This window comes from Trichomycterus rosablanca, chromosome 24 (genome assembly GCF_030014385.1).
Source record: "Trichomycterus rosablanca isolate fTriRos1 chromosome 24, fTriRos1.hap1, whole genome shotgun sequence".
NCBI lineage: Eukaryota > Metazoa > Chordata > Actinopteri > Siluriformes > Trichomycteridae > Trichomycterus > Trichomycterus rosablanca.
This window is the reverse complement of record NC_086011.1, coordinates 11727228-11792373: the sequence shown is the minus strand read 5'-3', so window position 1 is coordinate 11792373 and position 65146 is coordinate 11727228. Positions and strand designations below refer to the sequence as shown.

At 38.0% G+C, this 65146-nt stretch overlaps 2 protein-coding genes across 4 annotated transcripts; one reads left to right on the top strand and one right to left on the bottom strand.

Annotated features, from left to right (window-relative positions):
* Nucleotides 1-6439: 6439 nt before the first annotated feature.
* cxxc1b (CXXC finger protein 1b) lies at nucleotides 6440-48648 on the bottom strand. 3 transcript variants are annotated; one of them, XM_062986310.1, is made up of 14 exons: nucleotides 48487-48648; nucleotides 22066-22175; nucleotides 21879-21979; nucleotides 21643-21770; nucleotides 20847-21008; nucleotides 20620-20754; nucleotides 19029-19136; nucleotides 18752-18930; nucleotides 10884-11091; nucleotides 10694-10804; nucleotides 10564-10613; nucleotides 10378-10474; nucleotides 8274-8426; nucleotides 6440-6736 (listed from the first exon to the last, which is right to left on the bottom strand). In XM_062986310.1, the coding sequence occupies exons 2-14, from the start codon at nucleotides 22155-22157 to the stop codon at nucleotides 6590-6592; spliced, it is 1671 nt and encodes a 556-aa protein (XP_062842380.1). In that variant the 5' UTR covers nucleotides 22158-22175; nucleotides 48487-48648; the 3' UTR covers nucleotides 6440-6589. The 3 variants fall into 3 exon arrangements, with proteins under 3 accessions (XP_062842380.1, XP_062842377.1, XP_062842379.1); XM_062986307.1 differs by lacking the exon at nucleotides 48487-48648 and adding an exon at nucleotides 24783-24920; XM_062986309.1 differs by lacking the exon at nucleotides 48487-48648 and adding an exon at nucleotides 24783-24920 and having other exon boundaries at nucleotides 20847-21002.
* A 2957-nt stretch (nucleotides 48649-51605) lies between these two features.
* Nucleotides 51606-53599, top strand: LOC134301845 (uncharacterized). The gene is made up of 2 exons (XM_062986744.1): nucleotides 51606-51889; nucleotides 51984-53599. The coding sequence occupies exons 1-2, from the start codon at nucleotides 51769-51771 to the stop codon at nucleotides 53507-53509; spliced, it is 1647 nt and encodes a 548-aa protein (XP_062842814.1). The 5' UTR covers nucleotides 51606-51768; the 3' UTR covers nucleotides 53510-53599.
* Nucleotides 53600-65146: the final 11547 nt, after the last annotated feature.

Genomic DNA, 65146 nt, shown 5'->3' with positions numbered 1-65146 from the left:
TATGTAGGGAAAGTGTGTGTGGTACTGACCTGCTTTTGTGCAGTGGACTGGAATGGCATTCACAGCATTGATGTATAAAGTGCTATGTCCTTGGCCAGCAGATGTATTATCTATTAGGATTTTAACGTGTTTTACACACGTTGGTTATGTGTCATGACAGGACAGGTAATTACTGGTTACACCAGATTCATCAGTTCAAGTCTTTAATGCCAAACAGAGTCATGGACAATTTTGTATCTCCAGTTCACCTCACATGCTTGTCTTTGGACTGTGGGAGGAAACCGGAGCTCCTAGAGGAAACCCACACACGTGGAGAGCATGCAAACTACACACAGAAAGGACCGGACCGTTCCACCTGGGAATCGAACCCAGGACCTTTTTGCTATAAGGCAACAGTGCTGCCCCTGAACAGCAGATACTTGTTAAAAGTGCTGTTATTAAACCCTAGATTAAAAAACCTTGATCAAAATCTTGATCCACATGTTCTATCTATCTAATTATAGGCCAATTTCAAACCTTCCTTTTGTCTCTAAGATACCAAACAGTTATGTTCTTATTTGAATGAAAACTGTGTAGTCATGAAAAATTTCAATCAGGATTTAGACCCAACCATAGTACCGAAACCGCATTAATAAGAGTAGTTAATGAGTTGTTAATGTCCTGATAATGGATGTGTCTCTTTTCTTGTTATATTACATCTTAGTGCAGCTTTTGGTACGGTTGATCATAACATTTTACTGGATAGGCTAGAAAATACAGTAGGTGTTAAAGGAGTCGCACTCTCTTGGTTTAAATCCTATTTGAGTGACCGCTCGCAAATTGTTTATGTAATTAATAAATGCTCTAAACTACTAAAGTAAAATATGGTGTTCCACATGGGTCAGTACTGGGACCTCTATTATTTACACTCTACATGCTTCCATTAGGAAAAAATATTCATAAACATGGTATAAATTGTCACTGCTATGCAGACGACACACAGCTGTATATATCAGCCAAACCAAATGATACTGACACAATCAGTAAGATAGGAGATTGTGTAAATGACATAAAAAACTGGATGTCGTGTAACTTTCTTTTACTAAATTCAGATAAAACAGAGGTTTTACTTGTTGGATCTGAAGCTGCAAGAGACAAGTTGTCTAACCTGGTGCTAAACACTTTCTCTGTTACTCCCAGCTCGGATGTAAAAAAACTTGGGTGTCACAATAGATTCAGATCTCTCCTTTGATACACACGTTAATAATATTACTAGAGTTGCTTTCTTTCATCTGCGTAATGTCTCTAAAATAAGAAATATACTATCTGTAAGTGACGCTGAAAAACTGATCCATGCGCTTATAACTTCTCGGTTAGATTATTGTAATGCTCTTCTAACTGGATGCTCTGGTAGATCCATAAACAAACTCCAGTTAGTTCAAAATGCAGCAGCTCGAGTGCTAACTAGAACTAGAAAATGTGATCATATTAGTCCTGTTCGATCATCTCTACACTGGTTGCCAGTTAAATTCCGCAGATTACAAAATACTTTTACTAACTTATAAAGCGCTACATGGTCTGGCTCCACAGTATCTGAGTGAGCGTATCGATCACTACAACCCAGCACATCCACTTCGTTCACAAGATGCAGGGTTACTTATAGTTCCAAGAATTAAAAAGATCACGGCTGGTGGAAGAGCATTTTCTTACAAAGCTCCACAACTTTGGAATAATCTTCCTGCCTCTGTTCGGGATTCGGACACAGTCTCAATGTTTAAGTCTAGACTGAAAACATATTTATTTTCACAAGCTTTTGATTAGTATAGACAAAGGAGCAGAGCTTGGGGGTTCTTGGTCATAGAAAATTGTGGTGATCAAGGATGTTGGGTTGCTGTCGTTCTGCCTCTCTTGTCCGATCACTCAGGTTTGATGGTGGTGGGGGAGGCAGGCGCTGATGTCCTGTGAAAGCCTTCATGATCTCGCTCTCCCTTTTAGTAATGCTGTAATAATTAGGGCTGCCGGAGTCTAAAACTCTCTGTAAAACTGATATTTTTCTCAACTCGCATTTTACATTTTTAACTACAGTTTCTGTTGTTTTACCCCGAGGTCCTTCTGATGGAAACCTGTTTACCTGCCCGAGGTTAAGGAAAGTCGGGACTGCCGTGCCAACAATGTCAAGTCAAGTCATATCAACTTTATTTATATAGCGCTTTTTACAATAGACATTGTCTCAAAGCAACTTTACAAAATCCAGGACCAACAGATACAAAAACCCCTGTTGAGCAAGCCGAGGGCGACAGTGGCAAGGAAAAACTCCCTTAAAATTACAGGAAGAAACCTTGAGAGGAACCAGACTCAGCAGGGCCCATCCTTCTTGGGTGGTCTGGAGGATACTTTAAATAAATAGTATTTACACAAATCATACAAACACAGAATTAAAATGAACTAAAAGTTATAATTAGCAATAATAAATAAATAAATAATAATAGAGTTATTGGTTACTTGGTGCAAACACGCCAGGACCTGTCACATCCGGCAGGAGCAGCATTGTTGACAGACTTTATTACAGACTGGACTGAATAATAACTCTATTATCATTTATTTATTATTGCTAGTTACAACTTTTAGTTCATTTTAATTCTGTGTTTGTATGATTTGTGTAAATACTATTTATTTAAAGTATCCTCCAGACCACCCAAGAAGGATGGGCCCTGCTGAGTCTGGTTCCTCTCAAGGTTTCTTCCTGTAATTTTAAGGGAGTTTTTCCTTGCCACTGTCGCCCTCGGCTTGCTCAACAGGGGTTTTTGTATCTGTTGGTCCTGGATCGCTATGAGACAATGTCTATTGTAAAAAACGCTATATAAATAAAGTTGACTTGTTTGTACTAAGTGGTACAGATTGCAGATATCATGTAGTTCAGATACCATAGTAGCAGATATGGTGTGGTTTATCAAGCAGTGTTTTATGCTTTTCTTCACTTGGCTGATATAGGATTAGGATATGATGAGGAATGACTTACCAGGGGTTGGACAAAATAACTGAAACACCTGTCATTTTAGTGTGGGAGAATTCATGGCTAAATTGGACCAGTCTGGTGGCCAATCTTCATTAATTGCACATTGCACCAGTAAGAGCAGAGTGTGAAGGTTCAATTAGCAGGGTAAGAGCACAGTTTTGCTCAAAATATTGCAATGCACACAACATTATGGGTGACATACCAGAGTTCAAAAGAGGACAAATTGTTGGTGCACGTCTTGCTGGCGCATCTGTGACCAAGACAGCAAGTCTTTGTGATGTATCAAGAGCCACGGTATCCAGGGTAATGTCAGCATACCACCAAGAAGGACAAACCACATCCAACAGGATTAACTGTGGACGCAAGAGGAAGCTGTCTGAAAGGGATGTTCGGGTGCTAACCCGGATTGTATCCAAAAAACATAAAACCACGGCTGCCCAAATCACGGCAGAATTAAATGTGCACCTCAACTCTCCTGTTTCCACCAGAACTGTCCGTCGGGAGCTCCACAGGGTCAATATACACGGTCGGGCTGCTATAGCCAAACCTTTGGTCACTCGTGCCAATGCCAAACGTCGGTTTCAATGGTGCAAGGAGCGCAAATCTTGGGCTGTGGACAATGTGAAACATGTATTGTTCTCTGATGAGTCCACCTTTACTGTTTTCCCCACATCCGGGAGAGTTACGGTGTGGAGAAGCCCCAAAGAAGCGTACCACCCAGACTGTTGCATGCCCAGAGTGAAGCATGGGGGTGGATCAGTGATGGTTTGGGCTGCCATATCATGGCATTCCCTTGGCCCAATACTTGTGCTAGATGGGCGCGTCACTGCCAAGGACTACCGAACCATTCTGGAGGACCATGTGCATCCAATGGTTCAAACATTGTATCCTGAAGGCGGTGCCGTGTATCAGGATGACAATGCACCAATACACACAGCAAGACTGGTGAAAGATTGGTTTGATGAACATGAAAGTGAAGTTGAACATCTCCCATGGCCTGCACAGTCACCAGATCTAAATATTATTGAGCCACTTTGGGGTGTTTTGGAGAAGCGAGTCAGGAAACGTTTTCCTCCACCAGCATCACGTAGTGACCTGGCCACTATCCTGCAAGAAGAATGGCTTAAAATCCCTCTGACCACTGTGCAGGACTTGTATATGTCATTTTCAAGACGAATTGACGCTGTATTGGCCGCAAAAGGAGGCCCTACACCATACTAATAAATTATTGTGGTCTAAAACCAGGTGTTTCAGTTATTTTGTCCAACCCCTGTATGTGTCCTCTTTTCCTCAGAATCATGGGGAAAGCCAATGATATCCAAAGCTTTACTGAATCTTTAGTAGCAGCAGATTACAAAATTTCAGCCTCAGCTAAAGCAGTTACAACTTCTCTCATGTTGTAGTGTGGTTAAGGCAGCTTCCATATGTATATTTAGCTCGGCCCTTTCCATTGTTAGCCAGGCCTCTTTTTAAATTAAGGTAGAACAAGCGGGTACTGCTTCTACTACTTATACCACATGCTTTGGCAGCCATTAAACTTGCAGCTGACCTGCTGGCGCTTTTGTAATGACTTGTCACTATGGATCTGTTCTCTGATTACTTGCTGAAGAACCACTAGGTTGAGCAGTTTGTCACTGTTTTATATCCTCCTTAACATTAATCTTATATGCTGTTAAAGCTTCACAGACATTCAGACCTAAAGACTGTTGTGCTGATGCTGCTACACACGTACAACGATAGATACTGTAGCTAAAATCAAAGTTCGAAAGACTTGAATGAGGATTAGTGCTGAAGTAACATTGTGTTCTTTACTTGTATGTCTTGAACAACATGAGCTTCCAATTTTCTCTATCTTGCGAAAAAAATAAAATACAAAGTGTCTTTTTACTGTTACATTTTGCACTTGCATACAGAAATAATTGCTTTCCTGACATTTCTATAGGAGCAGCATATTCAACAAGTGAGGGCTGTCCTAAGAACTATTTTTTTTCTGTCCCAGTGTGTGTACGTGTGCATAGTCAGTCTTCTTTCACATAGTGTGTAAGCTAGGTAGAAAGCAATTGTTTAAGGTATACAAACCATATTTTTTGGTCTTGTATTGTTTTGGTAAAGCATCACTGCCACTGTGTATTATGAATTAATGTCCTGTTGGATTAGAACGGTGGCAAAGTCAGCTATATTTTATTTTACTTCAACCTCCTCCTACCACAGTTACCTGATGTCTGGCCTTTATCTTTGAATTTATGCTTTTTTTTTTTTTAGAACGGCCCACCCTAAAGTGGATCATTGATGTCCACACACCAGATTTGGCACAGTTCCTCATGGATGCCCTACCTGAGGCAAACCTCTCATTTTTATGTGGGCTTGGGACCAAAACCGTACTGATGGTAAATGCATCTTGCATTGGCCAGACATGTCTGTGTAGTATTTCAATAAATTACAAGTTACTGCTTGCTTTTTAATTTGCATTTAACCTACTGTTTTAACTTTATTTAGAAATTGGTTTGTAATAGAAGCTCTAGATGTTTATATATTTCAATGTTGCTATGACTGCCAGTTAAATTCATTAAATACCTTTGCTAACACATAAAGGTCTAAATAGTCTGGTTACTTACTATCTGACAAAACTTAATTAAAATGACAGCTAGCTTTATCTAGAGCTATGGTAGGGTCTGGGCTTCTCATGCAAATAAGTTTGAATTTACATAAAAATAGACTTGTTAAAGCAACCATTTAGAAAAACATTGCAATAGTCTAAAACAAATAAATTGTTGCTATTAAGGTAACATTTAAATAAAGACACCAACAAGATGCTACCATCTGGAAATATTCACTTGTGATCCCTAGAGAATTCTTTAACCATCCTCCTCAAAATGTAAATGGAGCAAAAATTTATAAATGGGGTATAGTGGGGTGAAAAGGTGTGCAGAGAAGCCACAGCTAGCAGCTGTATATCCATAGCAGCTGTTTATCTTTAGTTTGGTAATTGCAGCTTACCAGTGTATAATTAAAAACAAAAAATGTACATACAGGTAATGCTCATAGGTAACACATGAAAGGGGGCCAGTGATAGCTCAGTGGTTAAGGTACTGGACTAGTAAACACTAGTTGCCACTGTTGGGTCCCTGAGCAAGGCCCTTAACCCTCAATTGCTCATCATGTTCTGCTCATTGTGTAAGTCGCTTTGGATAAAAGCGTCTGCTAAATGCTGAAAATGTAAATGTAATGTAGGCATATACATACAAAACTCAACAATAACAATACAAACAAGTCCCCACTTGAAGAAACAGCATAAATGCTGTCAAAACAGCTCTGCTCTACTGAATTCTGAGACTATTTTGCCCTCAAATATTCATATTTTAGTTGACATATCCACACTGTGGACTTCTAAATTTCTTTGTAAGCAACAGAAGTGAAATAAAAAGTTAACGATGACACAGAAAATTATGTTCGCATAACTGTAATTGCATTTTACCACAATAAATGATGTACTAATGTATTAGGAAAAGCATTACTAAAACATCCATAAAACTAAACAGATTTTGTTTGTTTAAACAACAAATATATAAAGAAAATGTGTAAGTTGGTACACAGCTATCTGTCCTTGTTGCTGCGCAGATCAGTGGTCAGAGGATCATGTTGAATGGTCTGGTGCAACATCAGAGCAAGCAGGCCTGCTCTGTTAGTCATTGCTGTCCTTACGTTACGTTCCTGTTCAAACAGTTCATCCAGTTTGTACCACTGTTAAAAAGAAATTATGTATATAAACTCGCACATAAAGGTAAAATAAAAAGCTTTTTGAAAGAGTTTAAAAACACACAGATGAGCCAAAACAGTAGGACCATCCACCTAATAAGAGTCCTGTGGTATCTGTTACCAGGACTTTAAGAGTCCCTTCTTTAAATTTTGTATGTTGCGAATGGGATAATCCTACAGTGCATCCTGGTGCCCATGCACGGATGTGGATACAGGATATAACAGACCAGTGGACCTACTTCCATTGATCAGACGTCTAGTTCCGATGCCTGTATGGTCATTTTAAGTGCATTGGACAGACATTAACATATAGACTTTGACTATTCTGTGACTATGCAGTCCCATACACACAGAAGGGTTCAATACAGTGTTGTGACACATTAACACCATTATTAAAATAATCTGCAGTTTGAGCCTCTGTTTGCCTGTATCAGACACCATAGCCATGTCCTTTGGCATTAATGGTACTCCAGTCATCTAGACATAACAATTTGGCCTTTATAAAAATCATGCAGGTCTTTATGTCTGCAGATATTTGCTGCATTTAATGTGTGTACTACAAGTAATTAAAAATTGCATTTCTGAATGAGTTCTCCATGGCACAGATAAAAGGACCACCTAGACTGTTATCAGTAAAAGGTCCAAATGTCTCATTGTGCGATGCTTCTGTGCTCACAGGTTGAGTGACTTGCAATGTGTGACAGTACCATTGATGCAGAGGCATATATTGGGATTTTAGAGAGACACATGCTGCCAACAAGGCAAGTTACTGTCTTAAAGGACGTCCATGGTTGTTTTAGGAAAATAATGCCGGACCTCATTCTGTACAAACTAAAACAGCAGGACTTTATAGACACAGATTGTGTGTGCTTAACTGGCCTGTTTGCAGTCTACATCTGTCTGATGCAGAATGAAGAGCAGAATCAGACAACAGTGACCACAGACTTAAGCAGCTAAAGTTTTGTATCAAGCAAGAATGGAGAAAAACTTCACTTTGTCATAAGTTCCCAAACCATTAAGTCTCATTGACAGGAAAGGTGATGACAGTCTCATTGACAGTGCTTAACATGCCCCTGTCCCAACTTTTGCACTTTTATAGTGGTGAGTACCCACCAACAGTGGTTCAAAGAGGGACAAGCCACAAACTGGCAACGGGTGGCCTGTTGGGCGGCCAAGAATTATTGATACTCAAATTGCAGATAGCTTTGATATTTTTTCAAAATCATGTGAACAGCCATCTCTTTCTTTTATACTTTGTTAATCCACCAAAGAGATGGCAACAGGATGCACTGTAGGAAGATTTACCTCATGATGTACAAAAAATTAACAAACTGATATCAGATGACTTGTGCAAAATTATTAGTTTCTTGTATAATATTTCTCTTATATTTATTAGTTTATTTTATATTTATATCTGGTTATAGGTATGTATTTGAGTAAAATGGACATTTCTACTGACATTTCTTCACTTTAAGTAACCCTTACATATATAGTATCACAATGTGTGGTGTTTTAAACTTACCACTCTAATGCGTTCTAGGTCTACTTCTGCTCGTCGTAGCTTCTCCCAGCAGTAGTGTTTGTTACATTTGCGCTTGGACACTCTGCAGTATTCGCCTGTTGGCTCAAACACATTACGCACTAAAGGACATCCACACACTTCATCAACTGGCACCTGCAGAGAAAGGGCAAAAGGTCTTCTTATAATTTTATTGTAATGGGTATATCTGAAAACACATCAACAGACTCTACTCTACATATGTTGTATGTTGTAAAAGATAAAAGATAAAAAGTTGAATCAGTTCATCTGGACACAACTTTGCTGTAGAGATACGTTTCGTCACATTCAAGTGACTTCTTTAGTCTAAGCTGAAGTGGTGAATACACCAACCTTATATGCAGTTGTTTTGTTTTACACAACAACTGACCCCCTTTGCATAACAATGGAACTGGTGATCAGGTCTATATGCAAATCAATGGTGTTTGGAAAATATGCGTCTCAATTGTTCTGCTACTCCCGTCACATACGGAATCACCACTGGTTTGCACTTAGAATGCGGTTGTCCTCCTTCTCCCTTAGATTCACTGGGGCAGTGATTGGGCATTTTTCCAGCTTTGATGAATGATCAGTTGGGATAACCGCATTCACCCAGGGCCTTCTTAATATGATTTTTCTCTCTTTCCTTGGCCGTAGTGTTAGTGGGAATGCTGTTTGCTCGGTGGTGCAGCATCCTGATGACTCCTAGTTTGTGCTCCAGTGGATGATGGGAGTCAAACCTTAAGTACTGGTCCGTTTGTTTGTTTGTTTATTAGGACGTCATTAACGTCATGTTTTACACTTTTGGTTACATCCATGGCAGGAACGGTAGCTACTCATTACACAAGGTCCATCAGTTCACAAGTTTATATCGAGCACAGTCATGGACAATTTAGTATCTCCAATTCACCTCACTTGCATGTCTTTGGACTGTGGGAGGAAACCGGAGCACCCGGAGGAAACCCACGCAGACATGGGGAGAACATGCAAACTCCACACAGAAAGGACCCGGACCGCCCCACCTGGGGATCAAACCCAGGACCACCTTGCTGTGAGGCGGTACTGGTCCGTATGTGTCAGTTTGCGATACTTCCCTTGAACTTGATATGTTTGTCCTTCTTTTCCACTTCCTCCATGTACAGGTTCGCATGACTCCCCTCATCCACTGGAGCACAAATTAGGAGCACAAACTACAACCTCTTCCGGCCAGGACTCTGCAGTTTACACTTATCTGCAAACCAGCGGCCACTTATTTAATGATGAAGATGTTTAGATCCTTGACAAGGAAGAATGCTGGTTTGAACGGGAAGTCAAAAAGGCCATCTATGTGAAGAGGGAATGACCATTCCTGAACTGGGATGGGGGCTGAGAGTACATATCTCACCACCTTACAACGCCATGATTGCGGCTATACCCCAATCATATGTGAAAGACACACATGCTTCTTCTTAAAAAATAATCTGGTATGATCTGGAGAACATACCAACTGTCTTCAATGAATCCAGAAGATAACCGTAGGTTTAAGGTTGTAGGGAAGATTCAGGTAACAAATTATGTGAACAAATCTTCAAAACCAATCAATAGCCAGCAGGCTGAAAAAGGTCAGTTTATATTCCAATACCAAGGAAGACAAGATGCAAAAATATCATCTTTTATACCACATGCCAGTCATTTTTTGCTGAAGATTAATCAATGCAGACTAAGATCTTAAATTAAAAAAGAAATGCCAGACATTCAAGCAGGATTTCATTAATTATATCAAATATTTTAGCTATGTTGACCACACAAAATCATAGTCTTTGGGAAGACCAGAGCATTTCTTGTTCTTAAGGGTGGTGCAGCAGTCTATTACAACAGCACACCACCACTGAGATCCGAGTTCGAATTAGCTGTGCCACCAATCTGGCCAGGAATCCAACAGACACAAATGCCAATGTCTGCGGGAGGGCCCTCAATTCTCAATTGCTTGCATTGTGTACTGTCACTATTGTAAGTCACACTGGATAAAAATGATAAAAAACTGGATAAATATATAAAATAAAACCTGGTAGCCCTAGAAAGAGCATTACAACTGGGAACTCTTTCTCACCTTGGGGTCTCTGGAATGTTCAGGACATAAAACCTGAAGTCTTTTGCAGTAGGTTTTACTCTGAGGGTTGAACACATCACAGAAGAGTCTGGTCGCTCTAAAAAATATTTGTAAAAAGTATGAGAAAAATATAAACATATTCTTATGAATTCTTAAGATATGTAAATTTAAATAATTATCTTTTACCCTTCTATTCGTGTTGGAAAAATGGAACCAAAAGAGGTCTGGCTCTCATACTGTTATGTAAAAAAATGAAAAATTATACAGCACAAGCTAATGCTTTGCAATTCATTGTAATTGTAATTAATGTATTCACCTTAGCATAACACCTTTCCATATGCCTGATTGCCACCTTAGGGTTAACAGGGTGACTGCAGGACACACAGAAGATTTGAAGTTCGGTGTCTTCATTGTCGGTTTCATTTACCTGCATTAAAGACACAAGACAAGTGTTGGAGCCAGTGCTTTCTGAATTGAGCAAAGTGTTAATGACAGGCTAATCTCACCTCCTCATCTTGCTGCACCACCTGCTGCTTGGCTTTTGCAATAATTCCCTCTAGCTCATGAAAGCGGCGCTCCATTTCAGTAAGGCGCATGCGAGCAGCCTGCTGCTCACTGCGAATTCGCTCTAGCTGCTTTCGGCCCTGCTCTTCAGCAACACAAGGGCTTTGCTGCCATTGCTGTATACGTTGCGGAAGAATCTCATAGATCCGGCTGTCCAAACATTACCAGAGCATACAAACATTCTTTCATTCATTTTCTTATTTATTTATTGTTTGCCATATTAGCCCTGCTAACATTAACTTTTGTTTTTACAAACCAAATTCCCAAAATGTAAGTAAAATGCAAATAAAAACAGAAAGCAGTGATTTGTAAACTGTCTTTTACATGCATATATCTTTTTTGTGCTGTTGTAAATGAATGTTTTACCTTATGTACAAACCTCATTTTTGGGACATTTGCAGTAAAACGGCAACAGTAAAAATGCAATAAAAACCTAAATCTAGTATTTGTAAACTTATTAAAGTATTTGAGAGACAATAGGACAAAATAAGATTTTAATGTTCAACAATGAACTTAATTCTATTTGTTAAACAAACAAATTTAGAAATTGACACCTGCATCACACTTAAAGCTGGGACAGACATGTTTATCACTGAGTTACTCCACATTTTATTTTAATTATACTTTACTATAATTGTAAGGGAATTGAATATACTAAGTGTTGCAGTTTGCAAGTGGAATTTTTGCCCATTCTTACTGTAGACAAGACTTGAGCTGCACAACAGTCAGTGGTCTCCATTGTCTGATGTGCATGCATTTTCAATAGTAGACAGATCTGTACTGCAGATAGACCAGTTAGGCACATAGATTTTGTGTTTACAAAGCCAGTCTGTTGTAACTCATGAAGAATGAGGCATGTCATTGTCTTGCTGAAATAAACATGGAGTTCCTGGGACAATATGTCATCTTGATGGCAGCATACGTCTCTCCAAAACACCAATATAAGCATCTGCATTAATGGTACTTTCACACATACGCAGATCACCCATGTTGTTGGCATTGATGTACCCCTATGCCATCGGAGATGCTGTCAGAGATGTTTGTCAGTGAAAATACTGACAAACTTTGTACATTTATCAACTAAATTAAAGTATAAACAATTTAACAAATTACAGTTTTTATTGCATTTTTAAAAAGTGTGCTTACTTTTACCTACCCTATTTTCAGAAATGTATGCTAATTCTAAAACATCTGTAAATAGCAGGTAAATAGTTCAACAGGTCATACTATAGCAGTTCAGTATAAAATTGACGCAGTATAAAAGACACACAAAAGATTCACCATTTTGCAAAATAATGTTTAAGCGAATAGTCCAACAGCTTAAAATGTGTTTCCCAATGCAAGATTGCAAAAATAGGAATTTTTACCAACTACAGTCCATAACATTATTTAAAGGTAAAATTGTAAAAAAAATCCAGTTTCACTGTTTAACCACTTGACTTAGAAATACACAGTTTATTGCTGCATCTACAAATACAAGTAACAACAAACTTCCACTGGAAGTGGAAGCCATATACACCGATCAGACATAACATTATGGCCACCTTCCTAATATTGTGTTGGTCCCCCTTTTGCTGCCAAAACAGCCCTGTTGAGGCATGGACTCCACTAGACCCCTGAAGGTGTGCTGTGGTATCTGGCAGCAGATCCTTTAACTCCTGTAAGTTGCGAGGTGGGGCCTCCATGGATCGGACTTGTTTGTCCAGCACATCCCACAGATGCTCGATTTGATTGAGATCTGGGGAATTTGGGGGCCAAGTCAACATCTCCAACTCGTTGTTGTGCTCCTCAAACCATTCCTGAAACATTTTTGCTTTGTGGCAGGGCGCATTATCCCGCTGAAAGAGGCCACAGCCATCAGGGAATACTGTTTCCATGAACATGGTCTGCAACAATGCTTTGGTAGATCATACGTGTCAAAGTAACATCCACATTGATGGCAGGCCCCAAGATTTCCCAGCAGAACATTGTCCAAAACATCACTCTGCCTCCGCCGGCTTGCCTTCTTCCCATAGTGCATCCTGGTGCCATGTGTTCCCAGGTAAGCGACGCACATGCACACGGCCATCCACTTGATGTAAAAGAAAATGTGATTCATCAGACCAGGCCACCTTCTTCCATTGCTCCGTGGTCCAGCTCCAATGCTCACATGCCCATTGTTGGCACTTTCGGCGGTGGACAGGGGTCAGCATGGGCACCCTGACTGGTCTGCGGCTATGCAGCCCCATACGCAACAAACTGCAATCAACTGTGTATTCTGACAACTTTCTATCAGAAACAGCATTAACTTCTTCAGCAGTTTAGACTACAGTAGCTCGTCTGTTGGATCCGACCACACGGATCAGCCTTCACTCCCCACGTGCATCAATGAGCCTTGGCCCTGTCGCCGGTTAACCACTGTTCCTTCCTTGGACCACTTTTAATAGACTGACCACTGCAGACCGGGAATACCCCACAAGAGCAGCAGTTTTGGAGATGCTCTGACCCAGTTGTCCAGCCATCACCATTAGGCTCTTGTCAAACTCGCTTAAATTCTTTCCACTTGCCCATTTTCCCTGCTTCTAACACATCAACTTTGAGAATAAAATGTCCACTTGCTGCCTAATATATCCCACCCACTAACAGGTGCCGTGATAAAGAGATAATCAGTGTTATAATACTTTACCTATCAGTGGGCATAATGTTAGGCCTCGACGGTTTATCAACAACCTTCAGAAACTATGTTGACTTCCCTAAGCTTAAGCTCATCTAAAATGGGCTGACGCAGAAAATGGAAATGTGTTCTGTGGCCTCCTTGTTTTGTCATGTACATTGTTTTCTCTAAGACAAAGAAAAGCAGCAGCATCCTAGTTGTCTTAAACATGAAGTATATATACAGTGTATCACAAAAGTGAGTACACCCCTCACATTTCTGCAGATATTTAAGTATATCTTTTCATGGGACAACACTGACAAAATGACACTTTGACACAATGAAAAGTAGTCTGTGTGCAGCTTATATAACAGTGTAAATTTATTCTTCCCTCAAAAAAACTCAATATACAGCCATTAATGTCTAAACCACCGGCAACAAAAGTGAGTACACCCCTAAGAGACTACACCCCTAAATGTCCAAATTGAGCACTGCTTGTCATGTGATTTGTTAGTGTTACTAGGTCTCAGGTGTGCATAGGGAGCAGGTGTGTTCAATTTAGTAGTACAGCTCTCACACTCTCTCATACTGGTCACTGAAAGTTCCAACATGGCACCTCATGGCAAAGAACTCTCTGAGGATCTTAAAAGACGAATTGTTGCGCTACATGAAGACGGCCAAGGCTACAAGAAGATTGCCAACACCCTGAAACTGAGCTGCAGCACAGTGGCCAAGATCATCCAGCGTTTTAAAAGAGCAGGGTCCACTCAGAACAGACAGTTGGTCGTCCAAAGAAGCTGAGTGCACGTGCTCAGCGTCACATCCAACTGCTGTCTTTGAAAGATAGGCGCAGGAGTGCTGTCAGCAGTGCTGCAGAGATTAAAAAGGTGGGGGGTCAGCCTGTCAGTGCTCAGACCATACGCCACACACTACATCAAATTGGTCTGCATGGCTGTCACCCCAGAAGGAAGCCTCTTCTGAAGTCTCTACACAAGAAAGCCCGCAAACAGTTTGCTGAAGACATGTCAACAAAGGACATGGATTACTGGAACCATGTCCTATGGTCTGATGAGACCAAGATTAATTTGTTTGGTTCAGATGGTCTCAAGCATGTGTGGCGGCAATCAGGTGAGGAGTACAAAGATAAGTGTGTCATGCCTACAGTCAAGCATGGTGGTGGGAATGCCATGGTCTGGGGCTGCATGAGTGCAGCAGGTGTTGGGGAGTTACATTTCATTGAGGGACACATGAACTCCAATATGTACTGTGAAATACTGAAGCAGAGCATGATGCCCTCCCTCCGGAAACTGGGTCGCAGGGCAGTGTTCCAGCATGATAATGACCCCAAACACACCTCTAAGATGACCACTGCTTTATTGAAGAGGCTGAGGGTAAAGGTGATGGACTGGCCAAGCATGTCTCCAGACCTAAACCCAATAGAACATCTTTGGGGCATCCTCAAGCGGAAGGTGGAGGAGCGCAAAGTCTCGAATATCCGCCAGCTCCGTGATGTCGTCATGGAGGAGTGGAAAAGCATTCCAGTGGCAACCTGTGAAGCTCTGGTAAACTCCATGCCCAGGAGAGTTAAGGCAGTTCTGGGAAATAATGGTGGCCACACAAAATATTGACACTTCAGGAACTTTCACTAAGGGGTGTACTCACTTTTGTTGCCGGTGGTTTAGACATTAATGGCTGTATATTGAGTTATTTTGAGGGAAGAATAAATTTACACTGTTATATAAGCTGCACACAGACTACTTTTCATTGTGTCAGTGTCATTTTGTCAGTGTTGTCCCATGAAAAGATATACTTAAATATCTGCAGAAATGTGAGGGGTGTACTCACTTTTGTGATACACTGTATATATATATACAGTACAGGCCAAAAGTTTGGACACACCAGCCAAAAGTTTGGACACACCTTCTCTTCAATGTTTTTTCTTGATTATTTTTATTTTCTACATTGTAGATTAATACTGAAGACATCCAAACTATGAAGAATTATGTAGTGAACCAAAAAGTGTTAAACAAACCAGAATATGTTTTATATTTTACCAACTCTACCTCTACACAACCCAACTGATGGTCTCAAACACATTAAAAAAGCAACAAATTCCAAAAATTCACTCTAGACAAGGCACAAACATTCATTGAAAACCATTCCAGGTGGAAACCTAATAAAGCTGGTTGAGAAAATTTCAAAGAGTGTGCAAATCTGTCATTAAAGCAAAAGATAGCTACTTTGAAGAATCTAAAATATAAAACATATTCTGGTTTGTTTAACACTTTTTTGTTTACTACATAATTCCATATGTGTTCCTTCATAGTTTGGATGTCTTTAGTATTAATCTACAATGTAGAAAATTTAAAAAAATTAAGAAAAACCACAGGAATGAGAAGGTGTGTCCAAACTTTTGGCCTGTACTGTATATATATATATATATATACAGTGTATCACAAAAGTGAGTACACCCCTCACATTTCTGCAGATATTTAAGTATATTTTTTCATGGGACAACACTGACAAAATGACACTTTGACACAATGAAAAGTAGTCTGTGTGCAGCTTATATAACAGTGTAAATTTATTCTTCCCTCAAAATAACTCAATATACAGCCATTAATGTCTAAACCACCGGCAACAAAAGTGAGTACACCCCTAAGAGACTACACCCCTAAATGTCCAAATTGAGCACTGCTTGTCATTTTCCCTCCAAAATGTCATGTGACTTGTTAGTGTTACTAGGTCTCAGGTGTGCATAGGGAGCAGGTGTGTTCAATTTAGTAGTACAGCTCTCACACTCTCTCATACTGGTCACTGAAAGTTCCAACATGGCACCTCATGGCAAAGAACTCTCTGAGGATCTTAAAAGACGAATTGTTGCGCTACATGAAGATGGCCAAGGCTACAAGAAGATTGCCAACACCCTGAAACTGAGCTGCAGCACAGTGGCCAAGATCATCCAGCGTTTTAAAAGAGCAGGGTCCACTCAGAACAGACCTCGCGTCGGTCGTCCAAAGAAGCTGAGTGCACGTGCTCAGCGTCACATCCAACTGCTGTCTTTGAAAGATAGGCGCAGGAGTGCTGTCAGCATTGCTGCAGAGATTGAAAAGGTGGGGGGTCAGCCTGTCAGTGCTCAGACCATACGCTGCACACTACATCAAATTGGTCTGCATGGCTGTCACCCCAGAAGGAAGCCTCTTCTGAAGTCTCTACACAAGAAAGCCCGCAAACAGTTTGCTGAAGACATGTCAACAAAGGACATGGATTACTGGAACCATGTCCTATGGTCTGATGAGACCAAGATTAATTTGTTTGGTCCAGATGGTCTCAAGCATGTGTGGCGGAAATCAGGTGAGGAGTACAAAGATAAGTGTGTCATGCCTACAGTCAAGCATGATGGTGGGAATGCCATGGTCTGGAGCTGCATGAGTGCAGCAGGTGTTGGGGAGTTACATTTCATTGAGGGACACATGAACTCCAATATGTACTGTGAAATACTGAAGCAGAGCATGATCCCCTCCCTCCGGAAACTGGGTCGCAGGGCAGTATTCCAGCATGATAATGACCCCAAACACACCTCTAAGACGACCACTGCTTTATTGAAGAGGCTGAGGGTAAAGGTGTTGGACTGGCCAAGCATGTCTCCAGACCTAAACCCAATAGAACATCTTTGGGGCATCCTTAAGCGGAAGGTGGAGGAGCGCAAAGTCTCGAATATCCGCCAGCTCCGTGATGTCGTCATGGAGGAGTGGAAAAGCATTCCAGTGGCAACCTGTGAAGCTCTGGTAAACTTCATGCCCAGGAGAGTTAAGGCAGTTCTGGGAAATAATGGTGGCCACACAAAATATTGACACTTCAGAAACTTTCACTAAGGGGTGTACTCACTTTTGTTGCCGGTGGTTTAGACATTAATGGCTGTATATTGAGTTATTTTGAGGGAAGAATAAATTTACACTGTTATATAAGCTGCACACAGACTACTTTTCATTGTGTCAAAGTGTCATTTTGTCAGTGTTGTCCCATGAAAAGATATACTTAAATATCTGCAGAAATGTGAGGGGTGTACTCACTTTTGTGATACACTGTATATATAGGGTGAGTCAAAAGTCGCAGGACACTCTTATTTCAGAAACGAAAGGGAAAATGACATATCTGAATACCCCAGCAAGTAATGGGTGAGGGGGCCTATCTTTTAGGCTATGTCCGGAACATGGGCACCATCTTAAATGCCACCATATTGGATCAAATGCATCGTGGAGGCTTGTGACAGCATTTCTCCAGAGATTCTCATGCAGGTTAATAATGACTGGATCCAGCGCCTTCAGCTCTGTGTTCAGCACCAGGGACAACACACTGAACATGTCAAATAGCTGTGCATCACAGGGAACGTTCCCGGTTGTTGTTGCAACTTTCTGTGTTGATAACTTTTGAACACAAGAGATATTGCAAATCTGATTGCGGCAATTGATTTCTGAGACAATTCTGGTCTTCTTTGATATGCTACATGACCACCTGCCCATTGGAAAAACTTGCCCTTGATCCAATATGGTGGCTTTCAAGATGGCGGCCATGTTCCGGATATAGCCTAAAAGATAGGCCCCCTCACCCATTACTTGCTGGGGTATTCAGATATGTCATTTTCCCTTTCGTTTCTGAAATAAAAGAGTGTCCTGCGACTTTTGACTCACCCTGTATATACATCACAAGAACAAGCCAAACTCCAATGTATAATCAGGACAGTGCGCCGGCAAAATTACAGCAGTCCCCTCTCATTCTGGACATCACCTCTTTAAAACACTTCCGTCTGGCAGGAGACTCCAAGAGCTGTAATAAATCTTAACCACTGTTGCTCCCTTGGTTAATACTTATTTAACAGACCAGACAGCACACGGACTGTTAACATGCTACATGTCATACATGTGTATTATGTGTACAATTATGTGTATTATTATGTGTATCACCAAAACAAATTCCTCGTATGTGTAACATATCTGGTGAAATAAAGTGATTCTGATACAAAAACAATACATAAAAGCACTTACAAGCCACTGCTGTCTGTTTTTAAATATATTTTTTTGAAATGTCCCAACTTTTCTGGAACCAGGTTTCATAATTTAAATGTATACTTCAGGATATTCTGGCTTCATAACCGTTAATGGCTTTGCAGATACTCACTTGGCAGCCAGTTTCATGCCACAGTCCTCTGAGCAATATTTTGAGTTTGGACGTGCTGCCGTTACACAGTTGGGGCCCAAGCACTGATGTAAATCCCCTGTGTAGCGAGCCTCACTCCTCTCACTGTGCCTTGTACGGTCTTTATGTCTCTGTTTCTGCTTGTGCCGGCGAGACTCCTTCTGTAAGACATTAGATAAAGGTGTGAATAAAACCATGACCTAAAGCGTAGCAGCGGTGTGTATTCAATTTAATAAGTTAAAACATCTGCTTCTTGTACCTTTTTGTCCAATTTCTTCTCTCTGCGCTTAACATGCTTGACCTTGATAGCTTTCTTGCGCCGAGCAGGGCTATAAACAGGTATGTCTTCATTTTCACTACCCCATGACTACACAAGAGTTACAAAGGTAAGGAAAAAAAAAATTTAACTGAGGACAACCATGTCATACAGAGTAAGGCCTGGCACAAATGACACTTGTCCTAACAATCATGACATTGATGTCTAATTTTAAACTAGTAAATACATTTAGGAAAATGTACAGTTAAACCTCCAGTTAATAAAAGATGGAACTTCACTGCCTTAATTCATTTCATTAATGGGGTAGATGTGAATGTGTCAAAACAAAATAAGAAGCACAGCATTTCATCTGCCCATCAACAAAACCTGACTGCATTTTAATGGCAAATGCAAATAAGAAATTTCTTGTTACAACAATTAGCAGTTTTTATTTTATAGTTATTAACAGACAAAACATAAGTGTATGATTTTTTTTTAAACAGTATATTTATGGACTGATCACTTTCAATTACTGTTGAAATGTATCCAGTACCAATGCATTGTTTGCCGTATCACTGGCCCTTATGCAAATTTTGTAAGGCTTTGCACTGTTTTATTTGTCTGCGGTCAAGGCAGTAATTTCTGCAGACATGCATGCTTTTCTTGCAGTTAAGTCAAATCCTTATTTAAATGTGAATTTTTCTTTGTGAGTTCAACTCCATGTTAACACATTGGTAATGTTCATGGCAGTAAGGTAGCTCATTGGATTTCAATGTTCGTTAATGCTTGATAAAGCATATGTCTGATAAAAACAGACCTGTGTTTTCAGTCCTGTTGGGGCAAGGAATCCGAGAACTTCTGAGGCATGATCTTGTTGGTGTCTCTCAAAGGTATCTAGGCCATTCGGTTAGTATGTGTTTAATAATTAGAGTGGCATGTCTCGCACATTGGTGGGGTGGGGGTGATTTTGAAGTGGTGGATGCCACATTTGGACATCATGGTTTGATCTGCTGAATTGTGTGGTCTAATCATGGTATGGGTTTATGACTGAGCATTCTTAGTAAATTGACTGTCTATATCTGCAGTTATACACTGTTTTGGATAGGGTCAGGCCTAAATTATTATCCCACTCTGTTTTATTCTCTTCTATCCTTTTTCACATTGTTTTTGATGCTGCTCATTATTCAGCAGGTTAGTGTGGGAGCAGCACAGCATTACAGTCCTGGAAACCCAAGTTAAATCCTAACCTCCAGTCACTGTCTATTTAAAGTGTGCCATGTCCACCCATGTCTGCATGCATTTTCTTTCACCTACAAAAATACATGCAAGGTAGACTGGCTGCTGAGTGTCTGGTGGTGACTGATGGATTGACACCCTGTTTAGGGTGTATTTCTTCCTTGCATTTAATGACTCCAGGTGGCATAGTACTGATTGGAATTAAGCAGTAAGAGAAAAATTAAACAAACAAATTTAGAGTGTACATTGTCATTATCTCAAATATCCTAATAATTGACAGATTTTTCAATAACTGTGGAAGACCACATAAAACCTGTTGCACAATAATTTAACCATAGTAACTTATCCATTGCATTACCATATTTTGGTCCTTGGATTGATGAAACAGCTCCACCTCACTATCGTCATAATCATCGGAATATTGCCTGCTTCTGTGTATGTTTTCCCTCCTCTCACGCAAGGAAAACTCCTCATCCCGAACCCGAAGCATTTTCTACAGAAATTGTTAAAAGGCAAAAATAAAGATGTTTCACATCTAACAACTGGACATATAACTGACTTACTGAAAGCAGTTCAAGCAATTACCCTTGCACGAACTATACATTGCCTAAGTCGGCATTTTTGCCGAATCTTGTTTGGGCCTCCAAACTTTTTCATGTCTTTGCAGAAGTCACACTGCGCACAGTCTTCATTGCGTCTGCAGGGTTCACACTCCCCACACATACGTGCTGATCGTTTAACCTGACACTCACAGTCACGACACACAAACAAAACACAAATTCTTAGACTATTTTTTTGCATATGTGTGCATTGTATGACAATTTTGAACATGCACAGATAGAATACAGATAGTACTGTTACAGTTTTAATATATATAAAAAATATATATATTTTTTTTATTAATATTTTGTGATTACTTCACCACCACCATTACAAAGCACTACACAACACAAAACACTAGATATTCATCACTTTCCATAATTCCATAATCCTTTATGTTCTACAATGCATCTGTATCTATGGGCAGAGAGGTGTATGTGTGTGAGATGCCTCTGGACCTTGCAGCAGAGAATGTTTAGGTTTAAAAGCACTTTAAATGTTTAAAACACTCCGAGAAAAAATTATTGGACTTTGTAGTGTTTTTCCAAAGCAGAAATTATTGTTTGGTGTACAAATACAACATATTTCTCATTATGGTATAGTAACTGTATTTTCTTTTTTTTTATTTATTACAAAATATAAAACACCACCAACAGCAAAAAGTATAACTTTACATAAACAAACATTTTATTGTATTACTGTTATCTAGACACCCATGGAAAACGACAGTTGTTAAAGAGTGATCAAAATAAGCCAGAAATGCAATGTTATAAATACTCACTTTAGAACCACGGCGCTTATCAAGCCTAAATTCTGGAGTACTGAATGGTTTTTCTACTCTTTCGTGTTCAATTGCTTTTTCCCGTGGCTTCTTTGTCCGGTATTTTAACTCAAGAGATGGATCAATGTCTGTGTGACAGGTAAACATGTGTGTTAGTACTACAGTTATTTTGACAGGAATATTAAAAATAAGTATGTGGTTATACGTTTTTGACACAGGTATAAAATGTCACTTACCTTGACACTTTTGGCAGTACCATTCTCTGATTCCCTTTGCCATTTTCTCAGTCACATTTATGCAGTGTCCATGAAACCACTCATTACAGTTGTCACAGCCACTAAACAGGAATTATTACCAGCTAGTCAGTGCTTAGCAATAAGGGAACTGCAAGTTACATCACAGTTGAATGTACAATAATCTTACATCATAAAACAGTTGATGTCTGGCTTCCTACAGATGCAGTACAGAGGTGCATTCTCCTCTTCCATAAAGTGCATGGCACCTGTCTGGTCCATATCAGATACTTGATTGTCCTTGTGGAGACCAAAAACAGCAGAGCATCAACAGTAAACTTTACAAAAACATTAATAACAATACTACTAATAACACTACTACTAACATATAATAAAATAAATAAATAAAAACTATCTGCATACTATATTACTTATGTCTAGTAATTTTCTAAATTACATAAGTGAAGCTACAGATGTAATAGACAGAAACAGACTGGGAATGATCAGTATCCATTTTAGAACTTGCCACAGATAATAATAACAATAAGTTATTATTATTATTAATAAAACATAAATAATAATAATAATAAAAACAATATAAATAATAATAAAGGTAATAATAATAATAAGAAGAAAAATATAAAAAAAACAATAATTTCCCTCTGGATAAATAAAGTATCTATTTATCTATCTAGTATGTGACAGTAGCATTATTGAGACATACATCAGAAATATTTTGGAAGAAAATCAAGACAGAACATAACCACAAACATTAACCATCAGTGCCCTGAGTTTAGCATTGCTTTAATTACAGACATCTGTCAGTTCTTTGGATATGCCCCTACCAGCTTTGCACACCTTAATCTGAGAATATTTGCACATCAGCAGTTTAGTCCAAAAAGTTAAATCTTGATCAATTAAAAAATGATGTGTACATTTTGCATCATTTTTCAATAACAAGGTATAAAACTACCTACACTCATTATCAAAAGAAGCTTTAATATAATACCAGCTGCTAAGTACAGCTGTTACGATTATTAAGTACAGGTATTAATTCATTTCAAGTGCCAGCTGTTGGAAATTAATTTAAAACATTTTTACCAACCAGCATTGATCAAACAATGACTTTGTCGGGTATCAGTTAAGCATCCCTAATAACTGACATTTCTAGTTGTTATCAGAAGTCTTTTTTAGTTGAATGAGTTAAGCATCCCTGATAAATGACATCCCTAGTTGTCATCAGAAGTCTTTATCAGATGATACAGCAAATACACACGCTCCTGAGATTCTTAGACGCCTTAACATACTGCCTACTAAGGTGCCTTAATTTAAGCAATAAACTGACTGAATAACGAGGGAGCATCCAATGCTTCCTTGGTGGTGAAGGCAATCCCAGCATTCTGTGAGGCACAACTTTTCTCGCCAAAACTTTACAACAAAGAAGAACAAATTTCTTTGTAACAAAGAAATTTCCTGCAAAGGATCAATAAAGTATCTATCTATCTATCTATCTATCTATCTATCTATCTATCTATCTATCAAATATTGTTAGGTAGGGCCTTAGCTATCATGTATAAGTGTTCAAGGTGTGTTGCAACCATAGTGAAAACTCAGGAGTCACAAAAGCTAAGAGATCTTTTTTTGGTTTCCAAGACCTTGAACATTTTACAGACACTATTAGGAGTATCAAAGTTTTACAATTTCAAGAAGTTTCAAACTTATGCCACAGCAGTAAAACCATCGTCTGGCCAAAGTAGAAAGCCCAAAATTTTGTCCAGAATCCTTAGCAATCTCGTCAGGACAACAGACAAAAACCAGTGCGTTGCAAATGACTTGATAAAGATTAATACAAAAGTGTTAACAGACTCCATAGCGCATGTCACTTAGCGCATGGTAACGACTTAAAACTTGAACTCTTTGGCTACATGGATCTGTGGTTTGTCTAGAGAAGGAAAAACAAGGTTTATTACCAGAAAATGTAATACATAAGGTCGAACTTTTAAGGAGGATCCATGATAATGTGAGAATGTTTTTTTTTGCAGACACTGACAATCATGACCGTGTGACTGCCATCATGGATTCACAGAAAAACAAAAGTATCTGAGGACGTCTGTGGTGAAAATGAACCTTGATAAGTAAACTTTACAGCAAGACAATGATCCAAGCACCCTACCAAGTCAATCAAAGCTTGGTTAAGGAATAATTCCTGGAGTGGCCTTTTCAGTTACCAGACTTGACTCTTAGAAAATCTATGATGGGATTTACTCATTCAATACACATCATCATAACTTAAGGCGAGCTGAATATTTCTTATTACAGCTGTGTGTGCTTATATATATAAGCCTTTTGTTCTTTTTCTTTGATGGGCTTGCCTTATGCAAGATTTTTTCCAACAGGGGTCTCAAGCTGAAGTGTATTAAAGCTACAAGCATTTATATTTTTTAAACAATTGACTACAAAGCTTTAGTTCTTTAAAAAGCTTTATTTTCTTCTTAACTGATATATTTTTTTCCAACGCGGCCAGGTACCGTAATGACTACACTACTCCCGCATTCAGTGCTGATGACTTGAGGACTTTGCAACAAAGCGATTATCCCCTAAAGTCGTCAGGCCATGGTTCAACTGTTGTCAGAATACAATATATGTTTGTACTTAAGCAGTCAAAGCGGAATATTAGCTCTAAAACGTATAGCCTGATTGGCTGACGACAAAATTAAAAATAATCAAATAATTAAAAAAAATAAAGCACGCTAATCGGTTACATCTACAAACAGCATGCAGAACTACCTTATAAAATCTCATTTTAATAATTAAAAATTTAAAGTTAATGTTGAATTAGTGCGTTGTGATAATCTATAGAATATCGTTTAATTCTTGATAATTGTTAGCGGTAGCTACATCACATACCATCGTCTCTCACCGCGTTGAAGCTGATTTGAAGCTGACTGGGTGGCTAATCACGTTCCGCAATACATCTTTTGTGATTTCAGCTATTAAATCAACAAATTTGTTTTCTTTGAATCCATTCCAAACTTAAACACATCGAGATCATTCAACTCACACTAGTGAGAGCACCCGGAAGCAGAGCTCCTAATTTAATGCTTTGAAGAATTGAAAGTTTTATTACTGCCACCTACTGAACTGGAGCGTGGATTTAAAATACGTCTTTAATGTTGTTTTTACAAACAAATGTAACCAAATAACTAGTAGTACCCCTCTATTAACCCTCCTATTACATTTGGGTTCAATTTGACCCCATTCAATGTTTAACGTCTTTAAATAAATGATTGACATAATTTTTTTGGCTTCATAAACCGGGTTTCCATCCAAACGTTTCGCAAGTGTAATGCGCATTTATGAAATATCGGCAGAAAAAAAAGCGGAAAATGCTGCATTTCCATCAACTACAGTTATGCGAAAAAACCTTTACATGACGTGAGAGACGTCGGGCAGAACGAGCAATGGCCCGTCTAATGTGGGCTCAAATCTCTGTGCCACGGCGACGTTCACCTCACATCTGGGAACGTAAACGCACTAAACAATTTTCGGAGCACATTGTGCAGAACCATCAGACGAACTTTGGATCTAGAATGTCAAAATCAGCCTTTGATGGGCTATGCACCATGATCGGGTCATCTGGAGAGCCAAAAGTTTACAGTCACCGGCCATCCGTGCCAACTGAAAAGAGGATTGCTATTGCCTTGTATAAGTAGTAGTGGGCGAGACGTTCGGCGTGAGCGTAACAACAGTTCACCGTAGTGTATACGCTGTATGCCAAGCAATAACATCAAAACTAATTAAACATTACGTCGTATTACCAAATGCGCAGGAGGCAGAAGAAATAGCGCAGCGTAATTACGCAGCGCACCACATACCACAGGTGTACGGTGCACTGGATGCTACACACATTCCAACCCAGCTAACAATTTTTGGTTCCCAGAACGTTCCGGGAACGTTAGTTTTTGGTTCCCAGAACGTTCTGGGAACAGATCATTTTGGTTGCCCTTTGGTTCCCCAGGAAAGTTTTCTTTACGGAAATAGAACGTTCCCGTTTGGTTGTGCATTATAGTTGTGGGAACGTTCCCCTAACGTTCCCGTAACCTTAAAATTATTGAAACCTTAAGGGAACCTTGTACTAACCTTTAAATTATTGAAAACTTTAGACAACCTTGCAATAACACTCCGGTAACACCGGCAGCCCGTGTCGGCTCTGACTCTTTTTAAATGACTGCCCAGAATCGGGCCAAATACACTGGCCCAAATCCGGGTGCCAGATCTCCGCCGACTCTCCCATAACTGGGCCGGAATAGCCCCCGAAACACTACGATACCATTTATTTACCGTTTTCTTCTCCTTTCACATCCTCATAGATAAAATAGTAGATTTATGCTACAGATTAACTACAGATGCTACAGATTAACTACAGATTGTGCAGTAGAAAGTATTTTATTAAGATAATTGCAGCAAGTAGTATAATAATAATAATCAGAATATTATAAATAAGACCAATTACAAAAGTGAACCAAAATGACAGCTATATGAATACTATACATAGAAAATACCATATAATTGCATATAAGAATAATAATTATAAAAGTAAACTATATATACAGTGTATCACAAAAGTGAGTACACCCCTCACATTTCTGCAAATATTTTATTATATCTTTTCATGGGACAACTCTATAGAAATGAAACTTGGATATAACTTAGAGTAGTCAGTGTACAACTTGTATAGCAGTGTAGATTTACTGTCTTCTGAAAATAACTCAACACACAGCCATTAATGTCTAAATAGCTGGCAACATAAGTGAGTACACCCCACAGTGAACATGTCCAAATTGTGCCCAAAGTGTCAATATTTTGTGTGACCACCATTATTATCCAGCACTGCCTTAACCCTCCTGGGCATGGAATTCACCAGAGCTGCACAGGTTGCTACTGGAATCCTCTTCCACTCCTCCATGATGACATCACGGAGCTGGTGGATGTTAGTCAGTTTTCGAAGGGAGGGGATCATGCTCTGTTTCAGAATGTCACAGTACATGTTGGAATTCATGTTTCCCTCAATGAACTGCAGCTCCCCAGTGCCAGCAACACTCATGCAGCCCAAGACCATGATGCTACCACCACCATGCTTGACTGTAGGCAAGATACAGTTGTCTTGGTACTTCTCACCAGGGCGCCGCCACACATGCTGGACACCATCTGAGCCAAACAAGTTTATCTTGGTCTCGTCAGACCACAGGGCATTCCAGTAATCCATGTTCTTGGACTGCTTGTCTTCAGCAAACTGTTTGCGGGCTTTCTTGTGCATCAGCTTCCTTCTGGGATGACGACCATGCAGACCGAGTTGATGCAGTGTGCGGCGTATGGTCTGAGCACTGACAGGCTGACCTCCCACGTCTTCAACCTCTGCAGCAATGCTGGCAGCACTCGTGTGTCTATTTTTTAAAACCAACCTCTGGATATGACGCCGAACACGTGGACTCAACTTCTTTGGTCGACCCTGGCGAAGCCTGTTCCGAGTGGAACCTGTCCTGGAAAACCGCTGTATGACCTTGGCCACCATGCTGTAGCTCAGTTTCAGGGTGTTAGCAATCTTCTTATAGCCCAGGCCATCTTTGTGGAGAGCAACAATTCTATTTCTCACATCCTCAGAGAGTTCTTTGCCATGAGGTGCCATGTTGAATATCCAGTGGCCAGTATGAGAGAATTGTACCCAAAACACCAAATTTAACAGCCCTGCTCCCCATTTACACCTGGGACCTTGACACATGACACCAGGGAGGGACAACGACACATTTGGGCACAATTTGGACATGTTCACTGTGGGGTGTATTCACTTATGTTGCCAGCTATTTAGACATTAATGGCTGTGTGTTGAGTTATTTTCAGAAGACAGTAAATCTACACTGCTATACAAGCTGTACACTGACTACTCTAAATTATATCCAAGTTTCATGTCTATAGTGTTGTCCCATGAAAAGATATAATAAAATATTTGCAGAAATGTGAGGGGTGTACTCACTTTTGTGATACACTGTATATATATATATATATATATATATATATATACACACAATATAAAGAAGTACTGTTTGTTTGTTTATTAGGATTTTAACCTCATGTTTTGCACTTTGGTTACATTCATGACAGGAACGGTAGTTACTCATAACACAAGATTCATCAGTTCTCAAGGTTATATCAAACACAGTCATGAACAATTTAGTGTCTCCAATTCACCTCACTTGCATGTCTTTGGACTGTGGGAGGGAGCCGGAGCACCCGGGTGAAACCTACGCGGACATGGGGAGAACATGCAAACAACACAGAAATGACCCAGACCGCCCCACCTGGGGATCGAACCCAGAACCTTCTTGCTGGATCTTGTGACCTTGGCTGATGATCTACACCGGCTGTTAGATGCTGCAGAGTAGTGTTCATAGTTTTTACTCATGTATGAGAGGTGAATAAGCAAATGTGGCTCAGTGATGGTAGTGGACACTTGAATATCTACAAAAAATACAAGGGACAATCTTTGGGTTATAAAATTATATACGATCAGCCATAACATTAAAACCACCTCTTTGTATGTATACTCTTTTTCTATCAGCTCCACTAACCATATAGTTTACTAACCATTTACTGACTTTCCCTATGGGATTAATAAAGTTATCTATCTATAGGTGCACTTTGTAGCTCTACAGTTCCACTGTCGTCCATCAGTTACTCTGCATACTTTGTTAGCCCCCTTTTACCTTATTCTTCAATAGTCAGGACCTCCACATGACCACCTCAGAGCAGGTATTATTTAGGTGGTGGATCATTCTCAGCACTGCAGTGACACTGACGTGGTTGGTGGTGTGTTACTGTGTGTTGTGCTTATATGACTGGATCAGACACAGCATCGCTGCTGGAGTTTTCAAATACCGTGTCCACTCACTGTCCACTCTTAAATTATACACACCTGCTTTGTTGGTCCACCTTGTGGATGTAGTCAGAGATGGTAGGTCGTCTGTTGCTTATTATTGTATTACTATTATTGTTGTTGTTGTTCTTGTTGCTTATTGTAGCTTTTAAGTTTACGTTATCCACAGTATTCAATGAACTTTAATTATTTAGCAGCTGTTGTCTAATGCTAGAAACTGTTAGCCTTTTAGCTAACGTTACCTGAAGTGTTTCAGTTCAGACTACCAGTTAACCTGAAACTCACTAGATAACATTACCATAAACAGTTTCCATTTCCAAATTGTTCTCTATCTTAATCCAAAACTCATTAATATACTTTCTGCTTACATTTTACTAAGTAAAAAGTTGTTAAGATTAAATGTTTATTTACCTCACACGAACGAACGATTCCTCTTCTTCAACGGCTCGCGTCGCACTGTTGCTATGGTGACGCTCGTTCTGCCGCCGCTGAATCAGAGACTGGACGCTGGGCCACAGCCGGACAACCAGCGTCGGCGCGCACGCGTTTCTACGAGCACCAGCCAAACCCAGCTGTGGTAACAACTGGGCCGGATCTGGCTACATTGATTCTGGCCGATTCTGACACTCGGCCGACTGTGCCGATAGAAAAGTGGGAACTGGGGCAGATGATTGTGCTAGCTGGGTTAACTTAGAAACCTTCCGGGAACGTTACTGGAACGATACTTTATACACATAAGAAATAAAACCTTATACAAGCTTTACCAAACGTTCTCTGTTAGTTCTCATAAAACCATGAGAGAACGTTAGGTTTCATAGTTTTATAGTTGGTACTTGTAAGTAAAGGTTGATCTACATGGACCGTCCCAAGCAAAAGGCTGTTTTTTTGGTAAGTTCCTACCAAAAAACTTGAAAGATCATAAGAAAACCTTCCGGGAACGTTACTGGAACGTTACTTTAAACACATAAGAAATAAAACCTTATACAAGCTTTACCTAACGTTCTCTGTTAGTTCTCATAAAAACATGAGAGAACTTTAGGTTTCATAGTTCCCGGAACGTTTCGGGAACAGCGCTAATTTTTTTAACGAAAATAGAACGTTCCCATAACGTTATGGGATGGTTCCCTAAAAATAACCATAGGGGAACCAAAATCTAACGTTACGGGAACGTTCTGTGTTAGCTGGGAATCCTCCCCCCAGCAGTCGGGTACAGGGACTATGTAAATCGGGATAGCCATCGATTGTTTTGCAGGCACTTCTGGATGACCAGTTGTTGATTCGTGATGTATGTGTTGGCTCTCTCGGCAGCGCACATGATGTAGTCTTTAAAACATCACACCTTACACACGTTGACAGTATAAATGCGTGTGTGTGTGTGTGTGTCTGTGACTTAGAGCTTGAAACGTCATCGTTTATTCGCAAAACCCGTTTCCACCCCCCTTTTTCGCATTTCGGCGATGCGATATTCTGACTTTTCCACCTCGTTCAAGCGTGAAAACTTTTTTTGCGATATTTGGGTCTTTTTTCGAATTTTGAGCTTTTCCATCCAGGTTTTTTAATGCGCATTTTCAAACTTTGCAAAAAGTTGGTGGATGGAAAACCGTCTACAAAAGACGTGTCAAAAATGACACACACTGTGTGGAATTTCAACACGTGATGAGTGTGCTCAGGGACGACACATACTGTGTTGATTTAAACACAGTAAATGTGTTATTCTGTTTTTGCACACCCACTGTGTCAGGATAATTAACACACACAATGTGTTGTTCAGCACACAATGTGTGTTGATTATGTGTAATCAAAAAAATGGGTAAAATAAAGACTAATACAAATGGAAACAGGTGTAAAAAATTGTAGCCATTTTATTTTACTGTATAATATTACAAATGTTTAAATAAATTTTTTTGTGACAAGTAATAAATTAAAACAAGATTACAAACAGTTTAACAGTAAAGGTACAAAAACGTATTTAAATATTCAATAATTTGTAATGAATAATGGATTAAGAATGGATTGAAAGTACAGATGGCTAAATAGTAAAGGCCCAAACACACTTTTAAATATTCAAATGCAGTTTCTTTTGTGTTCTTTTCCATTCTTAAAGATGGTTGCAAGAACTCGTAAAACATCTGTTTCTCTGTCCTAAAAGAAAGACAAAAAAAATATCATTACAAGGTGCTGTGATTCTCTCTGTCTTGTGTACACAATACAAAATATTACCTGAATTAAACATTTACAACATTTAATATTTTGAATAACATTATTTAACCAACCAAATGAGTAATCAGCTAACAACTAATATTGCTCCAAATTTGTCATCAGCTGTCTAATTATTCACATAGGCTGTTTAACAAATTATTAAACAAGTCACTTGAAAACTACAGTTACAGAATACAAGCTAAAATGTTTCCTTTACCAGAATAAAGTAAATCGGATGATGAATTTTGGAGGAGTTTTATTATTTAATTAGTTGCCTTACCCTAAATATATCCACCACTACCAGCTTTAATGCTAATGATGTTAGGCAATGTTGCTAACGATTCGATTCGATTTAAAGAACCGTGGATAAATAATAAAAATAACATTAGTTCTCTGAGTTCATGCAAGTTATGACTGTGATATTTGAGTTAACTAATTATTTGAAGTTTTCGTTCCACCTTAAGTAGTTTAGCATTTACATCCAGGCATCCACTGTTGTATTGTTTAATGTGGAATGTGAGCCAAATAAGCAGCTGTGATTAAGGAGTCAAACTTTCGATTCTTATGAATGAACTCAGCCTCTTAACAGTCCTAATGAATCAATCGATTCAGTTTTTTCGATTCGTTTAAACGCAGGGTTCTCAAGTCTCACGCATTGAGAGTGAGACACACGCATTCACGCTCACACGCCACACATGGCATTTCTCACGCTGAGAAATGATGAACAGAAATAACTATATCCTATCCTACGAATCAAAGGCAGACTACGCTGCGCTCCTACAGCTGTCTTGAATTAGCGACCTACCGGCCAATCAGAAAATAGAATTTCTCAGCCAATCAGAAAATAGAATTTTTCAGTTAATCAGAAAATAGAATTTCTTGTTGCTGGGTGAGGTCTGTGCACATAGTTGTAGACGAGCTGGAGGTGGAGGAGAACCGTCAGGATCTTCAGGTAATATCTTTATCATTTATTTTAATCTTTCATTAGTTACTATAGTCACTATAGTTTTCCTACTCTTTGTATAAGACCTATACTCAGTACACACCCACTGACATGAGCAACTTAATAACTGCAAAATATAAAATAAAAATATGTAGGAGTGTAATTAGGCTTCCTTGGTTCATTTTTTTCAAAGGTGACTGGTATGAGCAGATTTCTGAGGCTGTCTACGATTGCCAAACTGGTATTAGTTCTGCCACATTCAAATGCAGATGCAGAGAGAGTTTTTTTCTATGGTGGGGCTTAATAAAACCAAAGCCAGGAACATGTCATCCATCATGACCGTGAAAATGGCTGATATTGAACCACAGTGCTTTAAATGGGAGCCCCCAATATCGGTCAACAAGGCATTAAAATCTGCCACAAACACTTACAACACACATCATCACTCATAAACACAAACACACACAGAGGGACAGAATAACCACCACTGTTCTTTATATTACCAGAATAACCACCACTGCCCCTCCCCCCGTCTCACTCCAAGCAAACTTGAAAACTTGAGAGCCCTGTTTAAACGGATGATTTAAAAGAACCGATTCAGTAAAACTAACTGAGCTAAAACAAGCTAAAAATGTTAAAATGATTAAAATTCGCTTTCATATTGAGATTTAACTTAAATAATGTTACTTAATCACTGTAATCACACAGTCTCAATAGGTCATCAGTCGTGATGAAGTGCTTCGAGAGGATCATCAGAGACTTCATCACTTCATCACTTCCGGACTCTATGGACCCTTTACAGTTTGCATACCACCACAATTGTTCCACAGACGATGCCATCACCTACCTCCTTCACACCACATTATCACACCTGGACGCTGGGAGGGGTATTTATGTTAAAATGCTGTTTGTTGACTACAGCTCAGCATTTAACACGATTATCCCCTCTAAACTAACCATCAAGTTGGAGAACCTGGGACTTCATCCATCCTTGTGTCACTGGATCTCTAACTTTTTGACGGACAGAACACAAGCTGTGCGGGTAGGAAAACACATCTCACCCACACTCACCCTTAGCACTGGCGCACCCCAGGGCTGTGTCCTGAGCCCCCTGCTGTACTCACTGTACACACATGACTATGTGGCCACTTCCAGCTCTACCATTGTCAAGTTTGCTGACGACACTGTTGTGGTGGGCCTGATCTCTAACAACGATGAGAGGGCCTACCTAGAGGAGATTAAACACCTGGAGGACTGGTGCCAGGATAACAATCTCCTCCTCAACGTCAGCAAGACAAAGGAGCTGATAGTGGACTGCAGCATAAGAGGAACTATCACCCCGTTATGATCAGTGGCACCGCAGTGGAAAGAGCAGACAATTTCAAGTACCTTGGAGTTCACATCTCTGAGGACCTGTCATGGTCTTGCCACACCACTGCGCTGGCAAAGAAGGCCCGTCAGCGTCTTTATCACCTCAGATGCTTGAGGGACTTCAAACTACCATCCAAGGTGCTTCGTAACTTCTACACCTGCACCATTGAATCGATCATAACGGGAAACATCACAACCTGGTTCGGAAACAGCACCAAGCAGGATAGGCAGGCCCTACAGAGGGTGGTGCGTTCAGCTGAACGCATAATCCGGACTGAGCTTCCTGACCTGCAGTCCATATACAGGAAACGGTGCTGGACAAGGGCCAGGAGGATAGTAAAGGACCTCAGTCATCCCAGTAATGGACTGTTTTCTTTGTTACGATCTGGGAAGCGTTTTCGTGCTCTAAAAGCCAAAACGGAGAGGATGAGAAGAAGCTTTTTCCCCCAAGCTATTCGAGTCCTCAATGAAAATAGCATTTAGGACCAATTTACACAATGTGCACAACCTAATTTATATGTATATGTATGTGTATATATGTGGACATATGTACAGTGTATCACAAAAGTGAGTACACCCCTCACATTTCTGCAAATATTTCATTATATCTTTTCATGGGACAACACTATAGACATAAAACTTGGATATAACTTAGAGTAGTCAGTGTACAGCTTGTATAGCAGTGTAGATTTACTGTCTTCTGAAAAGAACTCAACACACAGCCATTAATGTCTAAATAGCTGGCAACATAAGTGAGTACACCCCACAGTGAACATGTCCAAATTGTGCCCAAATGTGTCGTTGTCCCTCCCTGGTGTCATGTGTCAAGGTCCCAGGTGTAAATGGGGAGCAGGGCTGTTAAATTTGGTGTTTTGGGTACAATTCTCTCATACTGGCCACTGGATATTCAACATGGCACCTCATGGCAAAGAACTCTCTGAGGATGTGAGAAATAGAATTGTTGCTCTCCACAAAGATGGCCTGGGCTATAAGAAGATTGCTAACACCCTGAAACTGAGCTACAGCATGGTGGCCAAGGTCATACAGCGGTTTTCCAGGACAGGTTCCACTCGGAACAGGCCTCGCCACGGTCGGCCAAAGAAGTTGAGTCCATGTGTTCCTGCGTCATATCCAGAGGTTGGCTTTAAAAAATAGACACATGAGTGCTGCCAGCATTGCTGCAGAGGTTGAAGATGTGGGAGGTCAGCCTGTCAGTGCTCAGACCATACACCGCACACTGCATCAACTCGGTCTGCATGGTCGTCATCCCAGAAGGAAGCTGACGCACAAGAAAGCCCGCAAACAGTTTGCTGAAGACAAGCAGTCCAAGAACATGGATTACTGGAATGCCCTGTGGTCTGACGAGACCAAGATAAACTTGTTTGGCTCAGATGGTGTCCAGCATGTGTGGCAGCGCCCTGGTGAGAAGTACCAAGACAACTGTATCTTGCCTACAGTCAAGCATGGTGGTGGTAGCATCATGGTCTTGGGCTGCATGAGTGTTGCTGGCACTGGGGAGCTGCAGTTCATTGAGGGAAACATGAATTCCAACATGTACTGTGACATTCTGAAACAGAGCACGATCCCCTCCCTTCGAAAACTGGGCCTCATGGCAGTTTTCCAACAGGATAACGACCCCAAACACAACCTCCATGATGACAACTGCCTTGCTGAGGAAGCTGAAGGTAAAGGTGATGGACTAAACCCAATTGAGCACCTGTGGCGCATCCTCAAGTGGAAGGTGGAGGAGTTCAAGGTGTCTAACATCCACCAGCTCCGTGATGTCATCATGGAGGAGTGGAAGAGGATTCCAGTAGCAACCTGTGCAGCTCTGGTGAATTCCATGCCCAGGAGGGTTAAGGCAGTGCTGGATAATAATGGTGGTCACACAAAATATTGACACTTTGGGCACAATTTGGACATGTTCACTGTGGGGTGTACTCACTTATGTTGCCAGCTATTTAGACATTAATGGCTGTGTGTTGAGTTATTTTCAGAAGACAGTAAATCTACACTGCTATACAAGTTGTACACTGACTACTCTAAGTTATATCCAAGTTTTATTTCTATAGTGTTGTCCCATGAAAAGATATAATAAAATATTTGCAGAAATGTGAGGGGTGTACTCACTTTTGTGATACACTGTATGTGTATATAAGTATATGCGTGTATACTGTTTTATATGTATATGTATGTATATGTATAGATTAGTACTTGTGTATTTATTATATTATCACATCTGTATAGCATTATGTAGCATTATGTTGCACAGTTTCTGCACTACTTGTCACTTTACACACTTGTTCACTTTAAATTGCCCTTTGTAATTACATTGTTAATTCTTCTGATGTTCACTTTACTTTAAATTGCTCTTTTTAATTATATTGTTATTTTTTTCTAATGTTTCTATATTCTTACTTTTATATACATTCTATATTTTCTGTATAATATATTTTTAACTATTTTGTAGTTTTTGTAATTACTGTGGCGGAGCAGTCACTAAAGCATTTCACTGCCAGTTGTACTGTGTATGACTATGTATGTGACAAATAAACTTTGATTTGATTTGATTTGGGTCAGTTAAGTAAGTTACCTTGAGAACACTGAAAACACAGAGGGTTGCTATGGTAACCTTATCCACAGTCAGTCTGTTTTGGTGCCGTTTTGAGCAAACTAAAAGTCCAATTAACGGTTAGCCAGTTAGCTAACGATAAATAATAGAATTAATAATAATTATTTAGCTAACGATAAATAATACGAATTAAAAGAAAGACTAGTCAGGTTTAACAGAACATTTATTGCTGAATAGGAACAGAAAAGCAAACTTAGGTTTATATTAATGTAATTCAGTGCCTCCTTTTTTACTTAACTAAGTCAATTGTCAATTAAAGTCGATTGTTAAAACAGGTCACAGGGTTAAAACCTACTTTTTATAGCTTTGCTTGACTTCATAAAACACACAACAAAACACTGATAAACATGAACTAAATAAACATTAATAAAACATACTCAATACTAGTTCCTTTTGCACCTTACCAATAAGGGTATAAGGACGGATCCTGCTCCTTTCCTTGCATGGTCCAAAAAGAGGGAATCAACCATGAAACACTGAGATATACTTGATAGGAGAAATGTGATTGGTTAACGCATATTTTTATTTATTAATTTATTTTTAATCTTACATGTGAAATAATCTATGTTTTTAGTCATAAATGCCATTGTTTTATCCAACAAATTTAAGTAAAATTGAATAAATATATATTTTTCTCACAGTTCTACACATAAATGTGTAGACTAACTATTGGGGTTACTTTACACGTGTCTGTGTTAAAAGGGGCCAGAAATGACACAAAGCGTGTTACAGACGGCAGGACACAGTAGCTGTGTAGAAAAAATGACACATTACTTCTTAGAGTGTATATTTAATGACTTTTCCTAATTTAATGGGAACAACTGGGTAAACATAAAATTAACATGATGATATGTTTTCAATGTCCTGTACACATGTTGTACGCATCAGTGTTCTTTAGGGTCAATTTGACCCCAGGCTGTTTTAGCTGTATGAAACATATAAGAAATATCAACATTTTACACATATTTGTTTTGGTCGTTTAGGATGATATTGAGGTCACTATGACATGCAATTTTATAATCTTCAAAAAACTTTAAAGCCCTAACCTAACATAACCATAATTGTAGTAGAGCGTGAACCACTGATAGTTCACACAACATGGAGGAGGGGAAAACATCATCCTCGCGAGATTTTTGATATTTCCCATGCTGTGAGGACAGGAAAATATGGTTCCCGCGAATAGAGACAGAAGATGATGTTGAGGAGGACCCTGATTATGAGGCATCCTCCTCTGATGAGAATGAGACCCTCAGTGTTGACCCTTCTTTTGTCTCTCAACCACCAGCAAACACACTACCTTCCAAAAATGAAATGTTATTATGGTCTGTCTCCCCACTTGAACAACAGAGTAGACTTAGTGCTGCTAATGTCATCATGTATAAGGGGGGTGGGGGTGGTTTTTTTTTTGTTTAAAGGCTATTTAAGTGGTCAACGAACAGACATAAAGTATGTGACAAACTTGGGTAACAATTTTAACTATAATCATTTTCTGGAGGCTGGGGTCAAATTGACCCCAAGGATAAAAGGTGTTAGTAAATTTGAAGGTAATAGGAGGGTTAAGACAAGTTAAGACAAAGGACACTAAAATACATTAGATATGTTAAAAACAGCGTCATAATATTTTATTTTATTAGTCTCAGTTAATTCTCAAAAATGAAAATAAGTTTGGACATAAAATTCAAGAAAATATTTATTTACCTGCACAACTTTACTGATCAAGAGCATGTTGTTTGATGAGCATTTATTGTTTAATGTGGTCTGTATTGTTGAGTAAGTGAACTGTACGGCCATTTTTCTTACTGGGACACTCAAGAAGTCTCCCAACTGTTTTTAAAGCTCTGAGTTCAGTTATTGTTAAATTATTAGTGTGATTTCAGTAGGCAATCACACTGTTGTTATCCAATAATCTTATTATTATTAGTCTGATTGCAGTAGGCCACACAGTAGGCAGTAGGTTTAAAAAAACATGCTACTCTTCTTATTCCTATTACTTTGCATTCTCTTGCATTTATTAAGACACAGAGGGGAAAAGCCTGAAAAGTTATTGTTTAGTTTATTTTTCTTAGTGTAATTGGAACAAACTATTATATAAGCTATTGAGGTTACATTGTCACTGTGTCATTTATGTTCTTTATTGGACTTAATTCTTCTTTTCTGTGTATCAGGTAGTCATTAAAAAATGTGTCTTGTTCACATTTGACCTCCCTGTCTAAATAAAGGTGACAGTGACTTAAATTTAATTGGCATAGTTTAAGTAGTGTTTTTTTTAAGGATGTTAACACTTTCCTAACTGGAGGTAATCCAATATGACAACAAACACATAGGCTACAGCTGTAAAGCCTTCAGACAAATTTTTCTCGTTTTAATATTCTTAATCATTTTGGTCCTGCCACAGATTTTTTTTTTATATACAGCATACCCTCTCAGTGAATGCTGTTCTATTTTCCAGATGACCAGTTATTTTATGACTCAATATTTGTGGAATTTTAAACTAGTGGCATTGGTGCACACTTGGACAAATTAAAACCAGGGATGCCATTTCCCAGTGCTAATATTGGCTTGTTTGAGTTTTCATATTTCATCCTGCTAGTTTGTTTTGCACTTTTTTACATTAAATAAATAAATCATTCACATGTATCACAGTGCATTGTGTGTCAGCAAAACAGAGCTGTAAATATACTTAACACAAATTACAAGCCAAAAAGGGAAATGTAAACTTTCAATGCAAACATTACTAGGGAAAATTTAACAATGTAAACATTATTAAGGGAAAGGAACATATTTCACACTTTATGTTACTCATAAGCATGCCATAATAACATTGTTTAATCTCAAGATAAAACCTAAAATAGCATGATATAAATGTGTACATGTAATGTGTGAATAATATGATATGTGTTTGTTTTCTACTAGACCAAAGTTCTGTTTGAGCGGTCCAAAAAAGTGGAAATCAGATGGCACTAAATCTCTCTCAGTCTCTCAGACACAACCAATTACTACTCCCCCCGCCCTTATCGTTCCAACGAAACTATAAAAGTGCAGAAACTTTTTGAATATCCCTTGTATATTTTCATCTTTTTACCTTAACAAGTGATTAAGAAGCATGCTCAAACTAAAATCTTACACGATTTTCAAAACAAACACCTGGGCTAAGTACATTGTTGATGTGATGTTTCACACCAAGTAGCAGCAGACAACACACTTCTCTCCATTTTTAAAAAAAGCCTTTAACCTTTAGAATAACTTGTGTAGTTATGAACTGTAAGTCAGTCCAATATTCCTTACTATTTGTTTATTGTTCTTTATTGTCCTTTAAGGAGGCATTTTCAAAAGAAGAGGTAGCAATTGACATTAAGTGACTAAAAAAATTAATATTGTCCTTAGAACTAAAGAGAAGATTTGGGAGAGAACAAGGGGGAGAAAAAAAGTGAAAGACCTCAGGTATGGAGGAAAAATGTATGGAGCCAGCAATGGGAAAGCAGGACCCAGAGTATCCTGGACATTTGACTGTGGCAAAAGTTGAGGGGAAAGTGCTGACTTTACCAATACATCAGGAAAATCTATCCTAAAGGTCCACATTGATGACCAAAATCTGTACCATGAAAAGACCCCAAGGTTTCCAAGAAAATTGAGTGCATGTTCCCCAGTCTCTGTCATCAGCTGCAGCCACCTACACTCTACCTGAAGCTCCTTCCACCCCACCTGCAGCCACCTACACTCAACTACACTCCACCTGAAGTCCTATCCACCCCATCTACAGCCAACTCCACTCCACCTGCAGCCATCTTTACTCCACCTGAAGTCCCCTCCACTCAAACTGAAGTCCCCTCCACTCAAACTGAAGACCCCTTCACTCTAAGTGCATTGACTATCATTACACATACAGCCACCTCCCCCACTTAAGAAAAATTTAAGCTGCAATGCTTACTCTGATATTTCTCATTGAATGATGAAACACTGATGCTTGTCAGCATTTGGAAATTTTTGACCTTTGATGATTACTCTAAAAGTTGACAAACAAAAATTAGATTATTATTATTATTATTATTATTATTATTGACATATTATTGTTGGCTTATTATTACTATTTTCATTGTGATTGTTTCTTAAAAGGATTTTAGTTAATCTAACATTAAAATAAACAATGCTTAAGTTTTGAACATACAACATTTACTTTAATTTTTTTAATGTCTGTGCATTCAGAAGTCTAAATTTTGCACCTCCCCTCATACATAACAACTCCCCTCATACATAACACCTCCCCTCATACATAACAACAGCCAGAAACAAATTCCTTGTGTGTGTAAACATACTTGGCGAATAAAGCTGATTCTGATTCTGATACTGTACTGTGGTGGATAGCATTATTAGATGAATTATTACAACATTTCATAATGTGCAATTTAATAATGTTCAATGTGCAATTTTTCTTTCTTTAAAGTTTTTTAAAACCCACATCTGTATTTTCATCATAATTGCCAAGGGGGCAACAGGCACTGTTGATACAATTCATACGCAATGACAGCCATATGGAAAGGAAAGATTATACAGCTAAGGGTAGGCACAAGAGAGGTCTTTTTGTTCTGATGTACATTAAATCAATGAGATAACCATGATAAATTACGTGATTAAATTAGGTGATTGTTTTAAACATTTCTAGGCCATCTTCCCATCAGAACAGAGCATCCTTCTGCTTGATTCACGAGGCAATGCTGCTTCCAAAGTGAGGCAATGTTTGGAGTCCACAAGGTTACACTTGCATTATATGTAATCTGATATGTCATATTAAGGCCAAAGTAAATTGTATACTGCATCATTATTTACTTTCTGTCTTCATCTGAGGTCATTCATGAGAAAGAGGGGCTGTAAGGTGTCCAGGTGTCCAGGTTACAGCAGGATGCTACTTTGTGTGTAATATTTGTCTTTTTTCCCCCCATATTTCAAAATGATTGCTTTGCAATTTACTTAACCCTTTGATGCACAACCTGGGTCAAAAGTGACCCAACTGAGTTTTTATTTATTTGTATCACTATCCTTCTAATGCACAACATGGGTCAAAAATGACACTTATGTATTTACTACATGTACTAGCTAATTATAGGCCAATTTCAAACCTTCCTTTTGTCTCTAAAATATTAGAAAAAGTCGTTTCCAAACAGTTATGCTCTTATTTGAATGAAAATTGTATTCATGAAAAATTTCAATCAGGATTTAGACCCAATCATAGTACCGAAACCACATTAATTAGAGTAGTTAACGAGTTGTTAATGTCTTTTGATAATGGATGTCTCTTTTCTTGTTCTATTAGATCTTAGCGCAGCGTTTGATACGGTCGATCATAACATTTTACTGGAGAGGCTAGAAAATACAGTAGTGTTAAAGGACTCGCACTCTCTTGGTTTCAATCATATCTGACTGACCGCTCGCAATTTGTTTATGTAAATAATAAATGCTCGGAAACTACAAAAGTAAAGTGTGGTGTTCCACAGGGGTCGGTACTTGGACCGCTATTATTTACACTCTATATGCTTCCACTAGGTGAAATTATTCATAAACATGGCATAAAATTTCACTGCTATGCAGATGACACACAGCTGTATATATCAGCCAAACCAAATGATACTGACACAATCAGTAAGATAGAAGATTGTGTAAACGACATAAAAAACTGGATGTCGTGTAATTTTCTTTTAGTTAATTCAGATAAAACTGAGGTTTTACTTGTTGGCTCTAAAGCTGCAAGAGACAAGTTGTCTAACCTGGTGCTAAACCTAAACACGTTCTCTGTTACTCCCAGCCCAGATGTAAAAAACTTGGGTGTCACAATAGATTCAGATCTTTCCTTTGATACACACATTAATAATATTACTAGAGTTGCTTTCTATCATTTGCATAATATCTCTAAAATAAGAAATATACTATCTGTTAATGACGCTGAAAAACTGATCCATGCGTTTATAACTTCTCGGTTAGATTATTGTAATGCTCTTCTAACTGGATGCTCTGGTAGATCCATAAACAAACTCCAGTTAGTTCAAAATGCAGCAGCTCGAGTGCTAACTAGAACTAAAAAATTTGAACATATCAGTCCTGTTCTATCATCTCTACACTGGCTGCCAGTTAAATTCCGCATTGATTACAAAATACTTTTACTAACCTATAAGGCGCTACATGGTCTGGCTCCACAGTATCTGAGTGAACTTATTAATCACTACAATCCAGCGCGTCCACTTCGTTCACAAGATGCAGGGTTACTTATAGTTCCTAAAATTAAAAAGACCACAGCTGGTGGAAGAGCATTTTCTTACAAAGCTCCACAACTCTGGAATAATCTTCCTGCCTCTATTCGGGATTCGGACACAGTCTCAATGTTTAAGTCTAGACTGAAAACATATTTATTTTCTCAGGCTTTTGATTAGTATAGACCCTGTTACCTGCTCGCTCTCCCTTTTAGTTATGCTGTAATAATTAGAGCTGCCGGAGTCTAAAACTCTCTGTAAAACTGTTTTACTCAACTAGCATTGTACATTATTAACTACATTCTTTGTTGTTTTACTCCAAAGGCGTTCTGATGGAAACCTGTTCACCCGCCGAGGTTAAGGATTAAAGTCGAGACTGCCGTGACAACTATGCTGCTCCTGCCGGATGTGACTGGTCTGGAGTAATTGCACCAAGAATGACAAGAAATCACTACAGACATTATTGAAGACTACAGCGAAGAACAACTCTATTATTATTTATCTATTTATTACCAGTTATAACTTTTAGATCATTTAATTCTGTGTTCGTATGCTCTGTGTAAATCGTGTATTTATTTAAAGTATCCTCCTGGCCACCCAAGAAGGATGGGCCCTGCTGAGTCTGGTTCCTCTCAAGGTTTCTTCCTGTAATTTTCTGGGAGTTTTTCCTTGCCACGGTCGCCCTCGGCTTGCTCAACAGGGGTTTTTTGTATCTGTTGGTCCTGGATTTTGTAAAGTTGCTTTGAGACAATGTCTATTGTAAAAAGTGCTATATAAATAAAGTTGACTTGACTTGACTATGGAATTTGACAGAAACTACTGACATTTGTAAGTGTTTGTAGTCAAAAACATATTTACTGATCTTTTGAAAGACAACCAAAGATTAGGCTCTTGAATCTTGAATATGTCCAATACTATTTGCTTGCTAGCTGTTTACATATTCTAGTATATATAGCTTTTATTAGCTAAGACAGCAAATACATGAATAACTGACAAATGTGCATATGAAAATATTCTTGAATGGATGAATATGGGTAATATTTGGGACCCATGTTGTGCATTAGAAGGGGTTTGCTTAGCTTGTGCATGAAAGGGTTAAAAATACTTGAAGCTAAATTTAAAATGGCTTTAGGTTTTATTTCATTTTAGATTTAAATTATTTTTAATTTACTTTAATTCATTCAAACATAATATGCTGAGAAAGTTCTAGCAGGGGAGCCTCATGTGTTTCCAAAATCAGACAAGGCAATAAGGAAATAAACAAAGGAGTTGGCTGTCACAGTACTGAATGAGGCTGGTGTAAATGTAGCAAGGAAGAGACAGGACAAAACATGTTGCACTCATGGTATTGTTTTAATGTTTGTCATTTGTGCCATTTTGCTTTTCTTTCAGAAGAAAGGAAGTAAATATATTAAAATACATTTAGTTTTGTGTGTTTTCTGTCAAATATTTTGACAACAGCTATCAGAAATGGTGTTCTGGATGCTGCTGGCACTGATCCTAGACATGAATACCTGTGTGCAAGTAAATGTGAGAGGAGGACACAACACCCCAAGGTGGCCAAGGTGACCAGTTCAATGGGTAAATTAAAGCTTAAATAATTAACATCTTAAGTCATCTGTCAGTTTGCCCTCACAAATAACTTTGAACATGGAGACAGACCAGCTTACCATTTATCATAAAATTAAGTAAAGCCTTCACACTAACAATTTAATTCTTCATCAGATAGCATTTTATTTTAGGTGCAGCAGATCCAGAATAAAGATTGGCATTGGGGCTGATGTGCAATGAATAAAGAAGTACAATTAAACAATTGGGGAGACACAATAAGTGCAATCACAATTCACAATTTAAAAAATACATTACTTACTTGTAATTTACTTGTAACTTATATGATTTTCTCCCCTTTGTAGATACTTGCTTGATGTTTAAATTTGGTCTGGGTGGCCCTAATTCTTTAGTTGCTCATTTATCCTGATTACTACGACGACTGAATGGCATTTCCCTTAATGACACAATGGAGTTGCTCCGAACTGAGGTAATGGTAGTCATGGTGACGAGATCACTACACCTGGTTACGTGTGACGCAAGCACGTAAGTGCTAGCCCTCCCGGAACCCATACAGATTGTATTGCAGTGCCTGCAGTTCGAAAAAAAAAAGTGCCTTAATATGAGAGTCTATGAGAGCAATCCGGGCGATTTTCAATCAGACTGAAATCGCCCAACAGGGGCGGTACTGTATGGAACACAACTCGACGCTGATTGGACTATGATATTCAGAGGCAAGACAGACTGTCCAGAACAGTCACAGCTAGTTTAACACTGGTTGAATGTGATAGAAAAATTTCTTCCCTTTCGCCCTTTGGTGGTGCGTCGCCTGATTGCCCGATCGCCCTAAGGCCAATACCTACAAGGTCACTGATGGAAGTATAAAGGGTGATTTTTTTTTCCATATGAGTGCAGTCCTTCTCTGCAAAACATTTTTCTACTCATAATCATTGTCTCTTTTCTCCAGGAAGCAACAATTAGAAGCGGTGACATGCTCTGGACAGGGAAAGATTCCAACTCCAGTATTTAAGTAGTTCATGAAAACGCTCTTTTTCGTGTCTAGATAAAGTGAAACAGCAGCCTGTGCAGTTACAAATTTTGGTGGGTCACAGATTTCAATGTAAGTTTTTGCAAGACAGCCCAGCAAAGTACAGAATAAATAACTCTTCAGCCTCAACAATCACACAGCCAATTACCACTCAACGCTATTTACCCCAACAAACTAAATAACCCACAAGAAAACAGAAATGTACAAAAACACTAAAGCACTTTACAACTGAGCTTAAAATGCTTTTTGAGCTTCTCTGATGCTAAAAAAAAAACATTTGGCAATGTCAGTATAAAAAATAATAGGCATGAACAAAAACACAAACACTCTACTACTAAGCATTAAATGTCTGACACAATCAAAATAGTAATAGACATGTACAAAATCACTAAAACACTTCAAGAAAGTGCTTTAATTGCTTTTGAGCTTCTCTAACGCTGAAAACGTTCAAATGCTCAATTCTCAAAACAAAAAAGGAATAAAGAAAACTAAAGCCCCCCACTAATATGTATAAACGCTTTAGGATCAAAATGCTTTTGGCAATGTCACTATTAACAAAGAAATAGGAATGTACAAAAACACTAAAACAATACAGAAGTGTGCTTAGTTTGTCTGATGCTCAAAACGCATTTGGCAATGTCAATATCAAAAGGTATTGAAATGGACAAAAACTCTCCACTAGTATGCTTAAAAAGCTTTTTGACACCACTACGCTTTTGAGCTTCTCTTAAGCTGAAAATGCATTTGGCAGTGTCAATATATAAAAAATAGACATGTACTGTACAAAAACACTAAAGCACTCTAATACCATTAAAACTCTTTTTAAGCTTCTCTGACGCTGAAAAGGCATTGGACAAATGTCAATATACACAAAGTAAGAGGAACGTTAAAGAAAACACTAAATCACTCAACAACAATGCTTAAAATGCATTTTTGAGCATCTCTGACGCTGAAAATAAAAACAATTAAAACACACCAAAACTGTGCTTAAAACGCTAATTTGAGCTTGACTTGCATGGATGCATTTTGCAATGTCACTATAAAGAAAGTAATAGGAATGTGCAAAACCCCTAAATTACTCTAGAACACTAGAACTGTGTTTAAATACTTATTTGAGCTTGTCTAATGCTCAAAATGCATTTGCAATGTCATTATAAAGAAAATATAGGAACCCTAAATTACTCCAGAACTGTGCTTAAAAACTACTGTTTGAGCTTGTCAGACATTCAAGATGCAATTTGCAAAGATGCATTTTATCAACAAAATAATAAAAATGTCCAAAAGCAAACCAATTTACTACTGTTTGAGCTTTTCTAATGCGGACAAACTTTACAGTGTACACACTTGAGTGTAATTACAATATTTCAATGTTTTATTATAAAAAGATTTAACAATCTGAACGTCAAACATTGCTTATCTTGTCTGATCTACAGTATAATAAATACGCATAAGTATAAATGCATGTGTATCAATTACACTTTAACACAAACATTAACACAACATTTTGGCATTGTAATCTCTCTCTGCCCACACAAAACAGAATAATAGCAGGCTACACACTTCAATATATTTCAAAAGTTAACTGCTTAGTTTATAGTTACAGATATTTCTTAAAAGTGTATGAACGTGTATGATTAGTTATGCCTAAAATAACGCTTTTATTTAGGAAAAATTTTTTCTTACATAGGCAGGAAAATCTATGGCAGACAAGGGTCAGAACAGCGGATTGGGCGTAACGTTATTATTACTGTTTGCTCCTTTTTCTCAACACTCGTGCTCGATTTACACTGAAGATATATTTAGTAAATAAGTACATGTCCGCGCTTGTGTTCATTTCCGGTTGAACTGATAAAAAATTTTGATTTTGAAAAATTAAAAGACTTCAGTTTCTGCTTGTTAGCTCACAGCTAACGCTAGCCAGTGTGGCTCTTCACTCGTCTCTCTGTGTTATCACCAGTGAGCACCCCACAGCCAATCAGCGAGCTCCAACCGCCTACCCCTCCCACCCCTCCCACCCCTCCCTTACTGTGGATGTGCGCATGTCCTAAAGTCTCAGTTTTCAAGGTAAACCTGAAGCAGAAATTTGGTGCTTCACATTTAAAAAATACCGTCACCATTTTTGAATACCGTCACCATTTTTAAATACTGCGGTATACGGTAATATCGTCATACCGCCCAACCCTAGTATACATACATACTACTATATATGAAACTATTTGAAAACTGTGGCACAAACTTTTGTTTGACCATGCTGGCTAGCAAGAGACAGAATCATAGATTAGTTGGGGGTGGGTTGAATAGTGTGTTATCTGCAAGCATATGCATGACAAAAGAGGACTGATAGTGCTCTAATGGTTATGTAGAAGGAGGGGATATGTCCTGAGGATCTCAGATTTTCAGTCAAGCTAGTGTTAAGTTGTCAGAGTCCAGAGTCTGTGTTGATTGTGTATATAGTTGTATGTATTTAAGTTGTCAGAGTCCAGCAAACAAACTATTGATTGAGTGTGTGGTCGTGTGTGTGTGTGCAAGTGCGTGAGTGAGTGAGTGAGTGAGTGAGTGTCTGTGCATGTGTACGAGTGTGTGTATTCTGTGTGCGTGTGTGGGTGTAAGCGTAGACGCACAGTCTAAGCGTATGTGCATCTATAAGTGAGTGTATATATACAGTATATATATATATAATGTGAATAAGTTTGTGCTAGTGTAAGAATGTGTGCAGTTAGGTGTGTGAGTGTATGTGCGTTAGTTTATGTGTGTATGTGTGTGTGTGAGTGAACATGATTGTGTGTCTGAATCTACGTGTGTTGGTGTATGTATGTCTATGTGCAAGTGTTTGTGGATTTATGTGTGTGTGAGTGTGCATGTGTTAGTGTATGTGCATGTACGTTTGCGTATGAGTGTGTGTGTGTGTGTGTATGTGAGTAATTACGTGTCACAGTCTAAGCGTGTGAGTATGTATTGTATGCATGTGAGAGTTGAGTATTAGTTCGTGTATGTGTGAGCGTGTGTATGTGTGTGTACGCATGCACAGGAGTTTGTAAGTGTGCGTGTGTGAGTGTGCATGTGCGCGAGTGTGTGTGTGTGTGGTTCTGTGTGTGTGTGATTGTGTTGGTGCGTGTGTGTATTTGTTTGTGGTGTGAGTATAATTTAGTGGTAGTGTATGTGAATACACTAAAATACAGCAGATAAAGCTCAATTAAAAATTAAATCTACATCATAACCTAAATTTACAAACGATGACAGCTGGTTCGACAAAGACTGTCAAATTTTAAGTAAAGAACTCCGTAAAATATCAAACCAAAAACACAGAGATACAATCAACAGTAAAAAAAGACATCCTTACTGTGAAACCCTCAAACAGTATAAATGTACAATCAGAACCAAAAAAGCTCAGTACAAAAACAACTAACAATCATTGAACAATCAATCAACACACATCAATTCTGGGAAAATTGGAACAAATTAAAACATAGAGAACAGGAAGAATTGGCCATTCAGGGTGGGGATATCTGGACAACCCATTTCCAATCACTCTTTAAAAATGTAGAATTAGTATCAAATTCTGAACAAAATCAAATCATGAGTAAGTTAGAGGTACTGGAACAGGCTATTAAAGACCACCAGAATCCTCTAGATTCTCTAATTACTGAGCAGGAAATCAAAGACAATATTAAGAAACTCAAATAAAAAAAATCATCCTTACCTGATGGAATCCTGAATGAAATGATTAAACACAGCAACTCCAAATTTCACCTGGCAATGTTGTCTTTAACCTAGTTCTGGGTGTAGGTTCCTTCCCTGAAGCTTGGAATCAAGGTCTCATAACACCAATTTACAAAAGTAGAGATAAATTCGACCCTAATAATTAGGGGCATCTGTGTGAACAGTAATATGGGGAAGTTATTCGGTAGTATTATTAATTCACGATTATTACACTTCCTTACCGAGCACAACGTCCTGAGTAAAAGTCAGATTGGATTTCTACCAAAGTACCGCACAACCGATCATATTTACACCCTGATCAAAAATATGAATTAGGAAATCATGAAATTGAGCACACTAAAGATTATACTTACCTCGGACTAAAAATTAGTTCAACAGGAAACTTTAACCTGATAGTAAATGAACTGAGAGAAAAAGCTCGCAAAGCCTTCTACGCCATAAAACGACAAACATTTGTAGAAATTCCAATTTGAATCTGGCTCAAAATTTTTGAATCAATAATTGAACCGAGTGAAGTGTGGGGTTCGCTTAGACACCATCAATTTACAATTGGGACAAACATCCATTAGAGACCCTGCACACAGAGTTCTGTAAAACCATCCTAAAAGTGTTATTTGGCCCTAAACAGACACTACAGTGCAGCAGATTATCTGAGCACAGTATCCGACCCTAAATTAAGAAACACCCTGACGAGGTACAGACTGAGCGCACACGACCTGGCCGTGGAGACAGGGCAACACACCCGGTCCTGGCTGCCCCGGGAGGAGAGGCTGTGCCAGCACTGCACTCTCAGTACAGTAGAGACGGAGCTGCACTTCCTCACCCAATGCACCAAATACCACCGGTATGCGGTCCCAATTCTCCCCAAATTTAACACCGTCATCCCCAACTTTAACTCTTTCCCAGACCCCGACAAACTGCCCCACCTACTGGGAGCACTCTATGCACACTGGCAGCACTCTATACACACACCTGCCACAGTGGGTGACCACTTCACACACACACACGCACGCACAAAACAAACGTTTATTACTACCTAATTACTGTAAATGTCACCATTGATATTGTTATTATTTGCACTGTTTTTATTATTATTTTATTCTATTTTTTTTTCACCTGTAACTGTTTTGTATATATTTGTTCTTTCTTATTGTTATTTTTATTGTTCTCTGTAACTGAGCTTTGGCAATACGAATGTCCTTATTTGTCATGCCAATAAAGCTTCTTTTGACTTTGAGTTTGAGATGAGTATGTGTTTGTGTGTGCGCATGTGTGAGTGTGTTTACTATATGTGTGTATTAAAGCGCGTCATTGATCTAATCTGACAATTAAAATGCTTTTTGTAATGTCACTATCAACAAATGAAAAAGAACACTAAAAAGCGTTGCTTAAAATGTTTCCTTAAGATTTTCTGTCACTGAAAATGCATTTTGTAATACTGACATCATTGAAAAAATGTGCATTGTAACTAAGACCTTACCTACAGTAATTCACAGCAGTAAAAATCACGTCACGGACCATGAAATTAGCCGTTGCCCATGAAATATGCAATTCAAAATTTAATGTTTGTGTTTAGCGTTTTCACATTTTTCATTCGCGTAGCGTATGAAATATGATGCGCAATATGCAATATGAGGCTGTCCTACCCATTATACGGCAATTAAGTTAGTGTAACAGACTTTTCTGTGGTGCCTGTTGAGCCTTAACGTTTAAAATGCATGTGCACTCCACTTGGCAATCTTTACTTGTTTGAGCTTCTATGACTCTGGAAATGTATTTGGCAATGTAAGTCTGAAAGATGGAATACAAATAATCTCAAACACCATAACACTCCTCTCTTGTGCTTTTAAGCTTGTTTGAGCCTTAACGCTTAAAATGCATGTGCAATTGTCATTATCAACGAAATTCTCTGTATGTATGAACACACTAAAACAATGCTGAACATTATTCACTTGATTTAGCTTTTGTAAAGCTGTAAATGCAACTAGCAATTTCATTACAGTTATTACAGTAACAATTCTCTACTGTGTTTCAAACGCTGGTTTAAGCTTCTGTGACGCTGAAACCGCATTTGGCAATATCATTGGCAATAAAGTTATAAAAAAAAATGAAAACATGGAAACAATCCACTACTGAGCTTTATTCGTTTGTTTAAACTTCTCATTTGCATAATAATAATAGCCAAATGCCATTTTAAACCAAGTAATAAAATTAATTTTAAAACACTAAAACATTCCACTGTTGTGCTTTAACTGTTGTGCTTGTTTGAGCTTATCTGACACTTAAAATGCATTTGGCAGTGTCAGTCTATACGAAGTAATAAGAATGTACAAAAACACAAAAACACTCAACGACTAAGCTTTTTACTCTTGACTGATAATCAGTTATGCTGAAACTGCATTTGGAAATATCACTATCAACAAAGTAATGGAGATGAATGAAAAAACTAAAATAGTCCACAACATAACTTTATTTGCTTAAGTGAGCTACTTTGGGGTTGGAAATGTATTTGGCAATGTCAATCCGAAGGACGTAAAAGAAATGTACACAAACACTAAAACTCTCCATTTCTGTGCTTTAACACTAGAAGTCCCAGAAATTTCGAGCTCCCCCCTGAAGTCCCGAAAGAGGGTCAAATGACCCTTAGTCCGAACTGACGACTCTGATGGCTCCAATTAGCATCCTTTCATTTGTAAATGTGGCCATTGCCTGAGGAATCTGCAGGGGGGAGTAGAGCTGAATTCACACTAACGTCTGTCTAATACTTGAAAAGGACTAAAAACTCACAAAGATCAGTTTCAGTTCCCTGTTCCTAAATGTTCTGTACAGAGAATTAGCCAGACATTATGTAATGGCTTTTTCCATCCAAAAGTCAGCTTTTTAAGTAGTTATAAGTCAAAAAGTTTTACCATATAAATCAATAAATTTTACCTAAAAAATCAATTTCTAACATACTCTTAACAGTTGTGAAATCAACTGGTTATATTGTACATATAGTTTGCAAAACATACAATCTGTTTCAAGTTTTCAAGTTTTTCTAAAATAATTTATTTATGTTTTTGAGTGTAATATGAGTTTATATTATGAGTGTAAGCAAAAGAATGTAAGCTGCTCCTGAGTGTGTCTGCCCACCCCCCAGCTGCATTGTTGTGCAGGGGATATGCATAAGGTTGCTAACACCTTAGCAAATTTGCATGCAGCCTTTTGTGCTGTGGGGGATAAATAGGTGACTGCTTCACCTATTTTGTTCAAAAGAAACAAAATGCAGAGAAGGCTCACCACTCAACAGGCATTGGAACTGATCCTGAGCAACACCAACCCTTGTGACTCAGATGGAGAAGACATAGTCCTTCAACCGGATTCGGACTCTGAGCTGTCTTCAGGTTAGATTTTTCAAATTACCTATTTTTATTTCCTGACTATCTTTTTTATTTAGAACCAAAACAAAATGTTAATTTGAAATTATTTATCTTGCAGATGAGGAGACTCCTCCTCTACCAAAAAAGAGAGCTCGGTTGGCGAGTGAGCCGACAGAGACCGCAAAAGATGGCACAGTGTGGCGTGAAGTACAAGTGGGGAAACGTCTCCATTTCACCCCAATAGAACCGTACCCTACAGATGGAGAGCCAAGGGCTAAGGCCAGACGAAGTGTCCGGAGTCGCCTTCAGAGCTTCCTCTGTTTTATCACTCTTGACATGCTTCGTAGCATTCAAGAATGGACTACTCAACATGCACGTCACACAGAGCAGGTGGATTGGTTCATGGATCTCCCGGAACTAATGGCATTTATTTCAGTCATTATCTTGCGGGGGGTGACCAAGGTTCCATCACTACGTGACAGCTGGTCAGCAAACCTGGCAAACCCAAGGATCATTGCAACTATGGCCCGAAACCGCTTCCAAGACATCATGCAACACCTACGCTTTGATGACATGTTCACACGCAGTGAGCGAGCGGAGACCGATAAGTTTGCTGCAATCTCCGATGTGTGGAGATCGTTTGTCACCAACTGCATCGCATCCTACAACCCTGGTCGACACATCACTATTGATGAACAGCTTTTCCCGTCAAAGACTCGCTGCTGTTTTCTGCAATACATTGCAACAAAACCAGACAAGTTTGGCATCAAGTTTTGGGTGGCTTGCGACTTGAAATCAAAGTACATCTGTAATGTCCTCCCATATCTTGGCAAGGACCCCAGTCGTCCCAGCAGGGAGAGACTGTCCGAAACTGTAGTGATGAGGCTGATGGAACCATTCATGGACAAGGGCAGAACTGTAACCACGGACAATTTCTTTACATCATTGTCACTTGCACAACGACTGCTTAGCCGGAAAACCACTATCCTCGGCACAGTCAACAAGAGTCGCCGGGAAATTCCTCAATCCACTAGACAGATGGACCGCACTGAATTCACCACTCAGGTGTTTTCAACCACTGGTGCCACACTGACAGTGTATGCACCCAAACGAAAGAAGGCCGTCTACATTCTCAGCAGCATGCACAGCGTGGTTGAGACTGAGGATACCAACAAAAGGAAGCCAAACACGGTCACACAATACAACCACACAAAGTGCGGTGTGGATGTAATGGACCAAATGGTGCGGGAGTACAGCGTGCGTGCAGGAACACGGAGATGGCCAGTCGCCGTGTTCTACAACATGATTGACATGGCAGCACTGAATGCGCATGTTCTTTATCAGGCATGCACTGGGGTGCAGGAGAGACGGGTGGACTTCCTGGTTGAGCTTGCAAAAGAGTTAGGTGACTCTCATGTGAGTGAAAAGAAGGCACGCAAGGAGAAACTCCTTCGGCAACAACCTTCCACACCCAGCCCTGGCAAAAGGGCGAAGTGTCAGGTCAACCATCGATGCACGAACAATTGTGCAACTGAGAGATGTGTTGACTGCTACAAATACACGTGTGGCAAATGTACCAGGGACATACCCAGGCAGTGCCAGGTATGTTCCGACAGTGCAGACAGACTGCTGAGTGAGTGCTGAAATGCTAGTCACACAAGAAGGACATGCCACTCACACACACACACGCAGCCCCCCACTGCAGCCTATTGTAAATATGTGTGGAATTGTTTTATTCCTTGTATTTTTTTTAATTATTTTTATAACAAAAATAAAAAGCATGGAAACAAATAACAGTTGTTCTTTTGTATATTTTTCACACTGAAATTTCAGTCCTCTTGACTTAGACACAAATGCTTCTGGTCATTACTCACAGCTGTACCTTGCTCTAAAATTTCTAATTCTCTATTTAAAATATATAAAAAATGATTCATTGTTTGTGCTTTTTTGCTCAAATAAAACTAAACTAAATACAATATGTATAGTCTTTATATTATCAAATACAATAAACTGAATAGAACTAACTAGAAACTAAATGGCTAAACTCAATGGAAAACAACAACCTCCTGTGGTGCGACAGTAATGGCCTTATTTGCAGAACAAAAGACGGTGATTATAGGATGTTAGCTAAAATCCTTCAGGTCATTCGACCCGTCTCTGGGTTCCAAAGGTAGAAATGCTAAATGACCCCTCTCTGGGACTTCTAGTGTTAAAGCTTGTTTGAGCTTTTCTGACCCTCAAAATGTATTTGGCAATTTCAATCGAAATGAACACAACCACTGTGCTTCAAGCGCTTGTTTGAGTTTTCTTACATTTGTAATGAATCTGCAACTGTATATATTAACGAAGTGCTCAGTATGTATGAACATACTAAAACACAGCTTCTATGACTCTGGTAATGCATTTGGCAATATCACTGTCAACAAAGTAATGGCGATGTATGAATACAACAAAACAGTTCCCAACATGACTTTACTCGCTTAATTGAGCTTCTTTGGCGCTGGACATGCATTTGGCATTGTCAGTCTTAAAGACGTAATACAAATATTCTCAAACACTAAAACAATGCTCATTTGTGGTTTTAACGCTTGTTTGAGCTTTAACGCTTAAAATGCAAGTGCAAGCATAATCAACGAAGTTCTTTGTATGTATAAAGACAATAAAACACTCCACTACTGAACATCATTCGCTTAATTTAGCTTTTGTGGAGCTGTAAATGCATTTAGCAATATTTTTACAGCAATTACCAAAACCAATCCTCTCCTGTGCTTTAAACGCTGGTTTGAGCTTTTCTGATGCTGAAACCGCATTTTGCAATACTAATGTCAATAAAAATATTGAATAAAATGAATACTTGAACAGTCCACTACTGAGCTTTGAACTATTCGTTTGATTAAGCTTCTCTGTCGCATAAAAATTATCTGCCAATGTCATTTTTTCTGACTCTTGAAATGAATCTGCAAGAATCTGCATAAATCTGTAAAAGCTAAAACACTCCACTTTCTAGCAATATTTGCTTGTTTGAGCTTCTATGACTCTGGTAATGAATTTGGCATTGTTAATCTATACGAAGCAAAATCAACCTAAAACACTCAACGATAAGCTTTATACGCTCGTCTGAGCGTTTCTGACTCTGAATCTGCATTTGGCATTGTCAGTCTGAAGGACGTAATAGAAACGTACACAAACACTAAAACACTCCGCTCTTGTGCCTTTAACGCCTGTTTGTTTTTCTCCAATGCTTAAAATGCACGTACAGGCGTCATTAACAACGAAGTTCTCTGTATGTATGAACACACTAAAACATTCCACTACTGAACATTATTCACTTGATTAAGCTTTTATGACGCTGGAAATGCATTTGGCAATGCCATTACAGGTAAAAGCACTAAAACACTGCTCTAATGTGCTTTAAACGCTCGCTAGCTTCCAGTGGCGGCTCCTGCCAAATCTCTCAGGGGGGGGCAATTGTTGCGATGATGGCCAAGGTGAACCGTTCAAAAATTGAATAAATTAAAATAAATTAAAGCTTAAATAAATAAAATCTTAAGTCATCTGTTAGTTAGTTCAAATAACTTTGAACATGGAGAGAGACCAGCTTTACCATTAATCATAAAATTAAGTAAAGCCTTCACACTAACAATTTAATTCAGTCTTCATCAGATAGCGTTTTATTTTAGGTGCAGCAGATCCAGAATAAAGATTGGCATCGGGGCTGATGTGCAATGAATAAAGAAGTACAATTAAACAATTGGGGAGATACAGTAAGTGCAATCACAATTCACAATTAAAAATTACATTACTTACTTGTAATTTACTTGTTACTTATATGATTTTCCCCCCTTTGTAGATGCTTGATGTTTAAATTTGGTCTGGGTGGCCCTAATTCTTAAGTTGCTAATTTATCCTGATTACACAATGGAGTTGCTCCGAACTGAGGTAATTGGTAGTCATGGTGACGAGATCATGACACCAGGTTACGTGTGACGAAAGCACAAGTGCTAGCCCTCCCGGAACTCATTCAGATTGTATTGCAGCACCTGCAGTTTGAAAAAAGAGCCTTAACATGAGAGTCTATGAGAGCAATCTAACTGAAAGCAGTCTAACTGAAAAATTGCCCCAAAAGCAGCTGAACAAGCCGCCCCCGCAGTAGCTTCTACGACGCTGAAACCGTTTTTTTTTTTTGCAATATCATTGTCAATAAACAATTTCAATGGTATAAAAACATGAAAAAGACCACTGATGAGCTTTATTCGCTTGTTTAAACTTTTCTGACACTTAAAAATCATATGCCATTGTCATTTTAAACGAAGTAATAAAATGAGTTTAAAAACACTAAAACACCCCGCTGCTGTGCTTTAAACTGTGCCAGCCTTGCTTTTGCTTCTTCTCTGTTTGACCACCACTGTAGTGGTAGTCCATATCAATTTTGGGCTCTGCTTTAAACCGGTTCATACATTGTTCTATAGATTCTTCCACTTCATCAGTATCTGTATCAGAAGAACTCAGCAAAAAAGACAGACATCCTCCTCTTTTTTCAGGGTTGTTTCTCTGTTGTCTCTGCAGGTGGTTGTTGAGCATGCACCTCTTTCACCATCAGTTTGTGTAATAAAGCCCAGGCTTTACTCCTTTCTCAATTGGGAAGACACTTTAGATCCTTTAAACTGGGATCAAGTACAGAAGCAATCTTTATCCATGTGAGATTGGCCATGTAATTCCTTTTAACTAGGTCAGTGGTGAATACAGACTTAAACCTCAATTAATAGACTGGATCATTGTCTGAGGGCTCCATAACTCTAAACAAGTGGCATGCGGCTGGCAACACCACTGAACAGCAGACATATTGAAAATGAAATGGAAGCACAAGATGTTTTGAACATGTTAGTAAATTGTTATTAATGACAGAGCGAGACACTCACTACTTTCCTGTCTGTATGCCTGCATGCACATAGATGATCCAGGGAAGAGTGAGCAAGAAGATAACTGCCATGCATAAGTAGAGAAAGACGCTTGAATGCATGCGTAAGTACAATTTTCTAAGTATATATGAACACACTAAAATCCTCCTCTACTGTGCTTTAAACGCTGAAACCGCATTTGGCAATATCATTGTCAATAAAGTACTTAAGTTGTATGCTTTTTTCTGCCAATGTCATTTTGACGGAAGTAATAAAATAAGTTGCTGTGCTTTAAACGCTTGTTTGAGCTTCTCTGACACTTAAAATTTATTTGGAAATGTTAATCTATATTACGACATTGAAATATACACAAACACTAAAATACACAACCACTGTGCTTTAAGCACTTGTCTGATTTTTTCTTCACGCCCCACCACTGCTAGATTGCAACTGCTGGGCACTTGAACTAATCCTGTAGTTGCTTAGACAGTACATGGTCACAGAACTTTAAGCTATTGTGCAATGTCACTATCAACAAAGTAAAAAGAATGTACGAAAACACTTTAAAATTTGCTTAAAACGTTTCTTTTAAATTCTGGGCCGATGCTTAAAATTTATATTGCAATTTCAAAAGCTACAAAATAAAAAGAATTCAAAATAACAATAAAACACCACAAAATTGTGCTTAAAGGACATTTTTGAGCTTGTCTGATGCTAAAAATACATTGTGTAATTTCTCAGTAAACAAAGTAATAGGAATTCACAAAAACTCTAAAACACTCCTTGGCTTAAAGAGCGTTTTTATTTTTTAGCTTGTATGCATTTTGTAATATTACAGTGAACAAAGCAATAAGAATGTTTAAAAACACTTAAACACTCAAGAATTGTGCCTAAAGTGATTCTTTAACCCTAACTTGTAAGATGCTTAAAATGCATTGTGAAATGTCCCTATTAACAAAGTAATAGAAACGTACAAAAAAAAGTTAAAAACCAAAGAATTATGCGTTAAGCCTTTCTTTGAGCTCAATATCAACATAGTAATCAAATGTACAAAAAAAAAAAAAACACTCCTGAACTGTGTTTGCCGTGCTTCTTTTACTTTAAGGCTAAGAATGCACAAAAACACAAAAACACTACAGAACTTTGCTTAAAGCGTTCCTTTAATCTTCTTTGACGATTAAAATGCAATGTATAATGTTAATATCAACAAAGTAAAAAAATTACAAAAACACAACACTCAAGAACTGTGCGTTTCTTTGAGCTGGTCAGGCGCTGAAAATTAATTGTGTAATGTCCCTATCAAAAAAGAATGTACCAAAATAAAAGAATGTACCAAAATAGAAAACACTCAAAAGCGTTGGTTGAAAGGTTTTTTGAGATTCTTTGAGCTAGGCTGATGCTTTAAATTCGTTGTGTAATTTCACTTTTAAAAATAGGAGTTCACAACAACACTAAAACACAACAGAACTGTGCTTAAAGGACTTCTTTGAGCTTGTCTGATGTAATGTCATAGTGAACAAAGTAAAAGTTAAAAAAATAAAACTAAAACACCTCTTAACTGTGCTTAAAGTGCTTCTTTGAGTCTAACTAATGCTAAAAATGTTGTAAAATTTTGTAATTTTACTTTTTACAAAATATTAGCAACTCACAAACAAAACTAAACACAACAGACCTGTGCTTAAAGGACTTCTTTGAGCTTGTATAAAGTGTGTAAAGTCACTTTTAACTAAGTAATAGAATGCACAAAAACACAAAAATTGTGCAATGTTGCTATCAACAAAGTGATTGTGGGCTGTTGTAGCCTAGTGGTTAAGGTACTGGACTAGTAAGCAAAAGGTCACTGGTTTAAGGCCTACTGTTGGACTCTTGAGCAAAGTCCATAACCCTTGGTAACTTAGACATTATATGGTCACAATACTTTTGGATAAAAGCGTCTGCTAAGTGCTGTAAGTGTAAATGTAAACAAAGCAACAGGAAAGTATAAAAGCACTGACACACTTAAGAACTTTGCTTTAAAAGCTTCTGTGAGCATGTCTGGTGCTGAAAATGCATTTGTAATGTCATGATCAACAATGTAAAAGCAATGTACAAAAACACTAATACACTCCAGAACTGTGCTTAAAATGCATGGTGAAATTTCACTATCAACAACATAGTAGGACATTGTCAGTGTCACAATCCACATTCTTAAGGAATGTACAAAACCCCATCAACAAAGTAATCAAAACGTACAAAAAAAGTTAAAAAGTAAAGAATTTTGCCATAAGCCTTTCTTTGAGATTGTCTGATGCTAACAATGCATTGTGCAATGTCAATATCAACATAGTAATCAAATGTACAAAAAAACTTTCCTAAACTGTGTTTGCCGTGCTTCTTTTACTTTAATGCTAAGAATGCACAAAAACACAAAAACACTACAGAACTTTGCTTAAAGCGTTCCTTTAATTTTCTTTGACGATTAAAATGCAATGTATAATTTTAATATCAACAAAGTAAAAAAAATTACAAAAACATTTAACACTCAAGAACTGTGCGTTTCTTTGAGCTGGTCAGGCGCTGAAAATTAATTGTGTAATGTCCCTATCAACAAAGTAACAAGAATGTACCAAAATAGAAAACACTCTGAAAGGTTTTTTGAGATTCTTTGAGCTAGGCTGATGCTTTAATAAATTCAAAAATGAGTTCACAACAACACTAAAACACAACAGAACTGTGCTTAAAGTACTTCTTTGAGCTTGTATAATGCGCTTCTTTTTTGGATGCAGTCATTCAAGAGCTGTGCTTCAAATGCATATTTGAGCTTATCTATTGTGTAAAGTCACTTTTAATTAAGTAATAGAATGCACAAAAACACAAAAATTGTGCAAAATCAATATCAACAAAGTGATTGTGGGCTGTTATAGCCTAGTGGTTAAGGTACTGGACTAGTCCATAACCCTGAGTAACTGTGAGCATGTCTGGTGCTGAAAATGCATTTGTAATGTCATGATCAACAATGTAAATCAATTGACAAAAACACTAATACACTCCAGAACTGTGCTTAAAATGCATGGTGAAATTTCACTATCAACAACATAGTAGGACATTGTCAGTGTCACAATCCAAATTTTTAAGGAATGCACAAACACTCTTAAAAACATCTTTATTGCTTCTTCATAGCTTCTTTGAACTTGACTGACACTAAAAATGCATTGTGAAATTTCAAAATCAAAAACAGAACTGTTTGAATTGCAGCTGGCAATGTCACTATGAAAAAAGTAAAAAAATGTACAGAAATACTAAAACACTTAAGTACTTTGCTTTAAAAGCTTCTTTGAGTACGTCTGGTGCTTTGTAATGTCACTATCAAACAACAACAACAAGGAATTTACAAAGACAATAAACCTCCACTGAACACTTCCTAAAACACTTCCTTGAGCTTGACTGACACTGAAATGCATTTTGCAATGTCACACTAAACCAAATAATAGGAATGTTAAAGAACTTTTAAAACACTGCAGAACTGTCCTTAAAGTGCTACTTTGAGCTTGTCTTCCACTGAAAATGCATTGTGCAATTTCACTATCAACAAAGTAATAGGTATCTACAAAAACACATAACCACACAAGAATTTTGCTTTAAATGTTCCTTTTAGCTTGTATGATTTTGATAAAGCTTTTTGAAACAAAGTAATGGAAATTTACAAAAACCCTTAAACACTCTTTTTTTTTCGTGATTTTACAAATTTGAATTTAGAATTTAATTTGAATTTTGAATTAAGTTTTTTAGTGTTTCTGTAAATGTCTATTGGGTTGTTGATAGTGAAATTGCTAAATGAATTTTCAACGTCAGACAAATTCAAAGAAGCGCTTTAGGCAGAGTTGTAGAGTTTTGTCTAACGCTAAAAAGGCTTTATTGTCCTTTTAGCTACAAGTACATACTGAAATGAAACAACATTCATAAAGGACCAGGGTGCAATATAGAACAAAAAGTGCAAGACAATACAATACACAGTGCAGATAAACAAAGTACAGTAATTACAATAAGTACAATAAATACAAAAAGCCTGCAATAAATAATACAAATGAATACAGAAATATTTTTTTTGCGTTTAACTTTACATGAAAATGCATTTTGTAATGTCATCAGTCATTGAAATGTACCAAACATTAACGCACTGAATGAGGCTGAAGAATGAGGCTTAAAGCGATTCTTTGAGCTGGTTTGACGTTGAAAATGCAGGATGCAATGTCGCTATAATCAAAGTAATAGGAATGTACTAAAACACTGAACAGAGTAATAGAAATACAAAAATACAAAAACCTTTCAGAATGTATTTTTTCAGGTCAGTTTCATTAAAGTAACAGAAATGTACAAAAAAGAACTTTTTTAAAAGCACAGTTTAGGAGTGTTTTGGACATTCCAATTACTTTGGTGACATACCAAAATGCATTATCATTTTCAGTGCCGGACAAGCTAACAGAAGCTCTTTAAGCACAGTTCCAGGTTGTTTTAGTGTTTATGTCATTCTAATTTGTTTTAGTGACTTTACGAAAAGCATTTTCAGCATCAGCCAAGCTAAAAGAAGGACTTTAAGCAGAGTTCTTTAGGCAGAGTTCTACGTTTTCAATATTTTAATTATAGTTACATTACAAAATGCATTTTCAGCATCAACCAAGCTCTAAGAGGCGTTTAATCAAAGTTTTAAGTGTTTTAATGTAAATGTAAAAGTAAATTTTTATTAGTTTGTTGATAGTGACTTTGTACAATGAATTTTCATCGTCAAACAAGCTTAAAAAAGCACTAAGCTTAGTTCTGGGGTGTTTTTGTACATTCCTATTACTTTGTTGATATTGACATTACAAAATGCATTCTAAGCGTCCGGCAAGCTCAAAGAAGTTCAGGAATGTTTTATGACATATGAATATGACACAGTAAATGAATTGTGTTCATATATTCCTTATATTTTGTTGATGGTGACATTGCACAATGCATTTCAGTGTCAGACAAGCTTTAAGAAGCACTATAAGCACAGTTCTGGAGCAGTTCAGTGTTTTCGAACAATTACTTTAATTTGATCTCTTTGACATTACACAGTGCATTTTCAGCATCAGACATGCTCAACAAAGCGTTTAATTTTTAGTGTTTTAGTGTTTTGTACATTTCTATTACTTTGTTGATAGTGACTGTACAAAAAGGTTATTATTATCACTGAAGCTTAGTGAAGTTCTTTAAGAACAAATGTTTAATTTTTGGTGTTTTTGTACATTTCTTTTACTTGGTTTACTGTGACATTACAAAATGACATTACAAAATTACAGCTTTTAGCAAAGTTCTGTGATGTGTTCTTGTTTTTGTACATTCCTATTATTTTGTTTATAGTAATGCATTTTCTATCATACAAGCTTAATGGTGTATTTAAGCGAAGTTCTTGAGTGGTTTAGAAAAAAACCACGTTTCCATTGTTTTATTGATCTATGCATTATGCATTTTAGCGCCATTTTTGTACATTTTGTACATTCTTATTACTCTGATGATACTGAAATTACAAAATGCATGTTTAGCGTCCGACAAACTTAAAGACACGCTTAGGAACAGTTTGGAAGTGTTTAAAAATGTTGGACCATATTATTACTTTGTTCACAGTGACATTTCAAAATGCATTTTCAGTGTCAGACAATCACAAAGCTCTTTAAGCACCTTTCTGAGGTGTTGTAGGGTCATTTTTATTTTGTTGATAATAACATTAGACAATGAATTTTCAGCATCAGACAAGCTTATAAAAAGCGCTTAAAGCAAAGCTCTTCAGTATTTGTTTCTTTACATTCTAAATACTTTGAAAGTGACATTTCACAATGAATTTTCAGCATCAGACAATCTTAAAGAAGCGTTTCAAGCAAATTTCAGAAACGTTTTAATGATTTTGTGTGTTTCTATTACTCTGTTTAGAGTGATTTTCCACAATGATTTTTCAACCTCTTACAAGCTCAAAAGTTCTTAAGTGATTTTGGTTTTTGGACTTTCCTTTTTGCTTTTTTCATAGTAACAGTGAACAATGTATTTTATGTTTTTAAATATTTATATTACATTGTTGATAGTCTCATTGCACTTTCAACGTTAGACAAGCTCAAAGAATCTTGTTCAGAAGTGTTCATTGCAATGGACACCAAAATACAGAAAGACATTTTTAACCTAAAAAGTTATAAAGGGAGACAAGTGGTCAGTACATGGTACTGAGTAAAATGGTAGGTGAGGTAGAAAGCACATTCTGACATAGCTTAAGTTCCATGACCAGGAATCGAACCAGGGGATGTGGTGGTGAGAGCATTAAATCCTAGCCACTAGACCACCAGGGAAGCTTTCTTTGAGCTTGAGTGACGCTAAAATGAGCTTGCTCTGTGTCACAATCTAAATATTTAAGGAATGTACGAAAACTCTTTAAAAACTTCTTCTCTCTTCCACTCTTTTGCTTCTTTAGGCTTGTCTGATGCTGCAAATTCCTGAATTGTGCTTAAAGAAGATATTCTTTGAGCTTGACTGAAGCTGAAAATGCATTGTGCAATGTCACTATCAACAAATAATGTACAAAAACACTAAAACACTTCAGAGCTGTGCTAAATTACTTTTCTGAGCTTGTGTGACGCTGAAAGTGCATTGTGCAATGTCATTATGAGCAAATAGTTAAGAATGCACAAAAACAATCCAAAACTCTAGAACTGTGCTTAAAGCACTTCATTGAATTTGTCTGATGCTGACAATACATTTTACAATTTCACTGTCAACAACCCAATAGAAATTTACAAAAACATTAAAAAACTGTGCTTAAAGCAATAGTTTGAGCTTGTTTAAATTCAAATTTGTAAAGTCACTAAGAAAAAAAGAAGAGAAAAGTACAAATACACAGATTCTCTTTTAAACTATGCTTGAAGTGCTTGTCTTACTAGCTTTATCTTAGTAATTCTTTAACCAATATTAATCATAACCAATTCTTTAATCAGTATTATTGAAGTAAAAAATTCACAAAAACAAAAACACTAAAAGATTCCACAGATGTGCTTAAAGCACTTTTTGACCTTTAGTGAAGCTGAAAATGCATTTTGAAATGTCACTATCAAAAATTTTTTAGGAATGTACTAAAACACTCAATATCTGTGCCTAAAAGTTGTCCTATGCTAAAAAAGCATTATGCAATGTCACTGTTAACAAAATAAAAGTTAAAAAACACTAAAGAACTGTGTATAAAGTGCCGCTTAAACAAAAAAAAAAACCCACTAAAACACTCTTAAACCTTGCCTGAAGTATTTCTTTAAACTTTTCTGACACCGAAAATGCATTGTTCAATGTCACGATTTTCAATTTAAAATAAATGACTAAACAGCTTTTTAAGCATGTCTCACGCTAAAAGTGCAAAGTGCTTCTTTGAGCTTGTCTGATGCTGAACATGTATTATGAAAGGTCACAGTGAATAAATTAATAGAAATGTTGAAAAACACAAATTTCTCCAGAAATGTGTTTAAAGCAGTTTTGAACTTGTCTGACGCTTAAAATGCATTATGTTATGTAATCATGAACAAAGTTAAATGTTTAAATGTTTAAGTAAATTTTTATTAGTTTGTTGATAGTGACTTTGTACAATGAATTTTCATCGTCAAACAAGCTTAAAAAAGCACTAAGCTTAGTTCAGTGGTGTTTTTGTTCATTCCTATTACTTTGATGATACTGACATTGCAGAAAAAAATAGACAAACTTAGTGAAGCCCTTTTAGAAAGGCTCTTGACTGTTGTGGTGTTTTTTAACAATTCTATTACTTTGTTGATATTGACATTACAAAATGCATTCTAAGCGTCCGGCAAGCTCAAAGAAGTTCAGGAATGTTTTATGACATATGAATATGACACAGTAAATGAATTGTGTTCATATATTTCTTATATTTTGTTGATGGTGACATTGCACAATGCATTTCAGTGTCAGACAAGCTTTAAGCAGCACTCTAAGCACAGTTCTGGAGCAGTTCAGGGTTTTCGAACAATTACTTTAATTTGATGTCTGTGACATTACACAGTGCATTTTCAGCATCAGACAAGCTCAACGAAGCGTTAAATTTTTAGTGTTTTAGTGTTTTTGTACATTTCTATAACTTTGTTGATAGTGACTGTACAAAAAGGTTATTAAGAATCAATGAAGTCCCTTAAGAACAATTTTTTAATTTTTGGTGTCTTTTACTTGGTTTAATGTGTCATTACAAAATGCATTTTAAATGTCAGACAAGGTGAAAGAACTGCTTTTAGCAAAGTTCTGTGATGTGTTCTTGTTTTTGTACATTCATATTACTTTGTTGATAGTAATGCATTTTCTGTGTCATACAAGCTCAAAGATGCGTTTAAGCAAAGTTCTTGAGTGGTTT

Excerpts from the sequence above, each read along its gene's own strand:
- cxxc1b (XM_062986307.1), bottom strand. Across the intron at positions 19,137-20,619 it reads AATCCAAGGACCAAAATATG|TCATGGGGTAGTGAAAATGA; the intron begins GTAATGCAATGG and ends ACTCTTGTGTAG. Across the intron at positions 11,092-18,751 it reads GGCATGAAACTGGCTGCCAA|CCGGATCTATGAGATTCTTC; the intron begins GTGAGTATCTGC and ends ATGTTTGGACAG.
- LOC134301845 (XM_062986744.1), top strand. The coding sequence starts at position 51,769 with ATGCAGAGAAGGCTCACCACTCAACAGGCATTGGAACTGATCCTGAGC. Across the intron at positions 51,890-51,983 it reads GGACTCTGAGCTGTCTTCAG|ATGAGGAGACTCCTCCTCTA; the intron begins GTTAGATTTTTC and ends TTTATCTTGCAG.